Below are 62,846 nucleotides of genomic sequence, written 5' to 3' on the forward strand. Positions count from 1 at the left end.
AATTCAGATTTATTGGTGGAAGATTTCTGTCACTAAGCCTCTCAGGATGTTGATGCTCATGGTTTTGTCTATAGAATTCCATCCTTTGCTCTCCTTCATTTCCCCTTGCCCAAACAATTTCATGACTTCACTTACTGCAAGGACTTCAGCCCACTCTTCTGAGTATAATATAATACAATGCAACTAACTGTCTACAACACATAGCCATAAATTCTTCAAACTTAAAATTTCCAATACTAAAATTAACTAACAGCTATCAAATATGCTCCATCCACTCCAATCTTCCTCTCTAGATCTTTCTTCCACCATCCACACACAGCCTTGGTTTAACAGAAATTTATATACTTAATTCCTTACTTTCCTTCATTCCTCATATCAAATTCATCAAGAACTGTTAATTAACTGTATCTTCAAAATCTGTCTACAATTTTTCCATCTTCCCAAGTCACTATCAATTCTTATCCAAATTACTTCAATATCTTACTAAATCATCTCCTACTTCTGCTTATCCCTATATATGTGAAAAATTCCTAACATAACAGCCAGAAGGATCTGTTGATGACATAACAAATAAAGTCATTACCCTTCTTAAATTCCACCCATGGTTTCTCATCGCAGTTTGAACAAAATTCAAATGACTATTACATTTCTTAACATGACTATAAGGCCCCGAATAATCTGGTCTAATCTCGAATTGTGAGTTCTACAAAAGTATAAATCTCACTCATCTTGTTCACTGTTTTACTCCAATCTACAGCATACACATGGTCCTTAAATAACGGATAGACATTTTAATGACTGATTTTCAGTCCTCCTTTAATCCAATAATTTGATTCTTCTTCAATTTAGTAAAATATATACATGACTATCCTGAAGCACTACTAATTTTTGTAACAGTGACTTGAATCCTCTAATTACAAGAATTGGTTGTCTCCATGAGCATCCATGGAGAGAGACTTAAACCCTGTTTTAAACTTCTTTAGGCACATTATGTAAACAACCACTGCCCATTTAGGGTTCTATGTAAGCCCAGAACTCTATTTTGTCACCTTCCTTTCTTATGGCTCTTGTGATCAACTACATCCATCCATAAGTTCCTAAAGAAACTCTTTTTAGGACTTACTTTTCAAAAGGTTGTTTAAGAGAATGAGGAAGAGTATGAATCTTGTCAGGCACTGGTGACTCATGACTATAATACTACATACTGGGGAGGCTGAAATCTGAGAATCACAGTTGAAACCAGTCTGAGCAGGGAAGTCTTTTAAGACTCTTATCTCCAATTAGCCAGCAAAAAGCCAGAAGTACAGGATGTGTGGCTGAAGTGACAGAGCACCAGCCTTATGCAAAAATGTTCATGTACAGTGCCTAGGTTCCTAGTTGCAGCCCCACTACCAGCACAGATAAAATGGTATGAATCTTGGAATAAGATACATGCAGGTTCAAATGTTGACTATACAAGTAATTTTATGGATTATATGTTTGGACCTAAATCAAATTTTCATAAATAATATCATCTACATGATACTGGGGCAGTCTAAGTTACATACAGACACCATGTCTCAAAAACACATAGGCTGCCAGGCGCAGGTGTCTCACACCTGTAATCCTAGCTATTGAGGAGGCTGAGATCTGAGGATCACAGTTTGAAGCCAGCCTGGGCAAGAAAGTGTGTGAAACTCTTATCTCCAATTAACTACCAAAAAGCTACAAGTCACTCAAGTGGTAGAGTGCAACCCTTGAGCAAAAAAGCTTAGGGACAGGGCTGGGGATATGGCCTAGTGGCAAGAGTGCCTGCCTCATATACATGAGGCCCTGGGTTCGATTCCCGAGCACCACATATACAAAAAATGGCCAGAAGTGTCGCTGTGGCTCAAGTGGCAGAGTGCTAGCCTTGAGCAAAAAAAGAAGCCAGGGACAGTGCTCAGGCCCTGAGTCCAAGGCCCAGGACTGGCAAAAAAAAAAAAAAGAAAGAAAGAAAAAAGCTCAGGGACAGTGCACAGGCCCTGAGTTCAAGACCTAGGATTGGCACCACAAAAAAAGGGAGAAATCAATAAATTGTGTCAAATGTTACTGATAAAATAATCTAACATAAAATGAAAATGAAGACTGTCCATTGGACCTTGCAATATGTAAGTGTGAAGACTTTTACAAGAATATTAACATGAAAAATCTGATTATATACAAGGGAAAAGAATAGTTAGTACAGGTAACACTTTCAACAAATTTTTTCTGAAAAAGAGAAATGAGAATGACAACTTGACAGGATGTCAGAAAAGAGAATATTTTTAAGGTAAAAAGATTCAGTGCAGAAAGTTTGAGGATTCAGGAAAGAATCATTCTTCTAAGACTGAAGAGACAGTCATCAAACAGAAAGGGAAGTAGAGTACACATTCCTCTGCCACATACAATGTAATGCATGTTCCTAAAAACAGTATTCTGCAAAATTGTACACCATGTGTTTTGAGGTGAATTGAATTCCCCTAAAAAGTTATGTCAAGGACCTAATCTCCCAGTAGTAGTAAATCTGATATTATTTGGAAACAGTCTCATGACTGATGTAATTAGTTGAGCTCCCATGGGATTAGGATGGTATTTCTAATCTAGATTTTATTTTTTGCCAGTCCTGGGCCTTGGACTAGGGCCTGAGCACTGTCCCCGGCTTCTTTTTACTCAAGGCTAGCACTCTGCCACCTGAGCCACAGTACCACTTCTTGCCGTTTTTTTTCTGTATATGTGGTGCTGGGGAATCAAACCCAGGGCCTCATGTATACGAGGCAAGCACTCTTGCCACTAGGCCATATTCCCAGCCCCTCTAATCTAGTATGATTGGTATGTGTAGGGAAATGGAACTATTTAGGATCCCTCATCAATAGTTCTGGAGTGTTCTGATGCTGCACTTTTATAAGATTGTGATTCAGCATATTCATGTAACCTTGAATCATGTACATATGTGCTACCTTAGGTAATCTTGAGACATGTTTTAGCCAGATGCTTTGGTCTAATGATAGTATAAACGTACCACATAAGGTAGTCTGTTAATCTGTGTCACTACTCAGTCAATGGGAAGTTTTTGTTTTGTTTTGCCAGTCCTGGGGCTTGAACTCAGGGCCTGAGCACTGTCCCTGGCTTCTTTTTGCTTAAGGCTAGCACTCTACCACTTGAGCCACAGCGCCACTTCTGGCTTCTTATATATATGTGATGCTGAGGAATCGAAAGCATCCTTGCCACTAGGCCATATTCCCAGCCCCCAATGGGTAGTTTTGAATAAACATGACCACCGTTTTTACCATGTCTTCCCTTTCCTTTCACCTGTCCCAAATCACATTCTCATCTACCTGGAGCTGAAAACTTGCAGCAGCACCACACAGTGCCTTTATAAAAAGAGAACTCCATTAGAGTCACACTGCCACAGCCCAAGGTACTACCAGAGAACATGGAACTGGTCTTCCCCAGCACCTTCAAGGGGAGCACAACACTACCAACACTTTATCTTGGGCTTTGAGCCTACAAAATCATGAAATAATACATTTCTTGGGGTTTTGCTTGTTCAATCCACCTGCCTTGTGTTATATTGTAACATGAACTCAGCAAATTAATAACACAAACAATAACAAGACCTAAGGGAAAGCAGGTTTGCACATATCATTTAAAACCAATATAACTTCATAGCAGAACATTCAAAAAATGTCACTGGTACCAGGAATAACTGTCCAGGCCAAAAGTTAGCTGATGGAAGTTTTCATCGGGGAATGTTACAAGCATATACACAATGCTCTGGAAATGTGTTTAAAGCTTTGGTCAAAACATCTGGGAGCTGAGATGAGGAAGATGAAGCAGAGTCAGCAGAACAAGTACAGAGTTAAGCTGCAGGGGTTCCTGTTGCCAGCGAAACAGATGGGGTGAGGTTTTACTTTGCCTAAAATGCTCCTGACATAGGAATGGAGGGAGAAACAGTGAGCAATTGCAATCATATGTAAAAAATGAACTACAAAACTTGTGGGGAAGGACAGGATGGGGAAAATGGGGGAGAACAAAGGAAAGAGTGACATTGACCAAGAAGCATTATACCCATAATCTGACTTACAGAACCGTAACCCCTTTGTACAACTACTTAATAGTAACAATAAAAAATAAAAACTCCTGAAGCAAACACAGCTTCTATTATAATGATATTGGACACTACGGTTTCAGTTGAATGCAGCATGTCACAGGCACATGCTTGATAGCTGTTGATGGAATACATAAGATTCTTCCAGTTGCTTCAATCCTATTGTAAACTAAGAATCAAGAACAAGAGGAGGGGGCTGGGAATATGGCCTAGTGGCAAGAGTGCTTGCCTCGTATACATGAGGCCCTGGGTTCGATTCCCCAGCACCACATAGATAGAAAAAAAAAAAGCCGAAGGTGCCGCTGTGGCTCAAGTGGCAGAGTGCTAGCCTTGAGCAAAAAGAAGCCAGGGACAGTGCTCAGGCCCTGAGTCCAAGCCCCAGGACTGGCAAAAAAAGAAAAAAAAAAAAAAAAAAAAGAACAAGAGGAGCAGAGTTTAGGGCCAGGGAAGCGGGTACAAAATAGCACTGCCTACAAGGAGATTGAATTGATGACTACACAGCATTACCACCCACTTGAGACTTGCAGTGGGAATATTTTTAGCCATGTTAATATAACTAGGAATTATACTGAGCCTAGGTAGTCACTTTGTAAAATCAGTACAATAAATCTGAATGGGGACAAGGGCATGTAGAACATTGTAAGGAAGTGACCAGTTGAACCCCAAAAGATGAGAAGTGAGAACATATGGAGAAATTAAATCCTTCAAAGATAAAAGGTGGGGGCTGGGGATATGGCCTAGTGGCAAGAGTGCCTGCCTCATATACATGAGGCCCTGGGTTCAATTCCCCAGCACCACGTATACAGAAAATGGCCAGAAGTGGCGCTGTGGCTCAAGTGGCAGAGTGCTAGCCTTGAGCAAAAAAAGTAGCCAGGGACAGTGCTCAGGCCCTGAGTCCAAGGCCCAGGACTGGCCAAAAAAAAAAGAAAAGATAAGAGGTGATGGTCAGAGAGCAAAGTGGATTGAGGTTGATATTGGGAAGGGGCTGCAGTGATTGCTAATGACAAGATCTAAGATGCGACATAGGAATAAGTGGTTAAGGGATAGGGGGAAAAAAAGACAAGATCACTGCAAGGAGAGGCCAAGCTGTTGGAAGAATGCACATGAATACTGAATTCACCAATAATTAAGACAAGAGAAAAAGCACTATATTGAGGGCTGGGAAAGTGGCTTAGTGGTATAGTGCTTGCCTTGCATGCATGAGGCCCTGGATTCGATTCCTCAGCACCACATAAACAGAAAAAGCCAGAAGCAGGGCTATGGCTCAAGAGGTAGAGTGCTAACCTTGAGCAAAAAGAAGCCAGGGACAGTGCTCAGGCCCTGAGTCCAAGCCCCAGGACTGGCAAAAAAGAAAGTACTATATTGAGACATACCCCGTTTTGAAAATGTCTTGTGTGTGTGCCCACATGCACATGTATGCCTGTACTGGGCCTTTGAACTTGGGGCCTCTTGCTATCACTTTGCTTTTTTGCTCATAGCCAGTGCTCTACCCTTGAACCATGCCTCCAGTTATTCATTTTTTGTTTTTAATGATGGAGGTAGCATAAGCTACTGTACTGCTCATATCTTTTGAACTTCACATCAAAGGTTCATCCTTTCATTTGAATTCCATTATTGAGGTTATTACTCTCATCATTGCTAAAATTCTCATTTAACTACTACTTATGCCAAATTTATCTGAGCTAGAAAATATGGCCTAGATAATATATACTTTTGGAAATTTGATGTTTTACAGTGGTTTAAGAACACACACAGTTTTGTGTGTATGTGCCACTCCTGGAGCTTGACCTCAGGGCCTGGGTGCTGTTCCTGAGCTTTTTGCTCGAGATTAGCGCTTTACCACTTGAGCCATAGTTCCACTTCCAATTTTTTTGGTAGTCAATTGGAGATAAGAGCCTCATGGACTTTCTTATCCAGACTGGCTTCAAACTGCAATCTTCATATCTGTCTCCTGTGTACCTAGGATTAAAGGCATGAACCAGTCCTTGGCTCAGACTCATTCCCCTGCCCCTCCCCCCCCTCCCCCCCCCCCCCCCGGCCAGTCCTGCTCAGTTTTCTCAGCACCAATACTTAAAAAGTCTATATTTTTTCCATTGTAGTCTTTGGCTCCTTTGTCAAATATCAGCTGACTGTAAATATGTGGTTTTATTTCTGGGTCTTCCAGTCAATTCCATTGATCTTCAGGTCTGTTTTGTGCCAGTAGCAAGCTGTTTTTGTTATTATGGCTCTGTAATAGAGCTTGAAATCTGGTATTGAGATGCCTCCTGCACTGCTTCTTTTGCCCAGAGTTGCTTTGGCTATTCTAGGTCTTTTTAGCAATGAAAGGCCTCTATATTGGAAAGGAGTAGTTTAAATATCTTTTTAAATGCCATTATCTTACACATAGAAACTCTAAAGACTATACCAAAACAATTTTAAATTTTTTTCAGGTTACAAATTCAATATACAAAAATGAATACCATTTAATATGCTAACAATAAATTATCTGAAAATTGGGGAAAAATTCCCATTTACAGTAAAAGTAAAATAAGTACAAACTAGTTTAACCAGAGTTGAAAGACCTGCACACTTATAGCTATAAAGAAATTGAAGAAAATATGAATAGACATCCTGCATTCATGGGTTAGAATAATGCTAATATTCATCCTACCCAAAGCTATCTACACATTCAGTATGGCCTCTATTCCTGTCCAGTGATATCACTCTCTATCACACACACTCATCAATTGATACAGAAGTACACAAGATCCCAAATAGCCCAATCTTACACAAAAAGAACAATGCCAGAAGCATTAAATGACCTGACTTCAAATCAATTACAAAAACATAGTAATTAGGCCAGGCACAGGTGCTCACTACTGTAATCCTAGCTACTCAGGAGGTTGAGACCTGAGGATTGCTAGTGAAAGCCAGCCCATGCAGGAATCACAAAAAGCCAAAAGTAGAGCTGTAGCTCAAGTAGTAGAATGCTGACCTTGAACACAAAAGCCCAGCACCCAGGCTCTGAGTTCCAGACCCAGGACCAGCAAAAAAAAAAAAAAAAAAAAAAAGAAAGAAAAAGGTAATTAACCAGACACTGGTGGCTCACATCTATAATCCTCACTACTAAGGAGGCTAAGATCTGAGGATTTCAGTTTGAGGTCAGCCTGGCCACGAAAGTCCATGAGACTCATCTCCAATGAACCACCAAAAAGCCAGAAGTAGAGCTGTTGCTCAAGTGTTAGCCTTGCACAAAAGCTCAGAGACAGAGTGCAGGCCCTGAGTTCAAGCTCCTGAATGGGCACAATTTTTTAAATTAAAAATAAATAATTAGTAATTAAAACAGCAATGTATCAGCAAAAACACTAAACAGAGAATCCACATCCAAAGGACACAAAATCAGTATGTCAAATAGATATCTGTACTCTCATGTTCACCAAAGTACTACCCACAATAGCTAGCAAGGGCTTAAGGGCATAGCTCAGTGGTAGAACAAATCAAAATCACAAGGCACCAGTTCATACCTATAATGGTGGCTGTTTTCAAACACAAAAAGAAAATATATTGGTGAACCTGTATAGAAAACCTTTTATGTTTTAGGTAGGAAAATATAAATTAGTCGTTATGGAGAGCAATATAGAGGTTCCTCAAAAAATTAAAAATAGTACTACCATATAAATCAGCAATCTTGTGATTGGGTATATATTCAAATGATACAAAATCACTATAGTGAATGAGGGGCTGAAGATGTAGCAGTGGTAGGGTACTTGCCTAGCATGCATGAGGGCTTAGGGCTCCATCTTTAGTGTATGCATGTATGCACATGTGTACACACACACACACACACACACACACACACAAAGTAGTAACTAAACGATGGAAGCAACCAAAGTGTCCAATAGCAGATTCATATGTATAAAAAAATGTGATGTGTATTTACACAAGAAAATACTGTATTATTGGAAGCCAGACAATGGTAGCCCATTCCTGTAATCCTAGCAACTAAGGAGGCTAAGATTTGAAGATTGTGGTTCAAAGCCAGCAAGGGCAGAATTCTGTGAAACTCTTACCTTCAATAAACTGGAAAAAAGATGTGGAGGTGTGACTCATATGGTAGAGTGCCAGCCTTCAGCAAAAAGTCAATTGAGAACACAAGGCTATGAGTTCAAATTCCAGAATGAGTATAAAAAATGATATTGGGACTTGAAAAGGATGGAATCTGTCATTTGTGTCAACTCGGGTGAAATGGAAAATATCGTCAAGTGAAATAAACCAGGCACTGAAAAACAAGTATTACATGTCCTCATCTACGTATGGAATCTTTAAAAAAAAAACAAATGCATATAAACAAAGAGGAAAATGGCTAAAAGGCTGGGAAGTTTGGTAACTGAGGGAATGCTGGTCAAAGGACACAAAAATTCCAGTTATGAAGATTGAGTTGAATAATCATTGTACATCATGGTGATATAGTAAAATGGTCTGTGTATTGAAAACTGCTGAAAGTAAATTTTAAGGGTCATCTTAAATAAATAAGAATGTAAAAATAGTAGCTTTTTGACCAGGAGCCAGTGACAAACACCTGCAATCCTAGTTACTCTGAAGGCTGAGATGTATGGATTGTGGTTCAAAGACAGCTGGGGCAGAAAACTCCATCCTTCCAATTAACCACCAAAAAGCTATTAAGTGAATCATATAGTATAGAGTGTCAACCCCTAGGTCTGGATTTCAAGCTCAGTACTGGCACACACAAAGAAAATACTGGCATTTAGTTAATATAAGAAAATAACTTGAGACACTTTATTTAGCTCGGTTAGAAGCTAAAAGCTCAAATAGCATAAAGCAATTAAGTAGTCACAATTGATGTGGCATTGAACTTGTCCTATTTTTTTTCAGTTTTTGAGACAAGATTTCACTATGTACTTGGTCAAGTAAAAATTTGTATATGTGTACTCTTAAACTAACTCAACTGCTTCACTGGGAATACTGTCGAATATATAGACATGGGCTAATGTAGTTGAGGACATGAGAATTAAGTAAAAGCAAAATATTTTTATCCAGTGACCTCTTGCTTTTCCTTTTTTGAACTTTTATGTTTTTATTATATATAATCCACAGTTTTGATCTGGGTAAATAAAATGATTCAACCCCAAATGGATTTACCTGTAGAGTTAAAAAATGTAGAAGAAATTTCCCATTTAGTCATTACCTATCTCCATCTAAAGTATTCCTGTGACTTTAGCTTATTTTCCGTTACCATAAAAAAATACTTGATTCAAGACATTTTATAGCAAGAGCATGCACAAGAGATCACACTGATATCATACAGAAAACCCAGCTTAAGTTGCAAAAGAACTACATTAATCCCACCTGAGGGTAGCACCCCTAATGATCTAATGACCTTGTACTTCTTAAAAGACCCATGACCTTTAAAAACTCATACTGAGGACCAAACATCTAACATATGGGAACACACTGAAACCACATCATGCCAAAAGGCAGTTGTCACACACTAAAACATAAAGTTGTTCAATAATCATAGTCAAGAGGCATGATCTTTTACATATTGCTAAATATACCACATATACTAGTTCTATCCTTAATACCGCTATAACAAATCTAACACTAGACAAGTGTCAGAATGACATAAATAAAAATATGCTCTCTAACTGAATTTCAGAGCACAATCCACGGTTCTTTTTTTTTATGGTACTGAGGTTTGAAAACTTATATTTGCTAGACAGGCAATAAAGCATGCTTTCAGCTAGTTATTTTTGAGCTAGAGTCTCACTTCCTGTCAGGCATATACCTAGATTGTAATCCACCTTTTAGGCTTCCTGCCATAATTAGAATAACAGGCACATACCACTACGTCCAGCTTCTCTTTGTTGGGATAGTCTCATGCATAGAATTTTCTGCATGAACTGGCCTAGAACTGTGATTTTTCTAATCTCAGCCTCCCATGTAACTTAGCATGACAGGCTCACTTTTCTGTTGAAAAGTGGATAAAATGACAAACGACTACAAAAGCAATACTTGCAAAACTGTTTGGTGTAAACCAACTGAACAACTCATGGGGGGAAAGGGAAAGGGGGAGGGGGGGGAAATGAGGGAGGAGGTAACAAACAGTACAAGAAATGTATCTAATGCCTAACTTATGAAACTGTTACCTCTTTGTACATCAGTTTGACAATTAAAAAAAAAGTGGGCTCACAAATTTTGCTTCTGGAGTTGGCCTCAAACTGCAATAGCATTCATATTGATAAAAAGGTTTTTTTTCATATTTTCTTCATTACCTAAAAATTCATATTTAAATCCTTGTGGTAAAACAAGATAGTCAACGAGGAGAAAATCATTCCTTTCAAATACTAAAAGGGACATTTTGTACCAATACATTTGCCAAAGTACTGAAAAAAATAGAACAATACTTCAAAAGGCTTAAATTCTAAACCTTAAATTGTAAAGACACTGGCATCAGGACCTTTGCAATACAGGTGGGGGGCTAAGAATATGGCCTAGTGGTAGAGTGCACTCAGGAATGGGATTTGTGCTCCTATAAAAGAGGCTCAAGAGGGTTTCCTCATCCCCTTCAATCATATGAGGACATAGTGTTGGAAGCAGCCTTCACCAAGCATGGAATCTGCTAGCACCTTGATCACTGGATTTCTCAGCTTCCAAAACCGTGACAAGTAAATATCTACTGTTTATAAGCTATGTCTATGGCACTCTGTCACAGCAGCCCAAACAGATTAAAGACAAACACAAATAACACGAAAAAATGCCATACCACAGTTTCAATACCATTGCTTTAATAACAGGAAATACAAGTACAAAAATATTGTACTAGTATATTTTTATTACATGGAGAGGGAATAACACATTTGTATTTTTACCAGGGTTTGATATCATCCAATACTTTTGCCACAGTATTAATCATTGGCTTTCTACAGCTTTTTTTTCCTATGCAGTTTTATGAATGAAAAAGCTCACAACTCTTTTCAACCATTTCAGATTTACATTTATCCAAATATTCCTGTTCAAGATGATTTGGAGAACTGTTTCTTAAAAAATACAGATTCAGCTATGCATTTCAAATGTGTAATATTATCTCTGATTGGCCAAGATCTCCTTTGTATTGGCATCACAAAGACATTATGCACCTATTTGGGGTTAAAAGTGTTGTCTCAATAGTACAGAACAATAGTAGTTATTAGTTAGGTAGTAACTCATGAAACCCCATTTATAGAATTGACAACACAACAGGGAGTAACATAATGTCCTGTAAGTATTAAAGAAAAACAAGTTTACAAATAATGAAACTGTAGTTCCTAACTCTAAAATAGTTAACCATATCAAATGAGAGTAACATCAATTAATAAAGAAAAAGTACACTGCTAGTGCCCAGCATTCAGCCTTCCATAGCATACTTCACAGTTCCGGCCATTTCAGTTGAGTTGTTTGATAGACCAAAAAAAAAAAAAGAAGATAAAAAACAGAATTAATTTTGTTGGGAAGTACGAAATAATTTTCTGTACTATTTGAAATAAATTTTGTGCTCATAAATAAATAAAATGGGTGTTTATCTTAAATTTTAATCATTCTTGTTAAAAAATAAAACTGTCAACCTTTAAAAGAAAAACACTGGTATATTTAAAATAACATGTTTGGAAAACTGAATCACATTTTTCGTTGTCAGCATTATGCTTTGCTCTTGGTAGAATCATCTTTGTTTCTTCTTTTTACATCCCAATTATAAACCCTGGCCATATCTGTAAGAATTGTCAAAGAAAACACAAATATAATTCTCATAGCAATATATGAAATGACTTATACAATTTCTTTACTGAATCAAAGACATAGAAATCACACATACACAAATATAGACCAAAAAAAACTACTGTTAATAGCCACACTGCTATACTACTGTATTAATTGCTAAGAAAACATATAAATTAAATCCTACCAAAACCAAGACAAGACTTCCAATCCACAGTTGTTTAGCATGTCTAGTAAACTACAGTATTATTACATTTAATAAATGTCCTAGATACTCACAACATTCTTTAGAATCTAAGTCTTACTCTGCTGCCTAGACTTGCCTCATACTCCTAGACTTGAGTGATCCTCCTGTTTCAGCTTCCTAAGCAGCTGGGATTACAGATTCATGCCACTGTGCCGAGCAAAGTTTTAAAAGATAGGCCTTCATCCAAGAAATCACTAACCCAACTCATATCCTCCAAAATAATATTTAAATTAGTACAGTTATCAATAACTTTATCTCTTACCCTCCCTTTGGTTTAGGAATTCTACAAAGCCTGAAATAAGACAGGTATGGTCGGGTCCTTCAGGTAGCTTAGATCACAGAATTCTCCCTCATGTCTGCACACCAGCCTACCTTTCTTTTTTTTTTTGGCCAGTCCTGGGGCTTGGACTCAGGGCCTTAGCACTGTCCCTGGCTTCTTTTTGCTCAAGGCTAGCATTCTGCCACTTGAGCCACAGCGCCACTTCTGGCCATTTTCTGTATATGTGGTGCTGGGGAATTGAACCCAGGGCCTCATGTATACGAGGCAAGCAGTCTTGCCACTAGGCCACATTCCCAGCCCCAGCCTACCTTTCTTAACACTAATAATGAATGGCATTTCTTTAAACTTGGAAGACTCAGGTGACTTCTTTTCTTTGGGTTCTTATAACTAAGTGACTGGATCTTGTTTTTCACTCACATTTACCCTTTTTTGCTTTCCACAAGTACCAGTCTTTCTAAGTCATCTCACAGATGAATAAGTCACCACATAAACAGACCTGCCTTCCTTCACTCAAGCACTAACCATGCTACAGCATGGAGAAGAGAAAGTACAGCTCCTATACTTGAAGAGCTTGCAGTTAGGGAAAAAATACAAAGGACTTTGTGGAAGAGCATTAAGTAAGTACAGAGGAACAAAATATCTTGAAATGATAAGAAACTTTAAACTGCATGGTGTTATACACATGAACTTTACTATTTGCTATGAAGTTATCACTTAAGTTATTTTACTTGTATAGCTATAACAGAGAAAGACTTTGTCATTCTTTTTCTCCTCACCAATTTTCCTATCTCATATGTAGGAATATAAAAGACTCAATAAATGTTTGTGAAATTAAATGAATTAGCTATAAACATATCTTGGGAAAATATTTGAAAAACCTACATATTTGCCAATGTGAAAGTGTAGTTTCTACATCTCCACATTTCAAATTCATTAATGTATCCATAAACCACTTAAGGACTGCTTTCAAACATTTATTAAGCAATGCATAGTGAATGGCATACTCTATATTCTGAGCACTGAGGCAAGAGGATTGCAAGCTCAAGGCCAAAATAGCATGTTCCTGGCTAGCCTTGGCACATAGTAATACCCTCTTTCAAAAAAATGTTATTAAATATCTTATAAAACTTACAAAACCTGAGAATAAGAGTAAAGTCCTTTCCATTATACAATAAAATCTCTTCGGCTTAAAATTATTTCTCTTTTCTTCGTTTCTCTTTTAAAGGATACTGACTTCAGTAGTAGTAAATTGATCTCGAAGAAAGTCAAGATCTTCCTCAAGAGAATCAAGATTCTTTGTAGCAGTAGATAAATTCTTTTCCAACAATGCCTGAGCTTCATCAATATCATATTCAAGCATTACATTAGCCTGAAGAAGAAAGAAAGTTATGGGAATTATTCATTTAGACAGTGCTTTATAAGTTACAAAGTGTTGGCAAACTATAGCCCTCAGGCTACTAAATTCAGCTTTCTGCTTTATACTTTATAGCTACACTGACAAGAGAGGATAATTGGAACCAGTACATGTGGTCTGCAAAACTAAAAATATTTACTGTTTGCCCTTTTACTGAAAATTTGCTGTGTCCTAAGTCAGAGAACATTCATATACATTATATAGCTTAATCCTCCTAATAATCCTACAAAGTCAAAAGTTACCTTCTTTACAGTTAATAGAATGACAGCTGGAAAATAAATGAAAGAATCAGACAAAAATAAGTATGAGTCAGGATAAGAGCCAATATGTTTAAATCCTACCTTTCTACTACCTCCATCACACTACACAGTATAAATGAATCAACTTAGTTATTCCTGAGCTTTAGATACATGATTAATTTTTAAAACTTTCAACATATTTTTATTATCTATATTTGATTAGGTAAAAGACAAAAAACAGTTTACTTACTCCTCCTTCTCACTACATTCCACAGGGGTAAAGACAAGTTAATATATATGGAATTCTAAAGATCTCCGTTAACTGCCAATATTCAGGGATACAGACATGAACAATTCTAGGTACAAAGGAGGTGCCATATAAATATTTGCTGACCAAATAACCTAATCTGTAATAACTAGAAAGCTATATAAAAATTCAGATAGGACAAAAAATTAATCAAAAATGTATGCCTCTCCACTTCTGGACCCCAACTGCATTCCTGGGGGTCAATTATTGTTTCTTATGATTCATTTTCCAGACATTTTTCTACACCAGTTATTTTTTACAAGCAAAACACATAATAGACTTAAAGACATTTCATTGATAATAAAAAACATTCATTATTATTTCAACCCCCCTGTGCCAAATATTTCTGCTCTGACAGTTGTTTCCTCAAACACAGCCCTCTGAACCTCTCCACTTGAAAAGATGTCTCAAGACTGACATGCCTAAAACACAATTCCAAGTTAACTTGAAAACCCAGTTCTTTTCTCTGTCTCCCCCTCTTCCCCAAGTAAATCACTCAGCTATCCCCCCCAATATTCCTTTGTTCCTCTTTCCCTCATACCACATTCCATTAGTTCAATAGGTCAGGAAGATTCCATTAATGAGACTGAGACAACAGGGAGCTCTCTCTAGTACAAAGAGAGCCAATATCACACTTCATGTAATGATGAATTCTAAATTGATCAGATAAGTTACATGAAAGGAATGACATCATCAAAATACTAGGCCAAGATACAGATAAATTATTTTGTAAGATTAGAATAAAAATTATTTGTCTAGAATACAAAACCCTGAACTAAGTCAGAAGGTAAACTATGATTAGGAAAAATGTAATTACTTTCCCTAATATGTAAAGCAACACAAATTTTTAAGCAAATGGGCAGTAGTCTGTATTCCAATAGAAAACTAGACAAATATATAATCAGTTGACAGTGAAGAAACATAAGGCCTGGGCTGGGAATATGGCCTAGTGGCAAGAGCGCTTGCCTCCTACACATGAAGCTCTCGGTTCGATTCCCCAGCACCACATATATGGAAAACGGCCAGAAGGGGCGCTGTGGCTCAAGTGGCAGAGTGCTAGCCTTGAGCAAAAAGAAGCCAGGGACAGTGCTCAGGCCCTGAGTCCAAGGCCCAGGACTGGCCAAAAAAAAAAAAAAAAAAGAAAAGAAACATAAGGCCTAAAAGCATGGCTCAGTGGTAGAGCATTTGCCTAGCATGTTCAAGACCCCACAAAGGGAGCTACCAATAGCCCACAAACATAAAATGATACCTACCTACAATAACAACACAAATTGAAAATAAAAATATATTACTCACTTTAGAATGACATAGTATTAAAAAGTCTGAAACACACTATGTGCCATGATGATGACAATACAGGAATTAAAATGTTGGCAGTGAAAACTTACATTTTCTCTGGAGGACAATATATAAACACAAATGTAAGTACAATATAAATAATAAATACAACTTCAGTGCAAATGCCACATACATGCTTATGTAGATGCCCTGCTATACCATCTGCTATATCAAAACAAGTGCTGAGAGCTGGAGGAGTGGCTCAAGTAGTAGAGTGAGCAAGCTTGAAGCTCCAAGTTTAAACTCCAGTACCAAGGGGAGAAAAACCCCACAGAACCCAAATATCTATCAATAATGGCAGGTTAAGCATATTTTGACATATCTCAACAATACAGCTACAAAAGATGAAAAATAATTAGATGCTCTCTTCATCCTCCAAAGATCTCCACTGTGAAGTAAAAAAGACAAAAAGCATAGCAGTGTGTACTGTATTGTCACCAATTGTGTGAAATGGGGAGAAAGATAGTCTTACTTGTCTATGCATGCATAAAAGTTCTGTGAAGCATATCAAGAAATGAATAGGGCTGGGGATATAGCCTAGTGGCAAGAGTGCCTGCCTCGGATACACGAGGCCCTATGTTCGATTCCCCAGCACCACATATACAGAAAACGGCCAGAAGCGGCGCTGTGGCTCAAGTGGCAGAGTGCTAGCCTTGAGCGGGAAGAAGCCAGGGACAGTGCTCAGGCCCGGAGTCCAAGGCCCAGGACTGGCCAAAAAAAAAAAAAAGAAATGAATAAATGACTACTTAAAAGGAGGATGCCCTGGGCTAGTGAGTAGGAATATGTCCTTGCCATGGTTTTAAGGTCTGTTTCCCAGAATTCATGTATTGGAAAATTAAACCTCAAATTCATGTGTTAAAGGTATTTGGAGGTGGAGCCCTTGGGAGATAGGTAGTTCAGATGAAATCAAGAGGATGAGGTCCTCATGATGGCATTAGTGGTTTCATAAGAGGAAGACACAAGTTAGCATGCTTTGCTGTGTATGACCATGTTATGATTCAATCCACATTCCTCACCAGATGCCATCACCATCTTGGAATTCTCAGCCTCCAGAATCATGAGCCAAATAAACCTCTATTCTTTACAAATTATTCAGTCTGTGTTATTCAGCTGTAGCAACAGAAAATGCCTATACAGTTCTTTTGTCTTTTCTTTGTGTGCTATTACTGCGGATTGAACTCAGGGCTTGTGCACTGTCCCTTAGCTTTTTCCACTCAGTCAGTACTCTACCATATGAGCCAAACTTCCACTTCTGGCTTTTTGCTAATTAATTGGCGATAACTGTCTCATGGACTTTCCTTGACTGGGCTGGCTTTGAACCACAATCCTCAGATCTCAGCCACCTGAGTAGCTAGGATTACAGGTATGAACCACCAGCACCTGGGCATTTTGTACCTTTTTAATCACACAGAAATGTATTCTCTAGTCAAAACATGTACTAACTCAGCACTCAGGAGCCTGTGGCAAAAATATTGCAAGTTCAAGGCTGACCTCGGCTACACACTGAGACCTTGTTTCAACCAAGGGCTGGGGACATACATGAGTGGTGTGTGCACAAGGCTCAGGGGTCCATTCCCATCCCCACCGAAAGAAGCAAAACAAAAACAACAACCAAAAAACTCAATAAAGACAATAATAAAAATATAACATACTTCTAGTACCAAGAAGAAAATTGCTAATCTGAAAGTGGTTTATCCAACAGAGAGAGAGCGCGCGCACGAGAGCACGTGGGCGCACCATTCAAAAGGGAATGGAAAAATCAGGTAAAGTTACTGGCATTCCTTTCTAAAATCCTTCACAAGGCTATTGTATTTACCATAAAACCCTAATTCCACTAGTATCACTAGCTTTTATCCCACCATCTACCATTCTTATCTTCCATTGCAGTACTAAAACCATACTGAACTAGCCTTTCTGTTCCTTCAAGATAGGTCCTTCTTCAAGGGCCTATAAACTTGCTGTTACATTGCTGAGAAAAGCCTCTTGCTAAGTAGTTCCTTTGGTCCTTGTGATAACAGTCAGGAATAGACAAATGGAATGGAAGGAACAAAAGATTACCCAAAACTGCATCCAGGCAGACAGGGAAACTCAATCTGTAAGGAACAAAGAGGCAAGTCAACAAATGATGCTGGGACCATCTACTTGAGGGAAAAATCAAAGATAACCTTCCTTCAGAGTGTTTATTAATTTCCAGATTAATTAAGAGCTCTAAAATCACCACATAATGGCTGGGTGCAGGTAGCTCATACCTGTAATCCTAGGTACTCAGAGGCTGAGATCTGAGAATAGTGGTTCAAAGCCAGCCTGTGTAGGTAAGTCTGTGAGAGTATTAGCTCCAAGTAACCACCAAAAAGATGGAATTGGAGCTGTGGCTCAAGTGGTAAAATGCTAGCCTTGAGCAATAAAACTCGGGGACAGTATTTGGACAGCACCAGGACTAACACATACACATAAGAAAATCACCCCATAAGCCAGGTACTAGTGGCTCACACCTGTAATCCTAGCTACTTAGGAGCCTGAGATCAGAGGATCATGGGGGCAATAAAGCAATGAAGCTGTACATGCTTCCATACGGAAAAACTTTCAAAACAGTTCAATGAAAGAAGTCAGACCACAAGATTATATACTATATGGTTAGATTCGTATGAAATGTTCAGCATAGATAAATCCATACAAAAAGAAACTAAATGAGTAGTTTGCAAGATGTGAAAGTAGGAAAAGGAATGCAGAGCAAATACTAATATGTAGAAAGTTTCTTTGGGGGGAGTGAATATTCTAAACCTAGAGGTAATGATTGTATAACTCTATGAATACACTAAAAAACATTCACTACATACTTTAAAATGATGAACCTTTATGGTATGTGAGTTATATCTTAGTAAAAGTAACTTGAGCTGTTTCTGTTTTATGTGGGCACTTAGAGCTATGAACTTTCCCCTCAGCACTGCTATTGCTATGTCCCAGAGGTCCCATTGTGATGTTGTTTAGGTTTTCTATTTGTCATAATTTAGTCTGAGTATGTTGTATGTCCCTAGGAGTTTACCCACCAGACCCAAAGAAACATGGACTCTATGGCCTCCCTTATTGGGAATAATTAGTACAGGTTTAGGCAAGCCATAGCAGAGCATCACAAGGCCCAATAGCTATACCCTTAGAAACACATAAGATGATGCTAATTGAAATGAACTCCATGTTATGGAAACAAGTGATATATCACAGTTGTAACCACTTTCAACGTCCTATGTGTATGTGTAGTTTCTATTATAGATAATGTTTTGTATCACCTTCCTATGTTTGTACCTACACTATCTCTGTAATCTTATCTGAGTATATTGGAAACCGTGTTTACTGGTATTGGAAGTAGGAAATTCAAAGGGAATACCAAATTCGAGAGACACAGGGTAAAAAAAGAGAAATAACTACAAAAGCAATACTTGCAAAACTGTTTGGTGTAAGTGAACTGAACACCAGGGGGGAGTAGGGAAAGGGGGGGAGGGAGGGGGGCATGAGGGACAAGGCAACAAACAGTACAAGAAATGTATCCAATGCCTAGGAGTTTACCCATTTCTTCTCACTCAGTTATCTAACTTGTTAATATCTAATTATTCCCATCACTGATGATTTTTTGAAGGTATATGTTATTAGTTGCAATATCTCATTTCTGGTTTGAATCTTCTCTCTAACCCCATTTCATTTATTTCTGGTGTGATCTGATCTTTGTACTAATCTTGGGCTTAGCTGTTTTTTTAAATTATGTCTGTACTTCCTTAAGATATGATGCTAAGTAGTTTGATATCTTTTTTGATATAGTAATTTATTGCTATAAAGTTCCCTGGAGTCCTTACCAGGTATGTAATGTGATCTTATGTATTTTCAAAGTACTACGGCTCTAAAGCAGAGTCATTACCAGCATGGCCTAGGACCAATAAGAAGCAGACAAAGAAGCAGAATATTAGCTAAAGTATCAGAGAATACCAGGCTGTGTAAGAACCTTCCAACCACTTGGGCTTTTCCTCGGAATGAGATTAGAAAACACTGGAAAATTCTGCACAGTATAATGTCATGACCTGACAAACCTTAATGGGTTATTATGCTCAGTATGCTAGATAGAAAGGCTTTAGGAAGGCAAGAATAGGAGGAAAAAAGTGAATTAAGTAAGATGTTATCATGAGTTGAACTGTCCCCCTAAAGATATATTGAAGCCTTAACCTCTGTTACCTAGGAAAATGAACTTATGTGGAAAAAAGTACTATGGACTGAACTGTATCTTCCTCATGTACAACAGAAGGTGAATGGCTAGCTTTCAGTACCTCAAAAGGTAAACTTATTTGGACACATGGTCTTTACAAAGTCCAACCAAGTTAACATGAAGTTGTTAGGGCTAGCTCTTAATCCAACGTGGCTGATGTTCTTATATAAAAGGGAAATTTTGTAAATGTATGCACATACATGTAGATGACAGCAAAGTTAAGTATAATTTCTACACACCAAGAAATGCCCAAGGACTGTCAACAAATACCCTAAAATCGTCTAAAAGTGAGGATTTTTAAAATGGATACTAACCTCAAGGTTTGATCATCTTTTTCCCTTTAATTCGAGAGGGACTTTTCCAGAACTATTAACTCTTATAGGGAAGAAATAATCTATTTATCAAAAACTTGGCAATATTTTCTACTTCTATTCATTTCCTTCTGTTTTAAAACTAATGAGAAAAAACAACATTAGTTGGAGAAGTCAGGTTGGATCATTTTTATCATGATAGGGATGTTAGAAACATGGATGTTTTGGGTGCTATTTTTTTAACATATTCCTAATTCCAGTCAGTTTCTAAAACAGACCACTTAATACTAATCCTGCATTCCTCTGGTCGGCAAAGGAAGATGAACATTTTATGCATCTCAAGTGATACTACTGCTACACAAAATGCACTGATTGGGCTGGGAATATGGCCTAGTGGTAGAGTGCTTGCCTCGTATACATGAAGCCCTGGGTTCCTCAGCACCACATATATAGAAAAGGCCAGAGAGTGGTGCTGTGGCTCAAGTGGTAGAGTGCTAGCCTTGAGCAAAAAGAAGTCAGGAACAGTGCTCAGGCCCTGAGTTCAAGCCCCAGGACTGGCAAAATAAATAAATAAATGCACTGGTTTACAAGTATGTCAGCCATGGTAACATATACTTACCCCCAACCACAGACACACTTTATCAGTAGGAGGAACCGAAGCTTTGCAGTACAGGTTATCTGCCAATAAAAATCTGGTCTCCATTGAATCCGGGGACTCCTTTAAGAAAATGACAGTACCATAAACAGGACAGATTGATATTAGAGTTATAAAGGAGAGATCCCACAGCTGAACCTAAAGCATTTAAAACTGTACCATCATGCAAACTAAGTAGAGTTGTTAAAATAAACAAGGCCAGGTAGCTCTTGTCTATAATCCTAGCTACTCAGGAGGCTAAGAATTGCAGTTCAGGGGCTGGGAATATGGCCTAGTGAAAAGAGTGCTTGCCTCATATACGTGAAGCCCTGGGTTCGATTCCTCAGCACCACATATATAGAAAAGGCCAGAAGTGGCACTGTGGCTCAAGTGGCAGAGTGCTAGCCTTGAGCAAGAAGAAGCCAGGGACAGTGCTCAGGCCCTGAGTTCAAGCCCCAGGACTGGCCAAAAAAAATTGTAGTTCAAAACCAGCCAGGGGGGCTGGAGATATGGCCTAGTGGCAAGAGTGCTTGCCTTGTATACATGAGGCCCTGGGTTCGATTCCCCAGCACCACATATACAGAAAACGGCCAGCAGTGGTGCTGTGGCTCAAGTGGCAGAGTGCTAGCCTTGAGCAAAAAGAAGCCAGGGACAGTGCTCAGGCCCTGAGTTTAAGGCCCAGGACTGGCCCCCCCCAAAAAAAAACAAAACCAGCCAGGGCAAGAAAAGTCCATGAGATTCTTATCTGCAATTAACCACCAGAAAAAGGAAATGGGGCTGTGGCACAAAGTGGTAGAGCACTAGCCTTGAGCAAAAGAGCTCAGGGACAGCACCCAGGCCCTGAGTTCAAATCACCCCATGACCAATAAAAAGTAAACTACTACCAAAGCAAACAACCAACTATTACTACCACCAGTGCCAAATGTCTAGGCATGGAGTCTGGCTCAGCTACTTACTAACTGTGTAAACTAGGCATCTTACTATAAAACAACAGTTCCTGAATCGGAAAAAAAAAAAGGTAAATACCAAGTACAACACACACAAACACCCCCCACCCCAGAGTCATAGTACCTAGTATTCAGAGTGCTAGCTACGTATCACATAGGTACTATACACAAATTAGTTATTCTTATTATTTAAATAATGCTTCATATGCCCAGTTTCTGAACTTTCTTAAAGTTTACCACATATGCTATACTAGAAGTGTAAAATATCCTTCCAGTACAATAATAAATCCTATGTGTACACAATCTTTTCAATATAATATGCTTATGAAATTTAATCTTTTTTTGCCAGTCCTGGAGCCTGAACTCAGGGCATGGGCACTGTCCCTGAGCTTCCTTTTACTCAAGGCTAGCACTCTACCACTTGAGCCACAGTGCCACTTCTGGCCTTTTCTGTGTATGTGGTACTGAGGAACAGAACCCAGGGCTTCATGCATGCTAGGCAAGCACTCTACCACTAAGCCACATTCCCAGCCCTATAAAATTTCATCTTTATAGCCTGTTTTTATTTCATGAACACTAGACTAACACTAGACTAAGACATAGGAGACTCAAATTTAGACGTTAATGTAATCAGCTTTGTGACACTGGTCACATAACTAGATTGTGAATTGAGAACCTGAAAAAGGTAATCATAAAGATTTTTTTTCTAGCTGTATAAATCTTAGATTCACTCCTTAGTGAAGATGACAAAAACAAAAAGATATTTTCTTTGTATACCTAAAGCAATTTCTAATTACATTTAAGTTCTACTAACACTACATATAAAGCAACTAAACTGGACATTTAGGGAAGAGCCACAAAACCACGTTTCACAAAAGCATATTATCTATAATAGCTATAGAGGAAGCAGATTAGATCCTATAGCAGAAATTAAATACCAGATACCAAGGACTCAGCAGCCAAAATATCCTGGTTCACTCATATTTACGAACAAAAACATAACTTACTTTTTTCTTCTGCATGTATTTTAGAATTTCTAAAGTCTGCTTTATTTCAGGAATCTGACTTTTCAATCTGTGGACAAGAATAAAGGTTAACTTAGTATTTTGCAGGTAAAAATAAGCTTATTAGCTTTGCATTTTCTATTTTATTTTTTTTTTATTTTTTTTTATGGACTTCCCTGCCTGGGCGGGCTTTGAACCACTATCCTTAGATCTCAGTCTTCTGAGTAGTTAGTTACCAACAATGGGCTTACTTTTACTCTTTGCATTTCCTAATGTCAAAATAATAGATATTCAAACATATTCTTAATTTGCAACCACTGCTCTCTACCCAATGCTGCATACAATTGCTCCTGTTGAGTGTAGTGGGTACACAAACATCATAGGCAAATGTCAGGTAAAGCATAGTTACATTTTCTCAGTATATACTTTTGTAACAGTGTAAAAACAAACATATTAAAATCCCCTGCCTTTCCCCTGAATTGCCATGGATGAATCATTATCTACCCAAATGACTGCTACAAGGTAGAAAAAGGACAAAATTGGCCAGAGTCAGGGAGAAGGCTGAGCTGTGAAGATAAGAATAACACATGCCACCAACAATAGCTTTGTTTACCCTACTACCTGATGACAGTAAACACAGTCAAGGGTAGAGGAACCAAAAGAATTCCCAAGTAAGAGTATCTGATTGCTGTGCCCTACACTATAATACCAGTAGCATTTCTCCACCTCTACCCACTAGGAAGAACGCAAATTAACTCGGCCTCCACATATATATCAAAGTAGGTAACATCCCTTAATGCTCAGGCCTTGAGTTCAAGCCCCAAGATTGGCGCAAAAGAAAAAAAAATCCAAGACCCTAAATTCAAAGCCCAATACCACCCAAATAAATAAGCTTTGTTTTTAATCTAAAAAAGCACTGCAGAGCAGATGAAATAATTAACAGAATAAAGAAACAACCTACAGAATAGGATAAAATCTTTGCCAGCTATTCATTAGACAGGGATTATCCAGATTATATATAAAAAATTCAAAATATTGGACCAATTAGCCAATCAATAAATGGGCCAATTGTATGAATAGACACCTATCAAAAGTAGTACAAATGGCCAACAAATTCAACAAAATGCTCAACATCCATAGCCATTGAGGAAATGCAAATCAAAACAACAGTTTCTATTGTATTCCAGTCAAACTGGCTTATTGTCAAAAAAAAACTATGAAACTGCCTTTTACAATTAATGTATACCAATAAAAACAAAAAAATGAGCACTATTGTCAAGAATGTAGGGATATAGGACCCCTTATGCACTACTGATAAAAACCTAAAACCTAGTATAGAAACAATATCATGTCTTCAAAAAACGAAAATCAGAACTACCACATGATTCACTGCTAAGCATATACCAAAAGGAAATGAAGTCAGCATACTCATGTTCACTGTTGTACTATTCACAGTAATCAACGTAGGTAATAAGGTTAGGTGTCCAAAAAAAAGACGACTTAAGAAAATAGTAGCATACTACACTCTGAATTCAGGCAACAACAAATGCTGGCTGGGATGCAGAGAAAGAGGAACCCAACTGCACTGCTGGTGGGAATGTAAACTAGTACAACCACTCTGGAAAGTAGTCTGGAGGTTCCTAAAAAAATTCAACATACTCTGTGATCCAGCCATACTGCGTCTAGGCATATATCCTGAAGAACAGGATTCAGGAAACAAGGACACCTGCACTACCATGTTCATTGCTGCACTGTTCACAATAGCCTGAATTGACTGAAAAGAACTCCAAAGATAAGGACACAAAGGACCTCTTCTTAATTAGTCATATAGTATTTAGAGGACCCTATATTCTTTACCTCACATGTGGTGTATACACATCTGAGGGAAGCTGGGAGGAGGGCACAGAATGAGTAGAAAGCTGGTGAAAAAAAATACAGAAGAGGGGGCCCAACAGCTGCAATGGACATTGATGAGAGCAAACTAAGCCACTCAAGGGCTTCAGCGGAGGGAAGAAATGAGGGAAAAAGAAGGAACAGATTAAACTAAGACAAAGGAAAGAAATATACACATCACCCGGCCTGGAAGAAATTGTTTTATTGTTAATGTTCATAGAGTTCATAAGCATTGTAGACTAGAATGACGATGTCCATCATTGGCAAGGTTAAAAAAATGATGAAAGCAAAGGGGGATGGGTTAAAGGAAGGAAGGCAGGAGAAAAACAAGGGGGTAACAAGTATGACAAGAAATGTATATGTATTCACTACCTTAAGTATGTAACTGTAACCTCTCTGTACCTCATCTTGATAATAAAATAATGGCATATATATAATGGAGTATTATTGTCATAAAGAATGAAATTCTATCATTTTCAGGAAAGCTGGTGGAACTGGACGTCATCATGTTACACAAAATAAACTAGACTGAAAGTAGAAGAAAGACAAAGAAGTGGAAGTGAGTAGGGCAAAAGAAAGAGGGAAGGGGGAGGGGGGAATGAGGCACGAGGTAACAAACAGTACAAGAAATGTATCCAATGCCTAATGTATGAAACTGTAACCTCTCTGTAATTCAGCTTGATATATATAAAAGGAGATCCATTCCAAGCACAATATTTACATATATGGATACATCATTGTGAAAACATTAGCTTGTACAACTAATATGCATTAATGACTATAGTAAAAATAAAAAACTAATCTACTAATAGACACAATAACATAGGCTACTCACAAAGAATGTGACACAAAACAGAAGGTACTATGTGCTTCCATTTTTATAAAGTTCAAGAACAGATAAAACAATTTATAGCTGCTGTCTTTTGTTTTTGTAACTGGGAAGTAACACAAGAGGAGTTTCTGGGATGATAGAAAAGAATATACAGATCTAGGTAAGAACCTGGACAGACTTAGATATCTTTTTCAAAATTCATAATACTGAGCACCTGATACCTGTACATTTTTATTATTTGTAAATTATATCTCATTTTTTTAAATGTTCAAGCCATTTAAGATTTTTTAAAACTTATAATTTTTATTTACCTCCTTTTCTTTTGAGCAAGGTTGAGTTCCATAAATTTATATTTCTGATATTGTTCATCCAGCTTCTTTAGTACTGTGTCTGCAGTCTCGTTCCCAGGCTGTTTCATGAAGGAATCTACATCTTCCTTAATAATCAAAAATAAATAATACATTACAAAGTTTTAAATTCATAGCACTAATCTGATTTTGTTTGTTTGTTTTTGCCAATCCTGGGGCTTGGACTCAGGGTCTGAGCACTGTCCCTGGCTTGTTTCTTTTTGCTCAAGGCTAGCACTCTGCCACTTGACCCACAGCACTACTTCTGGCCTTGTCTGTTTATGTGGTGCTGAGGAATCGAACCCAGAGCTTCGTGTATGTTAGACAGGCATTCTACCACTAAGACACATTCTCAGCATGTTTTTTTTAATACTTTGATTTTAAAGCCTAAAAGAAAAATGCTAAGCCAGGTACCAGTGGCTCATACCTGTAATCCTAGCTACTCAGGGGGCTAAGATCCCAGAATTATGGTTTGAAGCCAGCCTAGCAGGAAAGTCCATGAGTCTCTTATTTTCAATTAATCATCACAAAAGCCCGAAAGTGGGGCTGTGGCTCAAGTGGAGGGTTAGTCTTGAGCACAGAAGCTCAGGGACAGTGCCCAGGCCCTGAGTTCAAGCCCCAGGACTAGCGAGGGAGGGATGAAAGAGAACAACAGGCAAGGCTGAAAGCAGACAAGAGAAACAGAAAAAGAAGAAAAGATTACTGAACCTACAAGGATGGAGAAAATGCCAGGTCTGACTTCTAAATACCATAGTAGAGTACCTCCTAATATTGCAGAAAATAGCACTTAAGTGCCTATTATATTGACAATACTAAAAGCATGTTTTGTTTCTCATAACAGCTCTGTAAGTACTGTCATGGATACTTAGAAAAACAGGCTGAAAACACAAAGTCAAGGGTAAGCAGCAATTGGAAAGCAAAACAAGTTTCATACATCCAACTACCTAGAATCTTTCTACAATATAACGTGACTCATTACTTTGGAAACAAGACTAATTATGGAGGGCTGGGGATATGGCCTAGTGGCAAGAGTGCTTGCCTCGTATACATGAGGCCCTGGGTTCAATTCCCCAGCACCACATTGACAAATGGCCAGAAGTGGCGCTGTGGCTCAAGTGGCAGAGTGCTGGCCTTGAGCAAAAAGAAGCCAGGGACAGTGCTCAGGCCCTGAGTCCAAGCCCCAGGACTGGCCAAAAAAAAAAAGACTAATTATGGAAAACTTGGAGCTATTTATTACATTATGTTGGTAGAAATTTTAAGGTTTAGAAAAAATAACCCACAAAAATTTAGGGGAAAAATGTAATTTTAAGATAAGACCTTATGAGGCCATAATGTACCAAATTTATCTTCCTGAATTAGATTCCATAGTATTTATGTGTGGATGTTATATTTAAGGCACTATAGAAACTAGGACCAGGAGAAATAGCACAAAGGAGAAGTACCTCACCTTCCTCCAAGTAGCAAAGCAAAAGGGGTTAAGTACAGATTTGGAGACTGGGTATTTACATCCTGAACAGAGAAATTACTCAAGGGCTGTTTTTTTTTTAGTTTCATCATTAGCAACATATGAATGACAGTAGTAATTACCTCCTAGAGTTTTGTAAAACTCTTAAATTAGAGAAAAAAAGTCTAAATCACTGAAAATTTCATTTCTGTAAAAAAATAAAAATTACCCAAGAGGCTGGGAATGTGGCTTAGTGGTATTGTGCTTGCCTAGCATGCATGAAGCCCTGGGTTCAATTCCTCAGCACCACATAAAAGTGGTGCTGTGGCCCAAGTGGTAGAGTGCTAGCTTTGAGCAAAAGGAAGCCAGGGACGGTACCCAGGCTCTGAGTTCAAGCCCCAAGACTGGCAAAAAAAAAACCCCACTTGAGAGATAAATGTAAAGATGTAAATGGAGTAACTTAGGGAGAAAACAAAAAATAAGGAAAATAATCACAAAATCCAATTATCAAATGCAGATATATAACGTACAGTCTAAAAACGTGGTCTTTTGAAGGATGGAATACATAACAAAAAGGTAGGGTATACCTTTTGGCTCAAAACTGTATTAACATTTTACCATAGTTCAATACAATTAAATGGGTAAAGACAAACGATGCTGACCTGGAAAGCCATAACGAAGTTTTGGCCCATTATTCAAATGGTTTTCCAAAATCATTTCTAGAGTACTTTAATGTAAGGATGGACTGAAAGGTACTTACTGAGAGCTACTTGCTCTCTTTGAACTTGGGTGGCTTTCCGTGTTCAATGAAACCTCTGAATTGAATACCATGTCTCCTCTTTCAACTGCAAGCAACTCATTCTCAACTAAATTGCTAGAATGATGCTCCTAAAGCCAAGTGTGGTTGCACGGTGACACTTAGCCAGCTCTGCCTACCGCAGAATCTCAAACACTTCCAAGCCACACGCGACTTCACGTTCAGCCTAACCAGCAGTTTTCCCCGCAGTCGTTTCCTACTTCCCAGGAAACAGACCACGGCGTTCCTCAAACGGACCGACCAGATGCCATTCCGCATTCACGCCCTGCCACCAGCTGCCCAGCTTACTCCTAGTCCACATCTATCTTTCCAGCATCCAGGCTGAGTCGCCAGCTCCTCAAAGCCTCCCGTTACTGGCGACTGCAGCGGACCAGCGACGAAACCTCTTAGCGTTGGGGCGGGACTCCCCGCTTGCTCGCACTCCGGAACCCTCCCTCCTCCGGTCATCTTCTCTTCTAACACGCTGGGACCGCGTTTCTTCAAGGCGATACCCAAGAAAGCCCAGTCCGTCCACATACCGAGGCTGAGGAATCGGAGCGAAGCGGACCGACCGCTCCCTTCCGGAACCTTTACCTCAGCCCCGACTACCAATAATTCACACTGGGGTGGGGTTCGCGAAGCGTTCCTTAACCTCGCGCCAAGATACCAGGAAACAACGCAACACTTACTACAAACACAGCTTCAGGAATCCCCAAGTGAAGCCGTCGTCCGGACCCTGAAGTCACTTCTTCTACCACACCACCGTCTTTAGCAGCCGCCATCTTAAGAAAGTGAGCTCGCGATTAACTGCCTCCAGAGCCGTTGGCACCTGGAGTCAGTGATTGGCTCGCTTGACCTGAGGGCCCGCCCCTTTTCTGTAGGTGATGATTGGCTGTGAGCAAGTGAGTGACAAACGTAGAGGGAACTTAAAGCTGTAAAGCAGGAGCTGCCCAGAAGACCAATAGAGATCCAGGGAAATGCGAACTAGGAGATTTTTGACAGCTGGCAGATCTAATGCCCTGGGAATTTGAGCGATGCCGGACCCCAACCCAACCCAAAGGAGTAGCCTCAGGCACGACTCCAGACTCCTCTGGCACTCCAGTAAATCTGGGGAAAGGAGGGCTGGGCGGAGGAGGGGGGAGGGGGCTCTGCCTTTCCGTGGGGGGCCTCTGCCTTTCCATTCAGGGAAGTCTCTTGCCCCTTGAAAGGGAACTTGTTTTTTGTCTGTTTCCAGTAGAGCAACCAAACTGTTGTAATAACTACCCAGCCCTGTTCACCAACTTTTCTCAACCTCAGCCGCCAAATTTTCAAAACATTCAAAATCATAAGAAATCTGCCCAAGCAAAAGAATTCCCCTAATTATGATTCTCCGCTACAACCCTTTAAAAGCAAATTGCAAGTCTGACACTGATGATTTACACCTATAATCCTAATTCAGGACGTGGAAATCTGAACATCCTGTCCAAAGCCAGCCTAGGCAGGAAAGTCCCTGAGACCCTTTTCACCAATTAACCACCAAAAAGCCAGAACTGTAGGCATAAATCAAATGATACAGTACAAAGTGAAAAGGGATGAAAGCCCTGAGTTTAAGCCTAGTAGCTACACACACACACACACACACACACACACACACACACACACACACAAAAGAGTACCCATAGCTTCCAAATTTTTCAACTTCAACAACAGGATGGAATGCCAAAGTGACTATTTTATTTTGAAACTGTGGATGGTTCAGTTCAGCATGCAGGAAGATCACCAATTTTTTCCACCTCTGAATCTGAATCCTTTTGCTTTTGTACCTCTACTCGGACTGCATCTGAGTGAAAAAAAGATAGTTATGTAAATCTTTAATCACTTCTACATATTATCTTTGTGGTTATAAAATAAATTATGAATGTTTTCATAAAGAACTCTGGTCATTTTTTCTCAGTATCTAATATCTGAACACTTAGTCCTTCTAAAACAGATTTCAGAAACCTGAGAGCCCAACATATCAACTGAAGGAAACAGTATTCTAAGGCAAGGAATATTTCCAGTAATGCTAAATTTCCATCCATTATTCATTAACTACTTGAAAGCACCATCATCCAGTATTTACTGACCAGAAACTTTCCATCCCTGAATGTATTATTCCCTCCCTTGAGTGTCTATTTTGTTCTATGCTTATCTCTGTAATTTATTGTTGATATATGTTTATCTGGAGCATCTATTCCCCATTCTTGACTGGCTGTGTACTTTAAATTTTACCATTCGAACTGAGGTACCAGTTTCCTGGGGAGTGTTCCCTGCAATGTCCAGATTGGATTACTCACTTTACACTAATTAATTAAGAGTTATGCAGTGAATAGATGAATGAATAAAAAGGACTGTTGAACCCAGTTGACATTTAGCAATACAATGTTTTAGAGGTCTCTACAGGTTTACATAGAGTTCTGTGCCAGTCCTTGGGCTTGAACTCAGGGCCTGGGTACTGTTCCTGAGCTTCTTTTGCCCAAGGCTAGCACTCTACCTCTTGACACACACCACCACTTCCTGCTTTTTCTGAGTGTTTATTAGAGATAAGAGTCTCATGGACTTTCCTGCTCAAGCAGGCTTCAAACCACAGTCCTCAAATTTCAGCTTCATGAGTAGCTACAATTACAGGCATGAGCCAGCAGTGTCTGGCTTGTGTCTTTTTATGATGCAGAAAATCCTAGAATTAATTTTCTTCTATGAAAGACCAGCATTTTACAAAAGATGTATATGTTCTAAAACTTCATTATAACATTGGGTCCTCTTTTCAAGGACTTCTGTTATCTATCAAGGCCCTAAGCAATAAAAGATCACGTACCTGAGGTCCTGGGGAGGAGATGGAAAGACTGCTGGAATTTAAGCCTTGTTGGATATAAACCATGGCTTGAGATGCCATTAGGGAAGGAGAGCCCATGGGAGTTTGAACCTATGAATTTAAATTTTAAAAAAAGTAAAAATTTAATTAGTTTTTAATTGCTTTGCTAACATAATCATACTAAGAGGACATGTTTCCTCTGTAGAGTGAATAATACATTTAATGATCAAGGATGAACTAACTACAAACCTTCAGGCCTTCCTGAAGGTTTTCATGCCAGGCTTTTCCTGGCTTTTCATGCCAGGCCCTGGTGGTTCACACCTGCGATCCTAGCTACTCAGGTAGAAGGGAAGTGATACCAGAAAGAAACTTAGGTTATCAGGAATGCAGGAAAAACAACAGTTATAGGCTATTCCTATACTCAAGGTCTCTAAAAACTTTCTTTGCTCTAATTTGCTACTGTTTTAATCATGTTTTATATTTTTTTAATTTTCAAAACACATTTGACTCCAATAATTTAAAATAAATGGTATAGACCTGTGCAAATTTCATACAAAAGCTCTGAAAAACAAGTTTATATTCCTATGTTTGTGATAAACCCTTATGGGGGTTTCTGAACTATTAGGCCATAATCATTATTTAGCTTACTAACTTTGAAAATATTTATTTGTGACCATGTTTGCATTTTATATTAACATATCAATTAATATGTGCTTTCCATTCTACCTAGGGTAAAATATATTTTCTAAATTGTTTTATTCTAAAATATAAACATTATGCCGTTTGTCAACTGGTGGCTCTCAATTTGCCTCAGCTCCTTTTATCTTATCCTCAACTATTTTTGGAAACAAACTAATATACCATTTAAATTCTCTTACCTTGAGTATGTCTAATTTTCAATGCCTTTAATGGCATGTCTATCTATGTACAGCTCCATGAAAAGAGAGCCAAGTTCCTATTTGATTCAATATCTTTACCATTCAGTACAGTGCCTGAATGTAACTGATATTCAATAAATATAGAGTAAATTAGAAGATTTTGTGATGATGGCTTAAACTTGAATTTTCACATTATAGTTCATAAACTATTTTAATAAGTTTTCAACAAATATTAGTGTAATACATTAAAACTGATTAAAGTCTGGGGGTATGGACTCGTGCATATAATCCTAGGTGCTTAGGAAGCAAAGATCATGAGAATGGCACTTAGAGGCCAGCCTAGGCAATTAGTGAGGTCCTCCATCTTAATCAGCAAGTCATGTGTGGTGGTGTGTGTCTGTGAACCTATCTATATTGGAGGACTGTGGTTTAAAGCTGGCCTGCAGTCAAAAACACGTTATTCTACTTGAAAAATACCCAAAACAAAATATAAACAAAAAACAACAAAAAAAGGAGAGACTGGGAGTGTAGCTCAAATGTTAGAGCATCTACCTAGCAAGTGTGAGGCCCTAAGTTCAAACCCTAGTTCCACAAAAAAATCAAATAGGTTTATTTATTTATTTGTTTTGAGGTTGATAACGGGTCTTGAATTCACATGACTTCACTTGGCTTTTTCACTCAAAGCTGTGCTCTACCACTTGAGCCACACCTCCACTTTCTCCTTTTTTAAAAAATTTGCTTTGTTTTTGTTGGCAGTCCTGGGGCTTGAACTCAGGGCCTGAGCACTGTCCCTGGCTTCTTTTTGCTCAAGGCTAGCACTCTACCTCTTGAGCCACTGCGCCACTTCTGGCTTTTTCTATATGTGGTGCTGGGGAATCAAACCTAGGGCTTCACGTATATGAGGCAAGCACTCTTGTCACTAGGCCATATTCCCAGCCCCTGAACTGCAATTCTTACCTCCTGAGTAGCTAGGATTATAGACAAGAGCTACCTGGCCTTGTTTATTTTAACAACTCTAGTTTTACCACTAGGCCATATTCCCAGCCCCTCTACTTTCTCCTTTTGTAAAACAAATATCTACATTAAATTCCCATATCACATTTATAAAAAAAAACAATGAAAGCAATTGTACAGCACAGGTTTTACCATGCTAGGAGCAGAAATGGAATCCCAGATGTTTGATGTGCTTGTGCAGGTGTTTAACTGCCAGTTCATTCCATTATTCATTTCCTTCTCTGAAGCCTGATGCTGAGTCATGTCACTTCTAACAGAAAAGGAAAATAGTTTTAATAAATGATGTTGGGGAAATTAGATATTCAAATACAAAAAAATTAAATTAGACCTGGCTCTTACACCATATATAAAAATCTACTCCAAATGATTTGGACTTAAATGTAAGACTTAGTACTATAAAACTACTACTGGGTCAGGCACTAGTGGCTCACACCTGTAGTCCTAGATACTCGGGAGCCTGAATATGAGCAGCATGGTCCAAAGCCAGCCCAGGCAGGAAAACCTGTGAGACTCTTACTTTCAACTACCAAAAAAACTGGAAGTAGAGCTGTAGCCCAAGTGGTAGAGCACAAGCCTTGAACACAAAAGCTCAGGGACAGCACACAGGTCCTACGTTCAAGCCCCAGGACCAGCATATAGACACACTGCACAGTATCTGCATCAGTATTTGATTCAGGTACCCTGGATATTTTCTTTATGTCTGTCTGAATTAGGGAATGAATTAGGGAAAGGAAGGGGAACATCAAAATGGTGAGACAAATGGTAAAAGTCAAAGCAATGCAACAGCAATACTTATAAGACAATATGTTGTAAATTAAGGGGGGGGAATTGAGAGGAGAAAAATGAGGGAGGGGATAACAAGTTGGACAAGAAATGTACTCACTACCTAATGTAACTGTAACCCCTCTGTACCTCACCTTGACAATAAAAAACATGAGTAGCTATAAAAAAAAAACAACTGCATGTATTTTGGATCTTAAATGTTCCCTCAAAGGATACTTTTGGGTGATAGTGCATTTCGGGATTGGGGATAGATTATATAGGAGTATGAAGTAAACTGAAAAAAAATATACAAGCTAGTGCTTTGTCATAGCAGTTTCAAGAAATCAAAGCAAATTTAAGTATTCCTGTATTGAAAATAACCTATGGTTCCATATTCTGTATCCCTAGAAGTAGGTTAACTGTTTTAAAATTGCTATAACTTCACACATCTTTTTTAAATCTGCCTTACAAAACTTGACTTTGGGGCTGGGAATGTGGCTTAGTGGTACACTGCTTGCCTAGCATGCATGAAGCCCTGGGTTTGATTCCTCAGTACCACTTAAACAGAAAAAGCCAGAAGTGGCGCTGTGGCTCAAGTGGCAGAGTGCTAGCCTTGAGCAAAAAAGCTCAGGGACAGTGCACAGGCCCAGAGTTCAAGCCCCAGGACTGGCAAAAAAAATTGTTTGACTTGAATGTTAATACTGTGAGAATTTTTTCTTTGATGTGATTGTATTTCCTATTTCTTGTTCACATAAGATTTCAATAAGGGGCTCGGAATATGGCCTAGTGGCAAGAGTGCTTGCCTCCTACACATGAAGGTCTCGGTTCGATTCGCCAGCACCACAATATATGGAAAACGGCCAGAAGTGGCACTGTGGCTCAAGTGGCAGAGTGCTAGCCTTGAGCGGGAAGAAGCCAGGGACAGTGCTCAGGCCCTGAGTCCAAGCCCCAGGACTGGCCAAAAAAAAAAAAAAAGATTTCAATAAAACAGTATATTTATTCAAGGCAAAACCCTTAGTGCTATAGTAAGTTAGTTTGAATGATGGAGATTCATTGGAGATCATTTCTAAATAAGATAAAATATTGAAATATTAAATGTTTAACATTTAAGTTTTCTTTTCTTTCTTATTGCAGAGAAAGTGAAATACTTAGGTCTATTGGTCCAGACCTGTGACATGACACATTGACAACTTGTATGGTAGAAATGTATGAAAAAGCACATGTATTTAGAAACCATGAAATGGTAATCATTGGTAGTATGTTAGTATATGACAATCCACAACTGCTTCATTTTCAGTAGGTTGTAATGTGAATAACATTTAAAGTTCTAATTAATATATGTATCAAATACCTGAGGAAATCAATTTAAAGGGAGGAAAGGTTTATTTGCACACTTACAGCATAAGTCCTGGATTGCTTGGACTGAGGTATAAGTTTTATCTGTGAGAAATCCTTTCCCTTTACATATGGCAAAGCAATCATGATGGAGACCAGAGCAAATGGTGGAAGCAAAGCTGTTCACCTAATCAGGAAGCAGAGAGAGAAAAAGAGGGAAGAGGAGGAGTAGAAAGTAGGGTAGGAAATGAGTAAGAAGAGGGAGAGGAAGAGACTGGAGACAAAATATACTTTAAGGGCTCACTGGCAGGGACCTACTCCCTCCAACTAGGCTTCATATCCTAGAGTTTGTAACACCCATTAAGTTATGAATCCATAAATAGATGGATCCAAATGCATAAAGTCAGAGCCCTCAGGATTCATTCACCTCCGAAGGCCCCAACTCTGAACATTACTACACTTGGGACCAAGCAACACATGAACTTTGGGGGAACCTTCCAAACTTCCAATTTTATCATCTAAATATTTTTGGTAATTACTTATTTTTCCACTTAATTGTATTTTGTTTTTATTTCTTAATTATTCTCTAAGGTTTTTGAAGTCAAAGTTATAAACAAAATTACATGTAAAAGACAAAACTACATAAAAAAGACAAAAATAGAGAAAACATTTTTTCACATTAGTAAGTCTAAATAAGTTAACTAAGATATTAAAACCTGCAAATGTTCAATAAATAAGTAGAATTCTACTTAACATTTAATTTTAATTGTCTTAAGATAAAAATGAAATTCATTTAAAATTTCCATCTTTTTATACAATGAAATAATTAAAGCTACAAATTGTCCTCTAAATTTAGCTCTCATAGTACTCCAATCAGCTTTGGTACAATGCTCTCTTTTTCATTACCTTTGGATAGTCAATAATTTGCCTTTTGATTTCCTACTCAGCAAAAAAAATTTTAATTTTTTTAGTTCTAAGTGGTTAATATTTTCATGGGCAACTTCTTTTTTTCTACTTTTTAATTTTTTTATTATAATTATAAAGGTGATTTACAGAGGGGTTACAGTACATAAATCAGGTAATGAGTGCATTTCTTCTTGGAAAAATGTCACCCTCTTTCCTTTGCTCTCTCCCAGTTTTTCAGTTTTTCCCTACTGTCCCCACCTACAAGTTGTATAGTTTGTTTTCCACAGCGTCTAGTAAGTACCACTGCTGCATTTGTTCACCCTGTGTCCCTCCATTTCTGTGAATAGGGAACTTCTATTGAATATAATATCACTGAATTATGAGAGAAAGCAACCTTAAAATTATTTAAAAATTTGTTAAAGTTTCCTTTGTGGTCACATATTGCTTTGAAGAAAGTGAACATTCTATGTATATATGCTCAACTTTATTACTATTTATTACGCATTATTTGAATTCCTGTCCTTATTTGTTTTTATCAGTTAGATCTATCCAAAAATAAAAGAAGCAATTTGAAATAATTCATTATAATTATACTTTTTCTTGTTTCCATATTATCATTTCTAATAACTTTTGCCTTATGTATTAAGCTTAGACAATGTAGTATTCATATTTTTTGTTTGGTTTTGTTTTTTTGCCAGTCCTGGGGCTTGAACTCAGGGCCTGAGCACTGTCCCTGGCTTCTCTTTGCTCAAGGCTAGCACTCTGCCACTTGAGCCACAGCGCCGCTTCTGGCCTTTTCTATATATGTGGTGCTGGGGGATTGAACCCAGGGCTTCATGTATATACCAGGCGAGCACTTTACCACTAGGCCATATTCCCAGCCCTAGTATTCATATTTTTATATCTTCATAAATAGTACCTTTTATTGCTATATGATATTCCTTCTTATCTGTTTTAGTCTTTTTATCCTTTCTTTGGCCTTAAATTCTAGATTATTCATTTTTTATTATTATTACTACTATCATTTCTGCCTTACTTTGCTTCCATTTTTCATTATTTGTGGCTGAAGTTTTCTTACTGAAATAACATTGATTATCTTACTCAGGAGTTACAGCTAGTAATTTTATTGTCTGCTTCAAAATAAGCATCATTCACTTAATATGGTATATATTACAAAGTAAGGAAAGAACCAAGAATACAAAGAACTATGAAGAATGCCAATTTTTAAAAACATGCCCCCCCAAAAAGACCCTTTATATGAACCCAGAGGAGATTAACCCCGGGTAGAAACCACGTAATATAGTATATTTTAACAAAAAGTTTTACTTTAAGGAGACAGTATGTAATTCTCCATTTTAAGTAAAAATCCACTTATTATAATTTTGTTTTTTTGTTTTTTGTTTTTTTTTTGCCAGTCCTGGGGCTTGAACTCAGGGCCTGAGCACTGTCCCTGGCTTCTCTTTGCTCAAGGCTAGCACTCTGCCACTTGAGCCACAGCGCCGCTTCTGGCCTTTTCTATATATGTGGTGCTGGGGGATTGAACCCAGGGCTTCATGTATATACCAGGCGAGCACTTTACCACTAGGCCATATTCCCAGCCCCTTATTATAATTTTATAACAAGTAATTACCATATCTAATTTTAAATTATGTTCTAATTGTGACTCTTATGAATCCCTTCCTCTGATATATATCTGGTAACTTAAGTAAAAAAAAATAAAAATAACTTACTCATTGACAGGGCTTTCTCCAAAGTTAAGATCTGTTTCAAAAAAAAAAACACAAAGTTTGCATTATTTTTATGTAAATAGTATTTTCTTTCAAATATGTCTAAAGATTACTTATAAAAATAGATGATTACGTGCTCGCTTCGGCAGCACATATACTAAAATTGGAACGATACAGAGAAGATTAGCATGGCCCCTGCGCAAGGATGACAGGCAAATTCGTGAAGCGTTCCATATTTTTTTCTTGTATCACCTTCCTGTGGTTGTACCTACACTATCTCTGTAATCTTATCTGAGTATATTGGAAACCGTGTTTACTGGTATTGGAAGTAGGAAATTCAAAGGGAATACCAAATTTGAGAAACAGGGTAAAAAAAGAGAAACAACTACAAAAGCAATACTTGCAAAACTGTTTGGTGTAAGTGAACTGAACACCTGGGGGGGGGAGGAAAAGGGGGAGGAGGGAGGGAGGTATGAGGGACAAGGTAACAAACAGTACAAGAAATGTATCCAATGCCTAACGTATGAAACTGTAAACTCTCTGTACATCAGTTTGATAATAAAAATTTGAAAAAAAAAATAGATGATTACTTTCTGCAAGGCCAGCAAGTGAGTCATCCAAGTTTCTTACTCTGCTTGTTTCACCTTGCTGTCTGTCTCCAACAGATTTGTGAGCTTATGAAAATAATATCACATAGCCATGTAGGAGAAATAATCTGAAAATAGAGAATTAAATGAAAACATAAACCAAATCCAGATAAATACCTACCCATTGCAAATTAACATGAGTTCAAATGATTAGATAAAAGAGTATAGATAAAAGAATATTAAGTTAGTCATTCAGTTTTTTTTTTTTTTTTTGCCAGTCCTGGGCCTTGGACTCAGGGCCTGAGCACTGTCCCTGGCTTCTTCTCGCTCAAGGCTAGCACTCTGCCGCTTGAGCCACAGCACCACTTCTGGCGGTTTTCTGTATATGTGGTGCTGGGGAATCGAACCTAGGGCCTCGTGTATCCGAGGCAGGCACTCTTGCACTAGGCCATATCCCCAGCCCAGTCATTCAGTTTTAATTGAGCACTTTTCATGTGTCAACACTGTACAAGGTACTAAAATTTCAGCACTTGTTGACATGGCAAGAAGCAAAAAATGTATTTTTAAAAATCTGTGTCTTTCTGTGTTTATATCCTATTGGAGACAGCAAATTACCAAGAAAAATAAGTTTTAGAATATATTTACAATATGTTATTCCTGTTATTTAACTAAGATTACAGAGATTACCATCATGCTCAATTTTTTTTTGAGATCTCATACTCTTTTTCCTAGGCTACCTATACCATGATCCTCCCAAACTCTGCCTCCCAAGAGCTGAGCTTACAAGTGTGAGCTACCATGCTTGTTTTGATGAGTGTGTGTATGTGTGTGTGTGTGTGTGTGTAGACAAGGTAACTAGCACAGTGTAAGCCCAAGCTTGCTTTAATTTCACTATGCAAGTCATGCTAGCTTGGAATTTGTGACCTTTCTAAGTTTCCTGAGTGCTGGAATTATAGACATGTAACACCATGTTGTTTAATTTCAATGAAATTTTCACCACTGTTAAATAAAATAATATTCACTGCCAATTTTAACAGCTGTTTATACCAAGAAAGGTATTTTAATGATTAGAATATAGTTTTTCAAAAAATGATATTCTTGAAATACATTGTTTCAAAAATATTTTTTGAAATTTGAATCCCAAACCATAGATTCAAAAAAGTGACAGTGATCTTTTTTTTAGAGAAATTAAGCAAATGTCTTTGCTATACATATGGCTTTACTCAAAAGATATACATTCATCGTAGTTTTGGTCAGACTCACCCATTAAAAATGTAGAACACATCCATTGAAATATATGCAAAGGAAAATAAGAACAAAATACAGTTAAAGTACATACAGTTAAAGTCTCAACATTAAATTAGGAACAAATTTTAATTTGAATATATAAAAATCATGAAATTATATCTCATTAGTACATAGATCTGTCTAGCAATAACTCAAGAATCATCTAACATGAGACACAGAACAACACATTAAATAAAAACAAAATATGCCTGACTATGAGAAACCACATGCCAGGAAATGTAGAACAAACAGATCTCCAGATAAAAAGAATACTGATTTCTGAGGTTTGTCCATTTCTTTTTCTTTTTTTTTTTCTTTGATGGTTGTAGAGTTTGAACTCAGGACCTGGGAGCTGTGCTCAAGGCAAACACTCTACCACTTTAAGCCATGGGACCACTTCTGGTTTTCTGGTGATTAATTGGAGATGAGAGTCTCACAAAATTTCCTGCCCTGGCTGGCTTTGAACTATGATCCTCAGATTTCAGCCTCCTTAGTAGCTAGGATTACAGGTGTGAGCCACCAGCACTCAGCCAGGGTTTGACCATTTCTATACTACAAATGCTACTATCAAAGTCAATTTCAACCTACCAACATATCAATCACCAAGCAAAATTCTTTAAAAAGTACTGGCTCTTGTAAGCTTGTATGAACTAAACTAACCTTAAGGTACTACAAAATATTTCTACCTCAAACACTCCAAAATGTCACCCTGTATGCATGTGAATGTTTTCTTCATAAAAGTTACAGATTAACAGGTATGAAATTCATGTATGGCATACAGTGAAGACTTTCCCTCTATCTCTTTTATGAACAGCCAGATATTTCTGGCAGGCAGCTCATTTTAACTCATTCTTATATATCTCTCTAGAAGTGTGTGTGTGTGTGTATGTTTCTATTTGAAAAAACAAAGATGGTAGTAGACTAATTTGTACACCTTGCTCATCTGTCACTGAACAATACATATACAAAACCAAGCACTTCCTAGTATGAATATATCCTTCAGGAAAAGATAGATTTAAAAGTGGAAGAAGTAAATATTCTAATCCTATCTTCAGTGATCACTGATGTAATTTTGAAATAATGTCATATTACCTGAAAACAAAGCTCTGCTTGCTGAAATTTGCACAACTGGACTCTTTGGGATGAGTGGGATAAATGTATGCTGGAGACTAAAGAGATCACAAGAAAGATGAGGTACAACAGGAGGTAAGTAGAAACACATATATCCTCCTATAACCATCCCCAAGAGAATAGGCAAGCAAAGCCCTTTACTTAAGCAATCTTGTAAGATTAAACATTTAAGCCGAGGGGGAAAAATTACCTCTATTGAGACACTTATTAACTTACCTATAAGGAGATAACATGTCTTTTTTGTCTTCCAAAGAAGCTAAATGCTGTTTTAGTGCTTCAATTAAACTGTGAGGTGCCTAAAAAGTTATTTATAAAATAGTTAATCTTTGATAGATTTAAAAATTCATAATCCCTTATATTTTTTTTTTTGGCCAGTCTTGGGCCTTGGACTCAGGGCCTGAGCACTGTCCCTGGCTTCTTCCCGCTCAAGGCTAGCACTCTACCACTTGAGCCACAGCGCCACTTCTGGCCGTATTCTGTATATGTGGTGCTGGGGAATCGAACCTAGGGCCTCGTGTATCTGAGGCAGGCACTCTTGCCACTAGGCTATATCCCCAGCCCCCCTTATATTATTATAAATATTTTTGAATGAAAATTAAGACATTTCTATAACAAATGTATTAGAGCTAAATTTGCTACATTCACATGTTATTTACAATACTATACAGAACACCTGTAATAAAATGTTCCTCTTCAATTGCTAATGACCTAATAAATCTATTGGATAAAAAAGAAAAAAGTAATATTTCACAATGTTGGCTAGAAATATTTCTTGTCTGATTTGCTTTCAGACAATTAACTACAAAGTATAAATGTGCAATAATACTGCCATGAGAGCTTAGCAGACATAATTGGGGAAGGCTTGCTTTAGAAATACTGAAAATGGGCTGGGAATGTGGCTTAGTGGTAGAGTGCTTGCCTCACATACATGAAGCCCGGGGTTCCTCAGCACCACAAACACAGAGAAAGCCGGAAGTGGTGCTGTGGCTCAAGTGATAGAGTGCTAGCCTTGAGCAAAAAGAAGCCAGGACAGTGCTCAGGCCCTGAGTCCAAGCCCCAGGACTGGCAAAAAACAAAACAAGCCAAAAAAAAAAAAAAAGAAATACTGAAAATGGAAATGTACCAAATGCTTTGTATGGAGAAGGTGGCTACAAGGCTATAATAAGGCTACCTCTGTGAGGTACAGTCACCCTCCATGCACCAAACCATAAAGATGCTGTGCTAAGTGAGGGAAATACATGTAAACACACACTAGGACCAAACTGGCCAGCAATCCCTGGGTTTGTGTCCCTGGACAACTAGTGTGGCCCAGAGTCATTGTGTTTGAACTGTTCTAGAGGGGAATAGGCAGAGCAGACCCTGGAACACACATTTGTGGTAGTTCTGTACAACAGGAACTTAAGGAAACAGTGGAAAGGAGAGCAACAGACACACAGACATACCACATGGCCAACTTTCAAAGAAGGATCTGGGCTCCCAGACATGTCAAAGTTAAGGCAGAAAGTATTAGCTGAGGGAATGAGGCCAATTTCCTCCTTAGAGGTGTAATATCCAGAAGGGATTTCTCAAATGGTGAGCGGTTTAGCCTTAATTTACAAAAAAAGCAAACACTGTTGGAAACAATTCACCATCACAGAAGGAATGCCTACCCCTTCCTATCTATCCCTTGGGATCTAGCCAAGGGACAAAAGCTCCTTCAAATGGCATTGCTTTGGCAGACCTTGCTTAAGGAGACCAAGGGGGGCATTGTGGAGCTAGCTTCATTCTCACCTTTCCATTCCCTCACATTGCCCTGCATTCATTCCACTTTAGAGTTTCAAGGACAGCCATAGGCCAAGAGAAAGTGACTGCTTACTGGCTGAGGGCAGAGGCCAGTGTACTGATAGAGAAGCTCTTCTGGTAACTATGGCTGATTTACAGATGAATGTACGGAGGATCTACATAAACACTGCACGAACACAAGAGTCTCACCAAAAGACCCCTTCCTGCCTCCACGACTTCCTCCAGGGAAGCAAGGGAAATACCAGAGTACTACACTACAACAGACACTTAGCCATGCTTCTCTAGTACTTGGTCCATCTTCTGGAACTCAGGAGCTTGAGATTATGTCTTTTATCTTCTTCTGTACTAATGAAAACATTCTCATTTATCTGCTACCCCATACTGGGGCATCTGCTTGCTCCTTCAGGAAGGCATGTGCTATTTGACTCAACAGTGTACCACTCTTGGGGTTTAATATCTATGTACAAATCCCAATGTTAGAGAGAACACATTTTCTGCTTTCAAAGATTGTTGAGCCACCAGACAGAAACTGCATCGTTGGTGGTCACCGAACAATGTTCATTTACATCTATATCCATTCCCTATTCCTGTTTGCCATCCTCTTATTTGTGGCCACTACTTCTACTTGTGTTCTGGATTCTATAACCTCCCTTTTCCTAAGGGACCACACTCAATCTTTTACCACTTTTCCTCCTACACCAACACCTTCCCTCCTCACAGACTTTTCTCATACCCCAAACTGCCACCTGAATCAGACACTGAGCATTCCACATGTGCTGTCTCCAGCAGCTTTTCAGTCTTCCAGTCATAAGCAAGAAAGGCCTTGTTATATAGGATGGGAGCATCTGAAGGGGAGAATGTGAAAGTCCTGAGTCTCCGGATCCCCCAGAAATCTTAGCTATTCCCCTAGTTGGAAAAGATATATGGGATTCTACACAACAAACAACATGCCTCATCAAGATCGGCCCCACCTTTTCTCCTGGTCTCTAGACTTATAATTACAGTCAACTCATCGTAATTATCAGCTAGGATTGGAGTTCTGTTATTTATGCCTATAATCCTAGGCCAGTCTAAGCTACAGAGTGAGGTTCCTCACAACCCAGGAAACTTAGCAAAAACTAAGACTGCTTGCCTACCATGCATGAGTCCTTGTTTCAAAGATCAGCTGGTGTCCTGTCTTTCCTAAGCAAAGAAACAGCCTCCCAGTAGGACAGCAGAAATTAGTGACAATTTTAAGACAAAAAGGATACAGGGGAAACGGTCCCCATCCCCATCAAACCCACTCACGTCGAGTTTCTGGGGAAGGAAAAGTCTGAGCTCATTTGATCCTTTCAATACTGTTAAAGGATAAACAATAGCATCATATGCTTTTGTAGTTGTAAAAATGAGGAACAGAGATGACATGATCCTATACCTAAAGAACCCCATAGACTCTACCCCCAAACTACTAGAGCTGATCCAAAACTTTGGCAAAGTGGCAGGATATAAAATAAATCCTCAAAAATCAACGGCATTTCTCTATGCTAACGACCCGAGAAGACTGAGGCTGATATCAGGAAAGCAACTCCTTTTGCAATAGCCCCCCCAAACATAAAATACCTAGGAATAACCTTAACCAAAGAAGTGAAAGACCTCTTTGAGGAGAACTTTAAAAGCTTGAAAAATGAAATTACGTCAGAACTAAGCAAATGGAAAAACCTCCCATGCTCCTGGATTGGGAGGATTAAAATAATCAAAATGGCAATATTGCCAAAGGCTATCTACAAATTCAATGCAATACCCATTAGTATCCCAACACCATTCTTTAATGAAATAGAGGAAGCAATCCAGAAATTCATATGGAACAATAAAAGACCTAGAATAGCAAAAACAATCCTAAACAGAAAGAACAGTGCTGGAGGAATTACAATACCCAACTTCAAGCTGTATTATAAAGCTATAGTAATAAAAACATCTTGGTATTGGCACCGGAACAGTCCTGAAGACCAATGGAACAGAATGAAGACCCACAAATGAACCCACAGAACTACGCCTACTTAATCTTTGATAAAGGAGCTAAAACAATAGTTTGGAAGAAAGATAGCCTCTTTAACAAATGGTGCTGGCAAAACTGGTTCAACACATGCAACAAACTAAAACTAGATCCTTATATATCACCCTGCACCAAATTCAATTCCAAATGGATTAAAGATCTCGAAATCAAAACAGACACTCTGAAAACACTAAAGGAAGGAGTAGGAGAAACACTTGGGCTCCTTGGCGCAGGACGGAACTTCCTTAACAAAGACCCAGAAAGGCTACAAATCAAAGAATGGTTGGACAAATGGGACTGCGTCAAACTGCAGAGCTTCTGCAGGGCAAAGGACATAGCTCACAAGATAAACAGAAAGCCCACAGACTGGGAGAAGATCTTTACCAGCCATTCAACGGACAAAGGCCTCATCTCTAAAATATATGCAGAACTAAAAAAATTACCTTCTTCCAAAACAAAACCACAAAGAACCAATAGCCCCCTAATCAAGTGGGCTAAAGACTTACAAAGAGACTTCCCTGATGAGGAAATGAGAATGGCCAAGTGACATATGAAAAAGTGCTCTACATCATTGGCCATAAAAGAAATGCAAATCAAAACAACATTGAGATTCCATCTCACCCCAGTAAGAATGTCATATATCAAGAAAACTAACAATAACAATTTTTGGAGGGAATGTGGCCATAAGGGAACCCTACTTCATTGTTGGTGGGAATGTAAACTGGTTCAGCCACTCTGGCAAGCAGTATGGAGATTCCTCAGAAGGCTAAATATAGAACTCCCCTATGACCCAGCAGCCCCACTTTTGGGTATTTATCCAAAAGACCACAAACAAAATCAGTAATGCCACCAGCACAACAATGTTCATCGCAGCACAATTTGTCATAGCTAGAATCTGGAACCAACCCAGATGCCCCTCCGTAGACGAATGGATCAGGAAAATGTGGTACATATACACAATGGAATTTTATGCCTCTATCAGAAAGAATGACCTTGTTCCATTTGTAAGGAAATGGAAAGACTTGGAAAAAATTATACTAAGTGAAGTGAGCCAGACCCAAAGAAACATGGACTCTGTGGTCTCCTTTATTGGGAATAATTAGTACAGGTTTAGGCAAGTCATAGCAGAGCACCACAAGGCCCAATAGCTATACCCTTAGGAACACATAAGATGATGCTAAGTGAAATGAACTCCATGTTATGGAAACGATTGTTATATCACAGTTGTAACTACTTTCAACGTCCCATGTATATCTGTAGCTTCTATTATTGCTGATGTTCTTGTATCACCTTCCTGTGGTTGTACCTACACTATCTCTGTAATCTTATCTGAGTATATTGGAAACCGTGTATACTGGTATTAGAAGTAGGAAATTGAAAGGGAATACCAAAATTGAGAGACACAGGGTCAAAAAAGACAAACAACTACAAAAGCAATACTTGCAAAACTGTTTGGTGTAAGTGAACTGAACACCTGGGGGGGGGGGGGGGAAGGGAAAGGGGGAGGAGGGCAGGGGGTATGAGGGACAAGGTAACAAACAGTACAAGAAATGTACCCAATGCTTAACGTATGAACCTGCAACATCTCTGTACGTCAGCTTGATAATAAAAATTTGAAAAAATAAAAAAATAAAATAAATTAAAAAAAAATGAGGAACAGAGTTGGTTGCCACTGGCTCACACTTGTAATCCTAGCTACACAAGAGGCTGAGATCTGAGGTCATGGTTTGAAGTTAGCCCAGGCAGAAAAGTCCTCAATATTCTTAAATCCAATTAACCAGCAAATGCCAGGGTGGAGTTGTGATTCAAGTGATAGAACACCAGCTTTGAGAAAAATAGCCAAGCAAAAGCACAAAGCCCTGAGTTCAAGCCCCATTATTAGTACAAAGAAAGGAAGAAAGAAGGAAGGAAGGAAAGAAGGAAGGAAGGAAGGAAGGGAGGGAGGGAGGGAGGGAGGGAGGGAGGGAGGGAGGGAGGGAAGGAGGGAGGGAGGGAGAGAAAGAATGAAAGAAAGAAAGACAAAGATTAAAAGGGGAACAGATAATGAAAATCAGTTGCTTGAAATCACACACCTAAAATGTGGATAAAACAGGCTGCATCTGGAGATCCCTACCTCTAGTGCAGTCCTGCATGTCAGTACTTTCTTGCTCAATAAAAGTTTTTCCGGGGCTGGGGATATAGCCTAGTGGCAAGAGTGCCTGCCTCGGATACACGAGGCCCTAGGTTCGATTACCACATATACAGAAAACGGCCAGAAGCGGCGCTGTGGCTCAAGAGGCAGAGTGCTAGCCTTGAGCGAGAAGAAGCCAGGGACAGTGCTCAGGCCCTGAGTCCAAGGCCCAGGACTGGCCAAAAAAAAATAATAATAAATAAATAAAAAAAAGTTTTTCCATTAAAAAAGCGGATAAAACAATCCTTAACCTAAGTTTATTATTCAAAATACTCTGCTGTTTCCACTGATGAGTTCTTTCCTTTTAAAACACGTGATACACTGTGTGTGTGAAAATATTGGTTATGGGAAAGGAAAAAGGTAGGCATGCAAGCATAAACAAAAGATGGAATCTCAGATGATGGTTAATATAGTAAACCTACAAATAGGCATACAAATATAACATACAATGGTAAACATACAAATGGGCAAAAAATACGTAAGACACCGACCTGAGTAAGATATGGGATGTTGCTCTGATGAATTCCAATCTCCTGAATTCACAAAAAATAGGTGAAAAATACAAATTGCAGCAGGTAATAGCAATTAAAATCGAGAGATCATTATACACAAAAGAGAAAGTATACCAATAACATAACATCTTCTTAGCCTCAGTCAAGGAAAAACATGTCAGGCAAAAATATACTTTGTACATTTGAGCACTATTTTTGATTTTCCACAGAACAGACTCTAAGACACTAGTCAAATATTAAGTCTTTGCTAATGTAGGAAGAGATAAATAAGCTGTATTTCAGCTACCATACAAATGTATACTATTTTTTTTTCTGTGTCGGTTGCGGGGCTTGAACTCAGGGCCTGGGCACTGACCCTAAGGTTTTGTTTTTGTTTGTTTGTTCGTTTTGCTCAAGGCCAGTGCTCTACCACTTGAGCAATAGCACTACTTCCAGTTTTCTGGTGGTTAATTGGAGATAAAGAGTCTCAATGGACTTTCCTACCTGGGCTGGCATCGAACTGAGATCATCAGATCTCAGCCTCCTGAGTAGCTAGGATTGTAGGTATGAGCCTCCAGCACCTGGCCACAAATCTGTACTAATTTTTACTATTTCAGGAGCTGGTCATTATTCATATTGTTGTTTTCCTGAGTGAAATGTGTTTATTATTCTCTTTGGATTTTGTAGGTTTCACTATTATTATCTAGGAGTGGTTCTTTTTATATTTATCATGTTTGTCCCTCTGAGAATCAGGAAAAAATATAAAGCTCACCTCAGGTATTTCTTTCTATCACTACCCGAAGACCTGTTGTAGCTATTGTTCACTTCTTGGAAAGACCATGTCATGTCTTGGTTTAATTTTAGAGTCATTCTGCTGGTCGGGTAATAAGCTCAATACTAAAATAATGCACAAAACAGCAAAAAAAATCATTTTGAAAGAAACTAGTTTCTGAGCTGGGAATATGGCCTAGTGCTAGAGTGCCTGCCTCTACATGAAGCCCTGGGTTCAATTCCTCAGCACCACATATATAGAAAAAGCCAGAAGGGGCCCTGTGGCTCAGGTGGCAGAGTGCTAGCCTTGAGCAAGAAGAAGCCAGGGACAGTGCTCAGGCCCTGAGTCCAAGGCCCAGGACTGGCAAAAAAAACCCAAAACTAGTTTCTATACCTCAGCAACCTTCAGGAACTGTGCCAATTTGGTTGTTCTTCCAAGGAACTTGATGTAAATATCCAAACTTTGATTGCATTGGTTCTTCCTCATGTCAAAATACTTGCCTAATAAATATGAAAAAAGTGCAAAAGTTATAACACTATTATTTGATCTTGATGGACATAGGCTTTAGTGTGTAGAAATATAGCACCCCCTGTTTCTTCACTGGTAATTCCACAGAAATATTCCTTAGTATTTACATAAAAATGGAAAATATGTGCCTAATTAAGCAAATAATTCTAACTAAAAAAGAGCTATAATATCTCATTACTAAAAATCTTTGTGATTCTGTGATCTTCAATTTTGAATCTATAGAAAATATGAATCTGAATGTAGAAATGAAAGATTTTTTACAAGCCGGGCACCAGTGGTTCACATCTATAATCCTAACTACTCAGGAGATTGAGATCTGTGGATCATGGTTCAAACTCAACCAGGGCAGAAAAGTCCCCATAAGACTATTACCTCCAATTAACCATCAGAAAACTGGAAGTGGTGCTGTGGCTCAAAGTGGTAGAGCACTAGCCTTGAGTGAAAATGGTCAGGGACAGTGCCCAGACCCAGAGTTCAAGCCCCCATGACTGACAAAAAAAGAAGAAAAAAAAAACGAAAGAAGAAAGGAAGGAAGGAAAGAAGGAAGGGAGGAAGGAAGGAAGGAAAAAAGGAAGGAAGGAAGGAAGGAAGGAAGGAAGGAAGGAAGGAAGGAAGGAAGGAAGGAAGGAAGGAAGGAAGGAAGGAAGGAAAGAAGGAAGGAAGATTTTGGGTTGGGAATGTGACTTAGTGGTAGAATGCATGCCTAGCATGCATGAAGCTCTGCGTTCAATTCTTCAGTGCCACTTACACAGAAAAAGCCAGAAGTAGTGCTGTGGCTCAAGTGGTAGCGTGCTAACCTCAGTTGACCAAAATAAGCTCAGGGACAGTGCCCAGGCCCTGAGGTCAAGCCCAGGACTGGAACAATTTTTTTTTTACAAATAAATTATTTTTACTCAAAATCCCCCCCCTCTTTTGCCAGTCCTGGGGCTTAAACTTGAGGCCTGAGCACTGTCCCTGGCTTTTTTTTGCTCAAGGCTAGCACTCTACCACTTGAGCCTCAGCACCACTTCTGGCTTTTTCTATATATGCTGAGGAATGGAACCCAGGGCTTCATGTACGCTAGGCAAGCACTCTACCACTAAGCCACATTCCCAGCCCTCAAGATCCTCTTTTTAAAAGTAATGTTTATGCTTTACATTACCAAGTAGATTAAGGATTCCTTCATTGTAGGCTGCAAAGAGGCGCAAACAATCTTTAAAGAGGAGCATAAAAGCAGCATGTACTATTCCATTAGTTATTTCATCAGGACTTGCCTGAAAATTTAAACAGTAAATCAATTACCACTAAGGTTAAAAATAACTCCTTCTCCTACGTGTAGTTAAATTATTTCATTTATTAAATATTTTAAGGTATTTATAAGACTTACATTAAAATGAAGAAGAGCATCAAACTGGTTTTGAATAACTGGAAGTATATTTAGCAGCTCTTTGGTATTCATAGTCCTCATCACCCCATCTATCCTATAAAAGGTAAAAGAAATTCATAAGCACCAGTCAGTAAGAGTTTGTGAAGCAGTATAACATGAGCATCTTGTAATAGAAATGTGTTTTTGACAAATTCAGTTTTTGCATACAAACCAATGCTATTTACTGACCCTCTCTTGGTTTTTGTGATGTCGTATGCAATCAGTCTATATACGAGTGACTTTTCATTCAAGTATCTGCTGTATCGTCTGATGAAGGTTGACATAGTTGGACCTAAAATTTAGATGTGTTGATTATTTCCAATTCAACCAATATTATTTACAATATGTTAAGAAATGCAAATTTTTTCAGTCCACAATCTCCTGTATACCTCAAAATCTCTAAAGCACAAACATTACAATTTCCTTAGTAATCACCTTGCTTGACATTCTGTTCAAGATAGTTTTTATTGCCTTAAAGCCTTGATATCACCATTTATCATGTAGTGAGAATACTACATTTCTGAACAGAGGAAGTAATTGAACTTTATCAGCTTCTTTGCTATTCCTATTTTAAATATTTAGCTTTTCCCTTGCTGTTCCCTATGTGCTCTCACCATCCCCTTTCCACCTTCTTTCCATTCAGCCAATTATGTGGGTGCTCACTTCACGGAGAAACCAGAGAGAAGACATGATATAACTTTAACTTTTCACTACTCAATCTTTGAATGTATCTTGACTTACTTATTCAGTTAATCCAGTCACTGAATAATTAATTACTAAGTGCCCACTCCAGGACAGGCCTTAGGTTATAAGTATTGTAAATTTAGTAGTAAACAAAATAAGAGAGCTATCCCTGCTCTTACAGAGTTTACATTCTAGTAAAGACTGATAGAAAATAACTCAAAATATATGGTGAGAAGTAGAAAGAAGATAATCTGGTAGAAAAATGACACACAGGATGTGGTACAAGTTTTGATAGGCTGAACAAGGTCTCATTGAGTAGGGGCATGTAGGTATCACTACTGTTTATGTATCTAAAACAGAATATCACATTATCCATAGTAAGCAATCAAATGTGTTGTATTAACAAATTTAGGTATTATTTACTTTCATAAGATGTACAACACACTATACCATTCATAATTTGAAAAGATTTCTTAGCTTCACATGTTTTTTGAGTGTTTTCCCACCTTGTCACATAGAAATATTTCCACCAAAGACTTAGCCTACCTTCTGGGACATTTTTATCCAGGAAGTTGTGTAAAGTAAACAAAGAATTTCGAGATGCAACGTGACGGATAAAACGCTGTCAAACAAATGCGTCATTATAAGATTAGTTATAAGTTATAAGATTAGTTTCTGCACACAAAAAGAGCTCATTAATGATTTTGACATTATAAACATACATGTAATATAATTCTATCAAGTTTCTATTTCAGGAGAATTAACTTGAACATGATTGTATATGATTTGCACTATTTCCTACTTATGTAAGTAATACTAATAGAGGTTATAATAATCATAATTATAAGTAATAATAGGGATTAAAAACATTCCCCAAGACTCTCTGTCTAGCCATTCCATACTTTTAATTTTTAAGTCATTTTAAAGTATGAGACAATCAAAAGAAAAAATGTTATATATCTAGGTTCTCACTATATAGAAATGACAATATCTAAGTTTTGACATATCTGCCTTGAGAATATTTTTATACTAAGAGGAATAAAGCATTACATTTAAGGTAAAATTACCTTTGGGGTCATCCCCAAGATCCATTTCTTTTCATTATCAAAAGTAACTGGCATTATAATTTTAACTTATTGTCTTTACAGTCTGTTTCTTTATAGTTTCACATCTATTTTTCCATAAAGAAATACATACTAATATGTGTGTGTATTTGTATGTGCTACTATATTTTAAGTGCCATTGTAATGAAGGAAACAAGTTGTTGAATGAAATCCAGCCTTGTTGGTATACACCTTGCTTAATACTAAAGGTGTACCAACGTTCTCCTCTGCAAAGTGATAAACTGCGGTAGCTGCTAATTCATATCCCATTCATAATATGTGAGCTCTCATTTCATTAAAAATCTTCTCAATTCCTTACACTATTGGAATATTTTAAATTTGGCCAATTTAAATTGGGCCAATATGCTCTCAGCCATTTGGTCTTTTTCATGAAATCTCTCTTCATTACTTTTAGCCATGTTTTGCCTTTTTCTTACAATTACGTGTTGTTATTATTAGTCTTTAGTTTGTAATATATGTAAATATGTTCTTTTAATTTTTAAAAAATATTTTATTGTTATTATAGAGGTGATGTACAGAGGGATTACAATTACGAGTCAGGTAATGAGCACATTTCCTTTGGTAGTGTCTTCTGTTCCCTCACTGTCTACCAGTACCTCCCCCCTGCCTCCACTCACGAGTTATATGGTTCATGTTCACCATTGTCCAGTGAGTTCCACTGCTGTACCTTTTCACCCCTTTTTCCTCAAGTTCTGTACCCCTCCAACCCTCCTGAAGATATACACTTGAATATACCATTCATAAGGTAAAGAAGATAGAATCATCAAAAAACAAAATTTAAAAATTTAAAGAAAAAAACAAAGAGAAGTGGCACTGTGGCTCAAGTGGTGGAGTGCTAGTCTTGAGATGAAGATCACAGGGACAGTGCCTAGACTCAGAATTCAAGCCCCATGCCTGACCGAAAAAAGAGAGGGCTGGGGATATGGCATAGTGGCAAGAGTACTTGCCTCAAATACATGAAGCCCTAGGTTCGATTCCCCAGCACCACACATATATATATAGAAATGGCCAGAAGTAGTGCTGTGGCTCAAGTGGCAGAGTGCTAGCCTTGAGCAAAAAGAAGCCAGGGACAGTGCTCAAGCCCTGAGTCTAAGGCCCAGGACTGGCAAAAAAAAAAAAAAAAAAAAAAAAAACAGAAAAAAAAAAAGCTAACACCAAGAAAAAAGAAAGAGAGGTCTCGTTTCCACATAATGGAGTTTATTTCAATATGCATACATACATATATGTATTATGTTGCTATGTAAAGGCATGTAGGCATTGTACCCTTGTATATCTCCCTTAAGAGTATCCCCTTTTGGTCTCATCGTATAGGATTCCTTTTAATTGTGTGTGTGTGTGTGTGTGTGTGTGTGTGTGTGTTCCAGTTCTGGGGCTTGAACTCAGAGCCTGGGCATTATCCCTGAGCTTCTTTTTGGTCAAGGCTAATGCTCTACCACTTGAGCCACAACTCCACTTACAGCTTTTGGTTGTTTATTGGAGATAAACCTAGGCTGCCTTTGAAACATGGAGCCTCAGATCTCAACCTCCTGAGTAGCTAGAATTATAGGCATGAGCCATTGGCGCCTGGTTGTCCTTTCAGTTTTATGGTATCATTCTTCTCTAATGATACAAAAATTTCCTTCAATTTTATATTTTATGCATGTGGAATTTATTTTTGGATATGAAGTAAAATACGGATCTTAGTCTACTTTATTTTTGTGCTAATAAACTTTAAATTGTTTCCCCCAGTTGGGCATGGGTGGCTCATACCTGTGATCCCTGCTACCCAGGAGGCTAAGATCTGGAGGATTGTGGTTTGAAGCCAGTCCAGGTAAGAAATGTTTTGCAGGACTCCATCTCCAAATAACCGGCCCAGGGTAGAGGAATGGCTCTAGTGATAGAGTGTCAGGAAAGCATGCAAATTAAGCAAGTAGAAAGCTCTTAGTGCTAGCCTCAGAACTCACAAAAATAAAGGTGCTTTTTTTCATGTTTTAGTCACAAAGCTCTCATATAAGAATTGTTCTATTTTTGATATCTCTACTATGTTCTGTTAAGATATATGTGAAATACAAACAGTAGATATGTGCAGATATGTGGAGGCTGACAGGTAATGATTGTGACAGACTTTAGAACGTTAAATATTAGGATTTTTTTGGATTTGATTTGGGTTTGCTGTTTTATATCCAGTGCATACTTTAGCATCAGGTAAATGGAATACTGATTCGTTAATAAAGGAGGGAAATAAAAGATGTTTTGATATATACCCCTTGTCATTAATGGAGAAAAAACTTTAAGAAATAAGTTTCACATTTGTACTTAGTTATTTGTACTTGAAGGAAGGCAATGATTGCTCTAGGTATATACACTGCACTTACCTCATTTCCATGAATCATGAGGTGATGTACTGTAATTAGTGCCTTGAATACCACTACCCAACTGCTGTTCCCAGTTTTCTCCAAAAGAACATTAAATGGACGTTCCACATTCATATTTGTTCCATTTATGTACTTTACTAGACCTAAAGTAGAAACAATGGTACTAAAATGCAAAAGATAACTTCCATTTTATTTCCCCATTAAAATATGCAATGATTATCTACTATCAATTCAAAGTTCTTTTTGCTTTCAAAATGAAGACTCCTGTTACAAAGTAAGGGAGTCTGCAGCACTCATTAATGGTACCAAGTTAGTAGGTAAACACAAGTATTTGACAAGCTAATGCTTCACAGCAGCAGGCTGACCCTAACTGAACATATACATTCATGTAGTACCATGTATGTCAGCTGCTGCATCATGTTTAAGGTTATGCAGAATAAAATTCTTTCCTTTCTATTAAGTTAGAAGTATGCAGCATTCTCCTTTCTGAAGTCTCCTGCTAGGTTTCCTTTTCCTCCATTATTTGAGGTTGTATGAGCCTTTGGAGGTACCAAGGTACAAAGCAAAGTACACCTTTTCCCTTTTCCTGTCTCTTTTACATAGTTAACTGTAGTTCACCTTGGGCCAGTTCTGGCACACATTATTTAACCATCCAGGGCTGGATAACATATATTTTTACAGAACTGATTATTACATGGTCTGCTCAGAAAAATGCTTAGCAAAGTTTGAAAATATATATAACTGAACTTATCTATTTAATGTAGTAAACAGTTGCAGCAACAGATTTCATGATGACAGGAAGATACAAGTTCAGAAGGCAAATATAGATGGAGTCATTGGATAGTTTAAAATAAAATATCAAAATAGGTGATCAGAGGGTGAGTCAACCCTAGGACATATAATATTATTTATAAGGTTACTATTTATTACGAGCTGAAACAATAGACAGTGGAGATAGTTGGAGGTCTACATTTGAAGCAACATTTTTTTTTTAACGTTCGAATTTTGGAGTATTTATTGGGAAGCTAGTGGTCTACAGGCAGGCCAATCATGGAAAATAAGAACATTCTAAGAACCCTGACTTGTTATCCCACTACTGGTCCTCTATGTAAGTGATTTAAATACTGCTACTTGAGAATTTAAAACGCAATGGTTCCCATCTACACTTAATTCATGATTAATAGAAGCATTTGGACTTTTCTTCTATAGGGCCATAGGGACACATCCAATGAAGGTGCAGAACAAGACGCTGCCTTTAGAGGTTCAATTGTACTTAAGCTGCACTAGCAGTGTGGGTTGCCCTGCCCCAACTCAGCGTGTTACTCACTGGAAAGGTGTTTTTGCTCTGGTTCCGTGGGCTCCTCGGTGGTAGCCCCAAGGGCAGCCTTGGATGCGGACAATCCCATGTGGTCATCCCAAGCATACACTACCAGCCAGGAAGTTAGTAAAAGGCTGTAGAGTCCAGTCCCTCCTCTTTCAGACCAGCGGGGACAAGCGCCCCGCTTGGCAAAGGACGAGGAGTCTCAGATGTTGGGGAAAGGTCTGGCCCTCAGGTGACCGGCACCAGGTAACTTTCTTTGTACACCATGCCACGTAGCTCCCGCATTATGAGGCGGCATTTGAAGTCACAAAACACCAGGCTTTGAGGATTACCTGAAAGTCTGGCAGGCGGGCCTAGGAGGAGGGATTACTAGATAATCTCTCAGGATATGCCACAGCCTCTGAATTTGGGGTTAGGATCTCCAAAGGAATGAGGGCCAATACTGTCCAGCCTTATTGATACGTATTTTTCATACAAAACAACAGACCCACTTAAAGTTTCTCTGTGTGTGTGTGTGTGTGTGTGTGTGTGTGTGTGTGTTTGCCAGTCCTGGGACTTGAACTCAGGGCCTGAGTGCTGTCACCTAAGCTTCTTTGCTCAAGGCTCGTGCTCTACAATTTGAGCCATACCTCCATTTTCACTTTGGGTAGCTAATTGGGGATGAGTCTTACACTTTCCTGACTAGGCTGGCTGCAATCCAGTCTTCAGATCTCAGCCCCGTGAGGAGCTAGGATTACAGACGTCTTTGTTGTTGTTTTGTTGGTTGTGGGGCTTGAACTCTGGGCCTGGACACTACCTCTGAGCTCTTTTGCTCAAGCCTAGCACTGTACCACTTTAAGCTGCAGTGCTACTTCCTTGCTGTACATTTTAACCATCATCCATATATACTCTTCCTTCTAAGGCTTAGTAAGCATGGATCTACTGCCTGTCTATATGAATTTGCCTCATCAGGACATTTCATATAAATATGAAATAATACACTATGTGGCTTTCTGTGTTTGGATGCTTTCATAAGCACATGTTCAAGATTTATCCTTGTAGCACTTGCATCAGTAATTTTAACTTATGAGAAAATAAGGCTCATGGCATGAGTATATTTCATTTACCTATTCATTAGTTGATGAACATTGAGTTATTTCTACCCTTTGGCCATTGTGAATTGTTCTGCTACGAATACTCATATACAAATTTTAGTTTTAATACTTGTTTTCTGTGAGATATACACCTGGGGGTGCAACTGCTCTTTCATGTTCAATTTTAGGAGGAACTATCACATAAACTGACTACACTATTTTACATTCCCACCTGGACTACACAGTTCTAATTTCTCCACATTCTCACCAATACTTATCTTTTTTTTTTACTTAGTCTTGCTACGCTGGTCTCAAATCCTGAGGCTCAGACTGCCCTCCTGCCTCAGTTTCCCAAATAGCTGGACCTAAACCTGTGTGCTGGGCTTACATTTTTATTCTAAGTGGCCATGGATGTCTCATGGTTTTTACATTTCTCTGCTTATGTATATATTTCTTAGAGAAATGTGCATTTAGATTCTGTGCCCACTTTTTAAAACTTAATTAGCATATACTACTTGCACAAGAGTTTCATTATATTCCCATACATGTATCATGATCGACGTCATTCCTTCTACTTATCTCTCCCTCCCTCTCCCCTTTCTTAAAATAATTTCAACAGGTTTCATAGTTCAATTTTCATACATGCAAATAAGCTACATCAATCACATTCATTTTTTTTGCCAGTCCTGGGGCTTGAACTCAGGGTCTAGGCACTGTCCCTGGCTTCCCTTTGCTCAAGGCTAGTACTCTACCACTTGGGCCACAGTGCCACTTCCGGCTTTTTCTGTATATGTGGGGCTGAGGAATTGAACCCAGGACTTCATGCATGCTAGGTAAGCACTCTACCACTAAGCCACAATCCCAGCCCCATATTCCTTCTCTGCCCCATATTCATTCTCTTGGTTAGCATCCCACCCCCCCCACCCCTTGCACTGGTACCCAATCTCCCCTCTGAGCCTATTTTACTTTCCTACCATTAATTTCTTCTATTCAGGGATAATTAAGGTTAATTTCACCAAGAAGTTTCACTGTGGTATTTCAGTACATATGCACTTTGCTCACAATAACACTCTATTGTTTTCTCTGCCCCCAACCCCCCAATCTCCTAGTCTATGCCCACATTTTTTTTTAAGTATTTTTATTTCTTTTGCCAGTCCTGGGCCTTGGACTCAGGGCCTGAGCACTGTCCCTGGCTTCTTTTTTTGCTCAAGGCTAGCACTCTGCCACTTGAGCCACAGCGCCACTTCTGGCCATTTTCTGTATATGTGGTGCTGGGGAATCGAACCCAGGGCCTCATGTATACGAGGCAGGCACTCTTGCCACTGGGCCATGTTCCCAGCCCTATGCCCACTTTTGAACTATGCTATTTGGTAATGGGTTTTGCTATCTATTTTTTAATGTATTTTGAATACTAGTGTTGTTAGATACATGGTTTGCAAACATTCTGTCCCATTCTCTGAGTTCTATTTTGATGCCATAATGCACAAAAATTAAACTTTCATGAAGTCTAGTATCTATCTGATTTTGCTATTTGTATTTTTAGTGTCATAGCTATGAATCCATTACCAGAAGCAAGAAAAGGTGTTTTCTACTCTGTAGGCCAGATAGTTTGACAAACAGTAGGCTAACCTGGTGACAGACAAACATGAGAGGCGGTTATAGAGACAAGGAGGGTCTGATATGGATCCACTGAGAAGTTTACACAGTTGGAAGCCCAGCAGGGACAAACATAGTGGTCTGTGTCTCCTCAGTCTGCAAGATAATTCTCATTGCAGCACCAAGTCTGTGGGTTAGCTGAATGCTCTCTCCCTCTTATGCAATATAGTGCTGGAATTCCTAGCCAGAGCAATAAGGCAAGAGAAAGAAATAAAGCCAAATTATTCCTACATGTAGATGGCATTATACCACACTCAAAAGACTGTAAAGACTCCATTAAAACTGCTCTTAGATGTGAGAAACACGTTTGGCAAAGTAGCAGTATATAAAATCAACATAAAATTAAGTAGCTTTTCTTTACACCAATAATAAACAATCTAAGAAAGAAATTAGAAATACAATACCAATCACAATAGTCTCAAAAATTAAACACCTAGTAATAAACCTAACAAAGGATCTGAAAGATCTCCAGTATGAAAACTAAAACCCTGAAAAAATTGAAGACACTGGAAGATGGAAGAACACTTTGCAAATGGTTGTGCTACCATAAGCAATTTATAGATTTAATGCAACACGTCGTCAAAATGTCAAGATCATTCTTCATAGAAATATAAAAATAAATCCTAAAATTCATATGGAACCACAGAGGACCCCAAATAGCAAAAGACATTCTAGGCAAAAAAAAACCCCAACAGTTGTGGAGTTATCACAACACCTAACTTCAAACTATACTACAAAGCCATGATAGCAAACATAGTACAGTGCTGGCACAAAAATAGATAAATAGAACAATGGAATAGAAAACCCAGAAATAACATAAGCACACACAGTGGCAAGAGTGCCTGCCACTTGATTTTTGAAAAGGGTGCCAGAAACATACATTGGACAAATGTTTCTTCAATAAATGTTGGGAAACCTGTATAACCACATGTAAAAGACTGAAACTAGAGCCTTATCCCTATTGAAAATATCAATTCAGCCAGGTGCTGCTGGAGCACACCCATAATCCTTGAGACTCAGGAGGCTGAGATCTAAGGAACACAGTTCAAAGCCAGCCTGGGCAGGAAAGTTCCTGAGACTCCCAATTAACTACCTTAAAAAGCCAGAAGTGGTGATGTGGCAAAAAAAAAAAAGAGCTTAGACATATCACCCAAGCCCAAGACTGGCACACATGGGCGCATGCACACACACACACACACACACACACACACACACACACACACACACACACACACACACACCCCAACTCAAAATAGATGAAGATCTTGCCAGCCCAAGCAGGAAAGTCTATGAGATTCTTATCTCCAAGTCAGAAGTGGAGCTTGTGGCTCAAGTGGTAGAGTGCTAACCTTAAGAAACAAAACAAAACAATAAACAAACACCTCAGGGACAGAACTCAGGGCCTGAGTTAAAACCCCAGGACTAGCATTAAAAAACCTAAAACTGGAACTACCATATGTTCCTGCTATATCACTCCTGGCATATATCCAAAAGAATGTAAGTCAACATACAATATAGATACTTGTGAGAATAGCAGCACTATTCTCACTAGCCAAGCTATAGAAAGACTAGGTGTCCAGCAAATGATTAAGTTGGATAGAAAATGTGGCATACATGTATACAGTGGACTCTTATCCAGCAATAAAGAATGAAATTATGCCAGTTGCAGGATGTGAATGGATCTGTAGATTGTCACATTGATATAAAGCAAACTCAGAAAGGCAGCATATTTCATGTTTTCACTTATATGAGAGACTGAGACAAAAAAATGACATGTTTGTAAAGGTAGGAGTCATCTGGGGAGCAGGGGAGGGCAAGGTGATGGAGAAGGTAAATAAAATGGAAGTACTCTACTTTAAAAAAATAGCTATATATCCTACATATTAGTGAGACTCACTAAAAGTTAAAAAGGGGCAGGTGGAGGGTGCTAAGAATAAAGTTTTGCTCAAAGTACATTATATGCATACTTATAAATATAACAATGATTCTTCTGCATAATTCATACTAACAGAATTTTTTTTTGCCAGTCCTGGGGCTTGGACTCAGGGCCTGAGCACTGTCCCTGGCTTCCTTTTTGCTCAAGGCTACCACTCTACCTCTTGAGCCACAGCACCACTTCTGGCTGTTTTCTATATATGTGGTGCTGAGGAATCAAACCAAGGGCTTTATGTATACGAGGCAAGCACTCTACCACTAGGCCGTATTCCCAGCCCCTAACAGAACTTTTAAAATAAGATATCATGTATGGTTTTTATTTTTTTCTACTTTGGGGATGCCTTCTCAAAGCATCAGGGACGCCTGAAAGCTGTGGCACAGGTCACTCCTGTAGTCCTAGCAAATTTTCCATAATGGGCTCCAAATTTTCTGTTCCCAGAGGCACCCCATTGTCTTGCCTGCATTATAATCTTAAGACTTTCAAGCTGACTGTGATTGATTTGCAGTTGAAGAAAAATGACTTCTTTGTCTACTGTAATCTAGCCTCACTGTCATTTAAACTATGGCCACAGTTGGCCTGAATTCAGAACCTTTAATTTAAACAACTCTCCAAAAAATGGTGAGGGGTCTGAGGTCCCATACACCCAAGTCCTCTTCTACCTCTGCTTCAGAAACCCCCTTTCTGTTCATCTTATTCTGCTCACCAAGTCCTTCTTATAGGGTCTCTGAATAATAAAAAGATTGGGCTGAGAGGGGAGCAACATGGAGTTATGAGAACAAAGTAGATTCCCATCAAGAATATTTTTAGAAAGTGGGATATGAGGGCTGGGTATGTAGCTTAGTGGTAGAGTGCTTGCCTATCTTGCATGAAGCCCTGGGTTCAATTCCTTAGCACCACATAAACAGAAAAAGCTGGAGGTGGTACTGTGGCTCAAGTGGTACAGTGAGCAAAAAGAAGCCAGGGACAGTGCTCAGGCCCTGAGTTCAAGCAAGTCATGAGGTAACCAAAACAAAAAAAAAATGCTTCCAATACAAGGAGTACCTTGTAGGACATAAAACCATAATGTAAAGCTCAGAATCTTCTTTTCAAGAGGACAGTCTTCCTACAAGGTAAGTTTTGAACCTCCAAAGTTTTCTATGATTAAAATCTCAGTAAGCCTGTGTCCACGTGCTCTGGCTCCAATTGCTATGTGTTTCCTCTTCTTTCTAATTTTGGCTTAATCTCCTGATTTCTGACTGTAGCTCTTAAAAAGGTCTGGTCAGAGAGTAATGAAGAGGTGAAACAGATTGGAGAGACCTACCTCACCATAGGGCAGGAGTTAAAATTTATTAGAACAATGTTAAATACTGTGAAAGAATCACTGTCAATCACAAGCCTTTACAGCATTGTTAGCAACTGGTGTGTGTGTGTGTGTGTGTGTGTGTGTGTGTGTATGTGTGTGTGTGTGTGTGTGTGTCTGTGCGTATGTGCTGGTCCTGGAACTTAGGGCCTGAGCACTGTCCCTGAGCTTTTGTGTTCAAGGCTAGTGCTCTAAAACTTGAGCCACAGCTCCACGTTTTGTCGTTGTTGTTTTGTTTTTCTTTTTTAGGTGGTTAATTGGAGATAAGAGTCCTAAGGCTGTGAAGCCTTTCCTCCAGAGCTGGCTTTCAACTGTGATCCTTGTAGCTAGGATTACAGCTATGAGGCACAGGTACCTATCTCTTTTTTTTTGTTTGTTTACCAGTCCTGGGGCTTGAACTCAGGGTCTAAGCACTGTCCTTGGCTTCTTTTTGCTCAAGACTAGCACTCTGCCACTTGAGCCATGTATGGTTTTTATAGTCGTAGGCTCTTGCTTTATTTAAGTCTGATACATTTTGAGTTAATGTCTATATGATGTGGGGTAGTGGTCCAATTTCATTCTTTTGCATGTGGATATATTTGTCCATTAGTTGAAAAGACTATTTTTACCCTAACCAATATTTTCGGCTTATTTGTTAAAAATCAGCTGAGTATACATGTGTTAATTTATTTCTGGACTACCAATTCTATCCCACTTTTCATGGAGAATGGTATGTGACAGCCACCATCTTGGTGGTAGGGGTACTCATCGATAACATGTGTCACTTTTAGTTTCTCTTAATGAACACACACTTCTTCCTTTGAAAAAAGTTCAAGTCAATACTTTCAATTTCAGTCCAACATCACAGGGTTGATTTTATCCTTCTTCCTTTTTTCAGGGCTGTAAACGATGTCTATGACACTGAAAAACCAGACTCCCATTTTCTTTGTTAAAACTTCCAAGTTTTTATTTTGTAGTAATTGTAGACTTATAGAATGTTGCAAAAATAGTACATGGTATAATACTAAGCAGACTAGACTCTATTCATTGTCACCAGACTTTACATGCATTTATTTGTATACATATAGTTTCATACAACTTTAACACAGGTATATATTCACACACTCAACAATACAATCAAGATACAAAACTATTCCATCACCACAAAGGAACACCTTGTGTATTCCTATAAGGTCATACATATGCCATACCTTTCAGTCCCTGTACTCGGAAACCACTAATCTGGTCTTCATTCTTGTAATGTTGACATTTCAGTAATGTGTGCAATCACACAGTATATGACCTATTGAGATTGGCTTTTTCATATAAATTCTATGTGGTTAGTAGCCTGTGGTTTTTTTTCCATTAAAGAGCATTATTCCATAGTAAAGATTTGTTTAATTGTTTATCTATTGTAGGATATCTGGATTGTTTTGATTTCTGGCTAATACAAGTAAAGGTTTGATAACTTTTGTGAAAATACAAGTTTCCATTTCTCTGGTATAAATGTCCAGGAGTACAACTGCTGGCTCACAGGTGATGTGTGTTAACTTCATAAGAAATTTCCAAAGTCTTCTCGAGCATGGATATACTATTTTACA

At 38.5% G+C, this 62,846-nt stretch overlaps 2 protein-coding genes and 1 non-coding gene across 8 annotated transcripts; 1 reads left to right on the forward strand and 2 right to left on the reverse strand.

Moving 5' to 3' along the window:
• Positions 1-10,871: 10,871 nt before the first annotated feature.
• Positions 10,872-29,190, reverse strand: Vbp1 (VHL binding protein 1). 4 transcript variants are annotated; one of them, XM_048336212.1, is made up of 7 exons: positions 28,832-29,190; positions 25,867-25,991; positions 22,834-22,900; positions 20,865-20,963; positions 13,618-13,756; positions 11,766-11,853; positions 10,872-11,510 (listed from the first exon to the last, which is right to left on the reverse strand). In XM_048336212.1, exons 1-6 carry the CDS (start codon positions 28,922-28,924, stop codon positions 11,783-11,785), a joined length of 594 nt encoding a protein of 197 aa, XP_048192169.1. In that variant the 5' UTR covers positions 28,925-29,190; the 3' UTR covers positions 10,872-11,510; positions 11,766-11,782. The 4 variants fall into 4 exon arrangements, with proteins under 4 accessions (XP_048192169.1, XP_048192168.1, XP_048192171.1 ...); XM_048336211.1 differs by having other exon boundaries at positions 10,872-11,853; positions 28,832-29,186; XM_048336214.1 differs by having other exon boundaries at positions 10,872-11,853; positions 25,867-25,987; positions 28,832-28,916.
• A 149-nt stretch (positions 29,191-29,339) lies between these two features.
• LOC125343694 (phosphatidylinositol-binding clathrin assembly protein-like) lies at positions 29,340-54,448 on the reverse strand. 3 transcript variants are annotated; one of them, XM_048336209.1, is made up of 14 exons: positions 53,942-54,448; positions 51,010-51,085; positions 49,969-50,071; positions 49,741-49,834; positions 49,516-49,627; positions 48,240-48,346; positions 47,075-47,116; positions 40,816-40,895; positions 40,561-40,637; positions 38,185-38,268; positions 37,598-37,628; positions 32,997-33,114; positions 30,976-31,083; positions 29,340-29,961 (listed from the first exon to the last, which is right to left on the reverse strand). In XM_048336209.1, the coding sequence occupies exons 1-14, from the start codon at positions 54,053-54,055 to the stop codon at positions 29,947-29,949; spliced, it is 1,161 nt and encodes a 386-aa protein (XP_048192166.1). In that variant the 5' UTR covers positions 54,056-54,448; the 3' UTR covers positions 29,340-29,946. The 3 variants fall into 3 exon arrangements, with proteins under 3 accessions (XP_048192166.1, XP_048192165.1, XP_048192167.1); XM_048336208.1 differs by lacking the exon at positions 29,340-29,961 and having other exon boundaries at positions 30,835-31,083; XM_048336210.1 differs by lacking the exons at positions 29,340-29,961; positions 53,942-54,448 and adding an exon at positions 53,337-53,376 and having other exon boundaries at positions 30,835-31,083.
• LOC125344467 lies at positions 37,728-37,834 on the forward strand. The gene has a single exon (XR_007209564.1). It is a non-coding gene; the product is annotated as a U6 spliceosomal RNA (small nuclear RNA).
• Positions 54,449-62,846: the final 8,398 nt, after the last annotated feature.

This window comes from Perognathus longimembris, chromosome 28, assembly GCF_023159225.1.
Source record: "Perognathus longimembris pacificus isolate PPM17 chromosome 28, ASM2315922v1, whole genome shotgun sequence".
NCBI classification, from domain to species: domain Eukaryota; kingdom Metazoa; phylum Chordata; class Mammalia; order Rodentia; family Heteromyidae; genus Perognathus; species Perognathus longimembris.

Excerpts from the sequence above, each read along its gene's own strand:
- Vbp1 (XM_048336212.1), bottom strand. The coding sequence starts at position 28,924 with ATGGCGGCTGCTAAAGACGGTGGTGTGGTAGAAGAAGTGACTTCAGGG. Across the intron at positions 13,757-20,864 it reads AAGTGTGTCTGTGGTTGGGG|GCTAATGTAATGCTTGAATA; the intron begins GTAAGTATATGT and ends TTTCTTCTTCAG. Across the intron at positions 11,854-13,617 it reads ATTTACTACTACTGAAGTCA|ATATGGCCAGGGTTTATAAT; the intron begins GTATCCTTTAAA and ends CAATTCTTACAG.
- LOC125343694 (XM_048336208.1), bottom strand. The coding sequence starts at position 54,055 with ATGAATGTGGAACGTCCATTTAATGTTCTTTTGGAGAAAACTGGGAAC. Across the intron at positions 48,347-49,515 it reads AGGAATCCTTAATCTACTTG|GCAAGTATTTTGACATGAGG; the intron begins GTAATGTAAAGC and ends CATATTTATTAG. Across the intron at positions 40,896-47,074 it reads ACATCCCATATCTTACTCAG|GCACCTCACAGTTTAATTGA; the intron begins GTCGGTGTCTTA and ends ATAACTTTTTAG.